This window comes from Gigantopelta aegis, chromosome 4, assembly GCF_016097555.1.
Source record: "Gigantopelta aegis isolate Gae_Host chromosome 4, Gae_host_genome, whole genome shotgun sequence".
NCBI lineage: Eukaryota > Metazoa > Mollusca > Gastropoda > Neomphalida > Peltospiridae > Gigantopelta > Gigantopelta aegis.
The window spans coordinates 68,180,420-68,241,367 of NC_054702.1; the positions used below are offsets into that span (position 1 = coordinate 68,180,420).

A 60,948-nucleotide genomic window follows, 5' to 3' on the forward strand; every position below is an offset into this window, starting at 1 on the left:
AATTCACCATGGGCTCCGATTCAGATCACAAATTACTGCTCTATGATGGCCATGCCAGCCATATAAATATTGCACTCAGAGTCATTCTGTTTGGCTTGCCTCCACACACCAGTAACCTGACCCAGCCATTGGATGTGGGTTGTTTCGGTCCATTCAAGCGGTATTTACATGCTGAGTGTGGTACCTTCATGAGGAGAAACATCACAGAGGCCATCACCAAGTATGACTTGGGTGAAATAGTCTGTAAGGTTTACCCAAAGGCTCTTTCACATCAGAACTTGGTGTCAAGTTTTTGCAAGACAGGCATCTACCCTTTCGATCTCAGTCATTGACAACAACCAGCTGTCTGTGTCATCAGTGTTCACTGGTAATTCTCCACACTGCAGACCAACAGACACAGACCTTTTTTTTATGCTAGAGACCCAATGAAAAACCTCCATAATAAAACAACAAAGAAGCAGAAAGATAAAGTTGTAAAAACTGGAGGAACATCAGTGTCTAATTTTCCAATAGTGACACCAGCAGTGACATCGAGTTTAATGATGAAGAAAAATGTTGTTTGTGGACTTTTCGAACCAGCACAGCTGAAAAATCTATGCTGTGTCAAACTGGTTAATTGGGCTCAGTGTGATGCTTACAGTCATTGGGTGCAACTGAACTTTTGTGTTTCACAAAATGTTGTAAGATGCCACACAAAGTTGTTCTGCCCATACTGTCATTCAGATGAAGAATAGTTTACTTCTAACAACAGTGTAGTACTTTGTAAATATGTTCCTTTGTTACATTATTCACATTTTCAAGCATCTTCATAAATCAAGGCTAATATTCGTTCCTCGTATTCAGCCTTGATACATGTAGTCAAGATTACTGATATCCACTACTAGCGCCCTCTATTGGAAGAAAATTTGTAACACCGATTATGTCCCTTACACGATGACATCGCTGACCAATCACAGCATCGGTAACATGTGACAATCTTGAAAGCAATATCAAAAATTAACCGCTGGATGCTGACTCTGCCATCTTTGTTTGCAATAACAAGGGAATCTATAAGGAGCGTTGCGATTCGTTGCAATCAGATCTCATCGCATCCAATGAAATTTAAGCATTTTGTGGCACGATTTCTTGACATGTATCAAGGCTGAATACGAGGAACGAATATTAGCCTTGATTTATGAAGATGATTTTCAAGTTGACAAACTGTTGTTTTTAAAGTACTTTTCCAATGATGACCGATATTATCTACAATACTTTTTGCGATGCCGTAAATAGACTGGTTTACACATTTAGCAGTAGTCTGCTTTTAGAGAGGACCTGGAAAATGTTAACATTCAACTATGGCATGCATTTCATCTATCTACAAGCTGTAATGGTAAGATTGTGAAAATTATATTGCTTGATTTCTATAGTAACTTAAATAATGTAAAATATTAATTCTTCAAATTGATTGTGTGATTACAATGCGTGTGTGTAGAAGTCATTTTCTGTTAATAGCCCGGTTCACGGTTACTCGAGGATATATCAATAGTGTCAATTTGTTTATTATTCACAGAAACAATATTCGATACACCCAACAAGAACTTGTAACCAAAAAGTATACATACTTATAATAAGGTCAATATTAATCTTTGAAAACAGAATATTGTTATCTTAATTATTGATTAAGAAAAAGAAAAAAATCATCAACAACAAAAATTGCATGTTTTTGCAGTAATATATACATATTTTTTTGTACTTCTGTTGGTATTTTGAAATTCTCAAGAGAAATGTCATTTGCCATTGGCAGTCCTGTGACAATAATCATAAATAATCATAATAAATTGAATATACCATTCAACTATGTAAGTGTGTACTGCTTTCACTGTGTATGAAAGGAATCTTAATTGAGAAACATCCAAGCACTTTGTTTTGTCAGTGGCCGTGAGGTATCCAACATAAAGTAATTGTTACACCTGGTCTAGAAAATCAAAGAAGAAACCTGCTGATAGCATACAGGCAAACATTTTCAATTACCAACAAGGAATCTTTTATATTCACTTTATCACAGACAGTACATGTTGACAGTATGACGGAAATCAGAATAACATTCGTTAAAATTAAGACCCAGTTACCATCTTCATATCTGCACACAATTCAAATGCTCCTCAAAACATATATTAATAAATACTAAGTTTTACCAACATCAAATGGTGCACAGCAAACCATGACTATTACAAAGAGCTTAGACACACACTTGCCAACTTCCACAAACACCAACAATAGTTTTAATTCTCAGTTCTAGGTGCTGATACCAGTGCCACAGCATCCTAACTCAATATATTATTTACTATCACTGATCCTTTCATCTTGTTTACAACAGTTGCTATAATCCGTGATAAATGTGATGGAATATTCTCACAAAGAAAAAAATGGCATCTTCTACAGCTTTGTCTTCATTAAGAACTTTCATCAAACAGACTCTTCATATCTGCAAATGCCTTGATGAGATTGTTCCCAAACTGGTTAGCATTCTGTTGAAGAAAAATTGATCACTGATAAAAGAGCACCAACAAGAACTATTAAGTGGACATGAGGCTATTATGTTATTGACTAGTCAGGTTCGACTGTTTGTGAGTGAATGTGTGTAGAATGTTGGGTGGACCTAACACTTATAGTATTTGAGAAACAACAATTAACATAGCCATAAATGCAAGTTCAGACCTGTAGATAAGTCTAAAAATATAGCGGGATGGTGGTGGTGGTGGGGGGGGGGGGGGGGGGGAGAAAAAATAATGAGGGAATTGTAAAATAGGGTCTTCTCTAGTTAAATATAAGGAGATTTTTGGAGATGGTTCTGCCCCTTACACAGCTCCCCACCCTCACTGCCAGATACAGCTCTGAAAATGCTGGAATTGTTTCTATTGGTTACAAAATGGAATTAAAAGGTCTTAATTTCAAAAATACAGAATTAATGTTTATAAATATAGAAGTAAAAAATTATGCCATAAGAATGGGTTAATTTGGAGGGTCTGCCATGTATGGGGGTCAGAGAGGGAGAAATGTTATTTCAAACACTCTGGTCTGAGCAAATAAATCTGTTATTAAAGAATCACCATCCATCAATATGTAATTGGGGAAACAACACTGACGAATAAATAACATAATTATTATATATTTGATTTGAATACTGTGAATGCTATCAACACAAATGGGTTGCAGATAATGATAAAAGAAATATATAAATATTATATATCCAGTAACAACAGGCTATTCATTGCTAACTACAAGTTTCAAATATATTTTTATTATTTAGCAATTTAGAAAACGTCATTCACATATACATGTACATTAGATGAATTTCATAATCCAGCTTATTTTTAAAACACAATTTTAATATTTGCCATTTCAACTTCTCCATTATTCAGTGATAAAATTAATTAAAACCATTGAGGTTATTAAAACTGCAATTATGTTTGTATTTTGCATTAGTAAACAGCATTATCAGATTCAAAGGGGGAAGAGATGGGGTGGGGATGGAGAAGGATGGTTACAGCTCTAAAATATTTTTCAGACAGTGTTTGATAAGAATCACTCACTGTGGTTGAGCATGATTTTTTGCAAGAGATATGAAAGAAGACTGTGTCTTCACCAGCCACAATGTAGGACACCCCATAACCATCGTCAGCAACCTGCAACACAAAATAATATAACATAAAATGATTAAAAACCAGATAAAACAAAACACTCAATTTATTATATCTGTTTCACCCTGAATTTTACTGTATCATAACCATAATTGATCAGTTCATTCAATATGTTAAACCAAACTAAACATTCACAAATCCTATCTTAATTACCCATTTATAAGCAGAGAACAGACTAACTTATTTTATTTTTAATTTTGGCTGAAGTAACTCAAAAGTTCCAGTAAATACTAGAGACAAATGACAGTAAAATAGGTAAACTTGGTTAAAATCTTAAATTTGGAATAAATGAATACAACATCCCATTAAAAATTTAAAAATCTTAATGGTAAACTCATACTACAATATAAGGCTATATTAACTTACTGGACCAAATCCACCACCGCCACATATTCGATTTGGGTATTTTTCAATGTCGAGTCTTTGTGCTTGCTGGTGAGGTGTCTGAAATTAAACAAGCAGGTTTATATACTACCAGACTGGGTACAACTCAAATAAAGTAAGTGAAAAACAGAAATGCATGAAAACAATCCAGCAAAATCAAATTAATGACAAAGTTTCCACAAGGAGAGAAATGATATCGTGCAGTGATGTAAAAGCAAATAAATTAATGACAAGTAACATGTATTGGAACTGTAACTAATTTGCAGCTTTGTTCATAAAAATGCAAACACAAATTTAATTCACATTTTGTCTGCCAAAAAGACTGAATAATATGATTTAGACTTTAAATTTCTCACAATGATAAGACAAAATTTATGTTAGATAAACCAAATAGTTTTTTGGGGGTTGGGTGGTGGTGGGGATGGTGGTGGGGCTTTGTTTGGTATTGGGGGAGGAGGTGCCTGCTCTTTTAATAATTATGGCCATTCATATTGACTTAAATTGATAACAAATATACAGTGGGTTTTTTGGTATCACAGAATTCGCCATGAGCAAAATTAAGGCAAGCCGAAGATCACTCTTCTGAAATGTTGCCACGTGAGCAATCACATGCAGTTTCAAAAATAATTTATTACAAATATTTGCAGCTCTCCTAAAATGTTCTAGGCGAGTGTGGAGGGGAGCAAGAGTAATCACTCGTCTTTCCTTGTGAAGACAAGTTAGCAATATTCAACAGTATTTATAAGCTGTAATAAGATAGATATAATGTGTAGGAAGGTATTTCACACAAAAAACTCTCGACTAAACTAACAGAAAAAACTGGAGCAAAGAAAAAAGACATCCGTACCAAGCCAGCAAAGGAGAAACAGGCCTCTGAAAATTGCAAGAATGGTTGTTTCATTTGCACAAATCCATTTATCTTTGTCATCTATCACCCTCTGCCTACCATTCTCATTATCTTAATATAAAAAACTTTCCAATTTACTCCTGCAAATTTTTTATAACCTATTTTTGTGTGTGTAAAATTTCTAGCACCATTTAAATGGATGTAACAGATTACGCAAAAAGAAAATAGGTTACATAGATTTATTTCTGCATAACCGACAAATGGGTTACACAGATTTTCAATTCTCAGGCCCGACAAAGAAGGAAGTGTCAGTCACGTGACCAGAACAGGAAGTAAAGGACTCATTGGCAAATTTTTAGCCATCCCATTGGCTGTTGGGATGTGGGATGTTCGGACCAGACTACTATCCCTACTATCCTGTTTGAGGTTAGGTTAAGTAGAAAAACAAAATAATAATAATAATAATAATAAAAAAAAAAAAAATATATATATATATATATATTTAAAAAAAAAAATTACTAAGTCAACTGTTTCTCTTCAGTGGTACTCTGAACTAAAAATCTTCTGACTGACTTACCTGACTTGTAGACAGTCTCCATGGTTCACTGAGCACCTCAGAGAGGAACGGCGAATCCAGACCCAGGTACTTCTCCACCACGTACAGACAGAAGAGGTGGCGGTCAATGCCAAGTCCAGTCATTGCCTCGCGGTATGCCCTCTGGTGGCAGTCTGCTGCTATCTGCATCAGCTTGATACTCTCGGCATTCTACAACAACAACAAAATGATACAAAACCCCACAATAGTAAAGTTTGTTTGCAAGCCTCTGGCGAGCATAATACATTATTTTTATTCCTAATATATGATATTGACGATACCAAAATACACGAGGGTAATAATCTCTTTATCATATAAGCTCAAGGTTAATACATGTTTTTGTAAACTGTACATGCAACTTTAATTCCAGTCCGCCATTACTAGATATTCAAATGACGTAAGAATATGTGGTGCGGTGTATTTTTGAATGGAAATGATGTCAAACTCGAATGACGTCATTTTGGATGTCCTTACATCAAAATAAAGTTATGCCTAACGTTTTTTGTTTTCTGAATGCTGGACAGCTTTCAGTGTCAAACTGCCATTGAAATGTTTTTATTTGACGACGTCATACGTCAATCATGGAGTGTCACCCAAGTACGTCTGCTTAAATGTCAATAAACCTAGTGCCGAGATCTCGAGTAATTTACATCTAATTTGCTAAGTTATCAAATTCTTAAACTATGTGATCTGAAAAATATTATACTTTGATTGCACTGAAAATGTAAGATATTATATGATAAATATATATATATTATATAGTTGTAAATATCTGAATAAGATTATAACAGAGATAACAAAAGTTTGTGATACCTAAGTGGGATTATACCATCCAAAAATAGACTGGAGCTTGTCTGGATAACCATTACTTTTCAGACGCACTTAAGGTGTACAAAATTAATAATAAAGTGTAAGTACTTCTAATTTAAATGATCAAAAAATGACATTAATAGTGAAACATATATGTCGTAGTGATTAAAAACTAGCGTCTGTCGCTTTAACTGTTTATTTACTATAAATCTGGAGCCTTGAGAAACTTCAACTTACAGTTTTTTTGGGGTCATCCATGGACCTGACAAAAGCACACGATTCAGCAGTGCAGGATCTCACAGTCTCCGTGCGGCCCTCTCGGAACAGTCGAGTCATTGAAGACTCGTAGGTGAGGCAGAATTTACCTTCAGACTGGAAAACACACACACACACACACAAACAAAAGTTACTTTCTTGTACTAATAGCAAAAAAAAAGAAAGAAGAAAAAGAAGAAAAAAAAAAGAGAAAAAAAGACACCACCCACCCAAAATTAAGCAGTTGCAGCTTTAATAAACATTGTCAAGAATTTTGTATCATAGAAACTTTAAATTGGCTATTGTCAAAACCATATAAAAATATGGTTACTTTTCCCTGATCAATTTTCCCCTGATGTTATGGCAATTGCTCCTTTATCAGGATTTTGTTTAACTTTCTACATTACTGTTATCTAATCGCGGCAGAGAGGCGAGTGTCAACATTTTTATTAACTTATCCTTATTTGGAAAATTTGTATAGCGTACACACGTATGCATTGGTACTTCCAATTATATTTTAATTTTTAGTTGTTCTCTGGACAGAGATGAGGAGGAATTATCCTCACGTGTGTGTGTGTGTGTGGGTGGTGTGTGGTGTGTCTGTGCGGTGTGTGTGTGTGTGCATATGCGGTGTGTGTTTGTAGGCCTGTGTACATACATGAGTGTGTACACGTGTGGGAAAGAAAGAATGTTTTATTCAATGACGCACTCAACTCATTTTATTTACGGTTATATGGCGTCAGACATATGGTTAAGGACCACACAGATATTGACAGAGGAAACCCGCTGTCGCCACTTCATGGGCTACTCTTTTCGATTAGCAGCAAGGGATCTTTTATATGCCCTATATCACAGACAGGATAGTACATACCACGACCTTTGATATACCAGTGGTGGTGCACTGGCTGGAACGAGAAATAGCCCAATGGGTCCACCGACGGGGATTGATCCCACACCGACCACACATCGAGTGAGCGCTTTACCACTGGGCTATGTCCCGCCCCCTATGTGTGTGGGAATGCACAAGATTCCATGTTCTAACTATAGTCTTGAATGCACTTACTCTGTAGTAAGTCAGTTGAAGGGCCATCTGTATGAATGCATCTGGACTGACTTTACATTTCTTCATGAATCTCTTTCCATAGTAAGTATACATCATCACATGGAGATCCACATCATTGATCAGCTGTCTAGCAACAGACAGGCTCTTTGTTATTACGTATAGGCACTGTTAAAGAGTGAACAATTAAACATCATGTCACAATGTATATTCAGTAACTATATAAATACAGATAAAAACAAACATGTACAGCTACTATATAACATACCAATAATCTGGCACCCTACATGACCCTTCCCATACGTGTAATCATCAAAGAAAGATTTCAAGAATCATAGCAGAATTTTGTAGCATTTTTTTTTTATGAGGAACTATATATTTCCTATACTGATCTATATTAAGCTGCTAAAGGAAGTAATCACACAACAAGTGGTGGTGTGGTGCCTTTATTTTTCTTCTTTGTTTTTAAACAATAAAACAAAAAAAACATTCTCAATATGCATGACTTCTGCCTGACTTTCAAGCAATGAAGTTGTGTTTAGAGAGCGTGGAGATTTCTCTCCCCCCCACCCTAGGGGCTGTGCTCCGGTCGCTTGGGCCATTGTCCAAGTACTGGATTGAGCACAATGGCGACTCGGCGACCGTCACGCTATTATACGGCAGTGACAGGAAGCAAGCTACAACCAGCAGAAGACGGAGGAGGCGACCCAAGTCTTCGCAGAGGGTACCTAACTTGGCGGCTCAACCGCCAAGGGCGGTCCCACCTGTCCCGAAGAGGAGAACGAGACCAGGAGCGGCGCAGGGTGAACCAAACCCGGTGGCTCAACCACCGGGGGCGGTTCATTCTGCTCAACCAAGTTTACCTGCTCGATCGAAGCACTCGCCAGGAAAGACCCAGGGGGGACCAAAGCTGTCAGCTCCACTGACAGTGGCGGCCCCTTCTGTCGATCTACCGAGTACCATGGACACGGGCCACGTGGTCATTGATGAGCCACCGGCAAGTCCACCACTACCTCCGGTAGTTGTTGAAACCACGGCGGTCCAGCGAGAATTCAAGAAGAGGAAGATGTCATCGACCACCATACCGATGACGTCTGATGAATCCGATTGGATTCTCGTTTGTGACAGACTGCCAACGAAATACACGGGGGCGGTTATCGGTGACTTCACCGATAACAAACATCTAAAGGGACCTTGGGACGACAAGCACTGGCGCCAACTTCCATCCGGACAAGGGAAGTACCAGCTACAAGGTGCCCTAAACTCCGACAAACTTTATGTGACAGCTCAGCAGGAAGGACTGTACAGGCAGGGGCTCCTGATGCCATCGATGTCAAACGGGACCATCCACCGCATCTTAAAGATGGTTCTACGAGACATCTACCCAGGAGCCATCGACCGCAACATCCAGGTCTTGACCGAAGGACTCCCCAACTTCAAGCCTGAACAGTCCATCAACTCGCCATGAATCCTGCTGCGCCAACCTTAACTAGGACAGGTAACCTCCTTTTTGGGCTTAGTTGGACTTTAAACACGTTTTGATCGACCTTCCAAATTCTTATGTTTATTTTTTTATAAACAGTCCAACGCATTTTACTTTGGCGCCCGTTCAATTGCTCAAATCACCTTAAAACCTTTTCGGCCGAGCAATCAAACTTATTTTTGGGTTTAAATTCTTAGTCCGGACATGATGTTAGGTGCAGTTAGTCTCCGTAGACTTAGGTTTTTCTAGTTAGATCCGAAGGAATCGAAATTCAGCCAGTCAGAACACGGCCCATTTTCGGTGTCTACTAGTCAGTCCGCGCAGTCGCTGGACGCTACTAAATACTTATTCAAAATTCTGCCCACTTCAAACTCATCCCCCCCCCCTTGTCCTGGACTTAGTCACTGGCAAAGGCCAGAGATTAAGCCCAGGACAGGCGTGCGTGAAACCTTCGTGGTATATATGCACGAAAAAGTTTTAAACAACAACAATCAATATGCATTTGGATGAACTTTGTTGATGCAGAATGCTTATGATTGTAAATCTAAAATGTCTATTAAAAACAACAGGTATTTTTCATCTGCCAACATACGACCCGTCCCGCTATTGCATTTTGCTGCCCTCCTTTCACGTTCTCCGCCCTCCTTTATTTTTCTGCACACCCTCTTTATTTTCACACACCCTACTATATTTTACAGATCCTATCTCCGCTATTTCCAAATGTACATTTTTTTCCACATCTAAAAAAAACCCAAAAAACTTATCAGTCTGCACACTGGATATCAAAGGAAACAAGCTGCGTTGTGTGTACGGAAAAGCAACTGATGAAAAATTCACGACAGTTACCGCAATGTAATTTAACAGTATTTTTAACAGCCTCTATTTTGTCCCATACCTGTATCCATTTGTATGTTTAATACAAACAATAAAAGTTATATTTTATTTGAGCAATGAAATCATTTTCTTTTTTATGGATTCGGCACAATCGATTGAAAACCCCCACTTATTTGGCGCCAAATTTGTCACGTAATCATTCTGTCTTTTGTTTCCACTATCGTCTGATATTTTGTCCTCAATTGCAGATATAATTGGTTGTAACTGATGATTTTTACTTTCTGTCATTTCTGTCATTCTGTTTATTCAGCAATTCTTTATAAAATATTATAAACTTTTCATTTTGGGGGATATCACTGCTTATAAAAACAACAGAAGTGATAGTGTTTATCATTAAAATAATTTATATTGGGTGCCAAATAATATATACACCGCCTTTACAAAAACGAAAATACTTTTTATCAACTGGCGATAATATTTTATCACAGTGATTGATTCATTCAATGAAGATGGAAATAACAAAAAATGTATCCGACATTAGGGGATCACTTTACAAACATCTTTATTGTTTTTCGTATATCTTGAAATCTTTATTAAAATAATAACGTTAAAACTTTAATCAGTTCAGCAAAACCAGAACTGCCCGTGAAGTCAGACCGACAACATCTTCGGTTCAACTGTATTTCGTATAAACTTTTTTGTAGGCAAAATAAGGAGTATGTCTTTCCACAAAGTCAGCCAACACACAACCAATATGGTAACCAAGCTCCCACAGACCCCTTTTTTCTTTTTCTTTTTGCTTTTCGGTTTTTTGGGGTTTTTTTTTTGAAGGGTGTGGTACCACACGGCCGCCCTCCTTTAATTTTTACCCAGCAAGAACACTGTCATTTGTAGATTTTGACAACTACTGCTGCCACCACTTTCACCTACTTTTCATACTTACAATAATGATACAACTCACTGAACTCGGTAGATATTGGCCACCTACTTTTCTCAAACAGCCTTCTCAGTGTTTACCATGAACAAAATCAAAACGAGCTTAGGATCTCTCTCCTAAAATGGTGCTAGGTTAGCAATCACATGAAGTTTTAATAAAATGGTGCTAGCTTAGCAATCACATGAACTTTTAATAAAATGTATTTAAAATTTTACTGCAAACCAATCACTTTTTTGCTCTCCTAAAAGTTTTTCAGGCTAGTGTTTGATGGGTGTGGGTGTGATCACTAGTTTTTTCTGGCGAAGACTGCTTCTACCTTCAAAGGTAATGAACCCCTCCCCGATTACAGCTGAACGTTTGGTTTAAACGGACTACATACTGGTGAAGGAAGGTCCCATTCCAGTCTTATTGGATTTGGTACTTGATCAGATAGTTTGCCACTGCAGTGCCCATCAGCTGTGTATCTGGTGTGGAAAAAAACAATTACATGTAGTGATAAAATGAAGACTTTTTCTTCCGTTATTACATTTTATAAAGTGCACTGCAAACAGTAGAACATAATAATTTATATACTGTTAACTTTGCTTCATTTGCTGAGAGGGAGTATCTAGTACATGTATGCTAATTATTAATTAAGTAAACAAAGTTAAAGTATCCCTTGCTGCTAAAGTGAATTTTTTTTAGACTTTATGTCAAAAACTACCCAATGTCCAATAGCTGATGATTAATATAATAAATCAATGTGCTCTAGTGGTGGGTAAACAAAACAAAATTTAAACTTTAACATGCAGTAAAAGTTATAATATACATGTATCATAACAACTTGGGGGAAAAAGATGATTCAGAACTATTGACTCAAAAAGCTAAAAACTTAAATAATATATATTATATTAAGCATGATGTTTGCCTTTATCAACAATCAAAGCTACATGATCAATATCAATACAAGTATATATATATATATATACTTAACTCCAAAAGAAACGCGAAAATTTTAAAATATTAAAAAACCCACATTTGAATAAACTATGTACAAATTGATTAAGTTGACCAATAGCCATCTTGTCAGCGTACCCAATTCCACATAACGCATGAAAAAAACGAGTACAGTGTGACGTCACGCACGTGCTGAAATTGACGACCAAAATCGATCTGGAATGCAAAACGGGTGGATCATGAAAGATGCGAATTGCACGTGAAACACTACCAGGCCTGGGTATAAAAGAAACGCCAGACAGCAATGTTCAACTCATTTTACGAGTAGCGATACAACGATGCCACGACTTAACGCTGATTCCAGACATAGAGCTTTGGGGAATTTGGAGGCCGGAATGGATGCCAGGCAGGTTGCACGTGCTTTCGGTGTCCATGTCTCGACAATCTACCGTCTCATAGACCGATTTCTACAAAACAACAACGTCGTCGACCGTCCACGTAGCGGCCGTCCCAGCGCCAGGACCGTTACATCATCCGAACTCACATGCGTGATCGGTTCGTACCAGCCACCACAACAGCCCGGCAGACAGTGGGAACCCACAACCGCCCCGTTTCCTACACCACGGTACGACGTCGTCTGATCGCCATCCATCTGAACTGTCGTCGACCGTACATTGGACAACGTCTCACACAGCGACACCGCCTTGCACGACACAACTGGGCTGTTCTGCATCGACAGTGGCGGAACCGACAGTGGCAGAACATCGTCTTCTCTGACGAAAGCCGCTACTGCTTAGATAGGGCCGACGGTCGTATGAGGGTGTGGAGGCGTCGAGGTGAGCGCTTCACAGATGTGTGTGTTATGGAGAGGGACCGTTGGGGAGGGCCTTCCGTCATGCTGTGGGGTGCCATATCCTGGGGACGTCGTGTACAACCTGTCATCTTCGACAACAACGGCCGAGGACGCGGCAGGGGCATCACAGCACAGCGCTACATCGACGAAGTGCTCACGCCTGTGGTGGTGCCTTTTTTCGCGGGTCACCGTCAGATGGTTTACCAGCACGACAACGCCAGGCCACACACGGCACGGGCCACCCAGGCATTCCTGGCACAGCACAACATCATCACAATGGACTGGCCAGCTTTAAGCCCGGATCTGAACCCCATCGAGCACTTGTGGGACGAGGTTCAGCGCATGATGAACCAACGCCCCTGCTCCCGTGGTGACACAGCAGCAGCTCCGCCAGGCCGTCGTGGACACCTACAACAACGTGCCCAGGGCCTTCATCAGGAACCTCTTCCTCTCCATGGGTAGGAGGTGTGCGGCGGTCATGGCCAGCAATGGCGGACACACCCGCTATTAGTGGACATGTTTGAGTGGCATGTGACGCCATTGAAGAAGCGCCATGGCCTTGACATTTCAAATGACAATGCGACCTCGATTTTTAACATGTCAATAACATGAAATCTCATCTTTACGAATTGTTTAAGTTTTTCATAGAAACGATTATTTTAAGAACTTTGGGACGTATTTCAATGAGTGCACTCAAAACCTCCAATCTACGTATTCGCGTTTCTTTTGGAGTTAAGTATATATATAATGTAGATTGGTCATGCCAAAAACCCCAACAAAAACCAACAATGACCCACCAACCACCACCCCATTATTGAATTTAAAAAAATAGGTTATGCAAAACGAGACCTGCACAAGCAAGAGGCAAACAAAGTTTATCATTACTGCATTTTTTAGAAGCTGTTACGTTAAAGCTTGACCAAAACAGGTAAAATTAATGCTTGCATAAAACTAATGATTTACTTCATCATTTAAGGCACACTAGGTGCAGTATATGTACTGTAAAAATTTAAAAATGCATTAATAATGTTAATTCACATTGCAAATGGTTAGAATAACAAATAACATAATTATATACAATCCAGTAAATGAATTTGCTGTGTGTAAAAGATGAAAATGTGCCAGTATTTTAATTTTAACAACCACTAATATAACCCATATTAATCATCACCCATGCTAATATAATTTAAGCACCTCACAATTCATCTAAACTTTGAATAAGTATAAAACTGTTTACATCATGGAACTATTAAAATATAATTTTTTAGATTCCATTAGGTGGACACACACACACACTCACAAATACTCTCACACACACACACACACACACACACACACACACACATTCACACACATACACACACTTTCACACAATCATGTAACATTGATGAAAACAGCAATAAGTCGAAAATCAGCCCTTGAAATCCAGTAAAACTTATCAGCATCAACATTTTTATCATTATCAGATATTTACTTTTATTATTATTTGTATTAAAATGATTAATACGTGCTACAAAATATCAAACCAGTACACCATCATGACACAGAATCAGGGCTCGAAATAACAGACTGCAAAAAACAGTCCATTTGTTTTAGACCTAGCAGGTGAAATAGAAATTCACCTGCTAAAACTACCGCAGACAGATGTATGTACGATTATGTCATCGGTTATTTAACCTGTGAATCTGTTGTATTTTAACTCCATAATCCTATAAAATATACCTTAGAGGACCTCCATGAAAAGATCTTAGATGAGAAGTATGTAGTTTATTAATTAAGATCAGAAAGCTAAGCCTACTGAATAAGTCTGGTAATAATGAACCAGTTACAAAACCATCCATTAACTTTCAAAAGAACTCAAATGATAAAAGAACAGTAAATAAGCACTGATAGCATAGATAGCAGATATAAAGAAACATACTGCTGTAACAGATGATTTGCCGACAGGAGTAACAGATCTGGGACACACACACGCACTAACTACACACAGCCCTCGAAGTAAGTCATCAACAACTGTTCACTTTCTGCATCCATTATGACCACATGTTATACTTTTAGTTCAACTTTGATTGCAGTGAACTGCCCCTGTTTCTGGCATGCTATACTACAGCTGATTTTGATCCCGATTCTGAATCTGATATTGTATGATACGTAAACAAGCTTCAAAGTTTGTAATCCTATTCATGTCTGATTTTCAAACTCTATGATGCCTATTTAATGCAATATCTCAAGTCGTTACCATAATGAGACCATTCAAGTTTGCTGCCATTGTTAAGACCTTTCTGATTAACATTATAGCTTTTTTTAAACCACTAAAATTACATAATGTTAAAGAACATTTTCTTGTTTAAAATAAGTATCTGTATTTTCAGCAGGTTTCTGATTAATCTAATGTTTATAGTAGCTCAAATTTCATTCTGTTTCCACCAAAGATTTTTTCATATTTATGAAATTAATGGGAGGTCCAAGTAAAATTCAGTTTGGGCTGTTATGAACATTACACAGATTATATATGTAATCTTCTTCTTTTGCACAGAAGAATCTTGTTTGGGTTGTCATATCAGTATTACGAATGTGGCAGTAAGGTATGCTGTCTTTCCAGAATTTAACAGTTTTGTGTTGAGTCTCTTTTAGGTAAGAAAAGATCTTTAGAATGTGATCCAATGTTTGCTCGTCAAAACCTCATTCACACTGGACAAACACTGCAAGTCCTATCCTTGTTAGGTGCTTCTTTAGACCACAATGTCCAGTATGAAGATGCACAGGGATACCGAAATGAAAAATATTTCACTAGCCCGTTCGACCTGAACAAACTAAAATTTACTAGCACGCCAGATTTTCTACTATTCAACGAGCCTATAGAACAATATATTGATGTTTAATAATATACACTGTATTCACATCAAATGATATATATATTTTGAAATATTCAAATAAAGACAGTTTTTCACAGTTCTTTCATATAGATTTACAAAATTCTAAATTTATAAAATAAAAACAAAATACCACGAGTCAGAAAAGGACAGATCGCCTGTCGGACTAATAGTTGGATTTTCAGCTCGTACATGAGAATATTTACTTGCATTTGGAGAGCAGGCAAGTACTTTCTGCACCCTTGATGGATGAATGAAATTTGTTTTTAACAAATGTAGCAGGGTCATTTTAGTACATGTATTTTACGATTGTTTTATTTTCAGCAGTTAACATGACAAGCTTGGCACAACTCACCTAAGCAAAAGTTTTACACCATCAACTAACACTCTTTCCTTTGTTAGGTATTTTCTGTAGCTTGGGTGTTATATAACGTACCTGGGTAAAAGCTTTAGAGTTATTAGGATCTGGGCAGTTCATCTCAGATATTTAGAGAGTTAACAACTTTTATACAGTTAAGAATTTTCCAAGAGAAACAAAGAAACGGATACTTGTATGATTATAAGGTTAGTAAATAGATAATTAGTTGTAATGTTGGCACTAACGGTCAGCATGATATTAAATAGTGTTTAAAATTAAATATAATAATAGTTTAAATATAATGGTTTTAATGTGTAAATTTAGATATACATTATGATACTTAACTTGAATCTGTTTAATAATATAATAATAATATTTCCATATACAGTAAATAATACATTAAAAATAATGTATGAATGAGTTATGAGTTATGAGTGAGCGTTGATATATCCTTTGTATTCAGTGGGTTGTGTGTTTATTTTATATCATATTTTATTAGTATAGTATTCATTGAGCTTTATTTTATATCGTGTAAATAGTGTTAATCATGTGCTTACGTTAGATTAATTATTTTTATAGGCACATGGACCTGTTTTAGCAGCAGTATCAGGTGTAAAGGGCCCTTGTCCCATATACTTAGTAAGAGATATAAATTATAATTATGAATACCTGCATTATATATTATTGAGTGCATATGAATGTTATAAATGTAAGATACAAATACAACTTATACGAATATGAATGTTTATGTTATATGTGTATTTGTATATGTAATAGTTATCTAACACATTTGATGTTGATTATTATATTTATCAGGACTATTGCATGATTCAAACCCAATTTATGATGATGATGAATAATAGTGGATTTATTCCGATATGCATTTAGTTTAAACAATATTTATTTGCAGATCAAATTTGGGATTGGCCAACAATATTAAGGCCTCTCCCTACATGTAACCAATATACATGCTATACATCAAGGTGGCTAGAACAATATTACAATAAAGATAACACAGATAGTTGGGGGTGGGGGGAGAATAGAAGAGAGGAAGGTGTTGAAGAAACAAAGAATAAATAGCAAATTATATTATGCATGATGTGCATTTGAATGTATATACCTGTACTAAGTATATTGTCTCTTTTACATAGATTGTGTTATTGTTATATTTTATATTTTAAGGCTTATAGATTCTTTCTTTCACTATTGTTTACTTGTACTGGGTTATGGAATAAACCAAGCATCATTTGAACCAGCAGTTGTGTCTACTTAATCTACACACAAAAAACACCTGCTACACAAACATACAGTCCCTGAATTTAGTTCACTGCAAGTTTATTTGGTGGTTTTGTTTTTTTCCTACTGGAGTTTTATTTATTTAAATGCGACACGATATATTCACAACAGGATATTTATGTGCATTACCTGTTTTATTACACATTACACATTTTTTGCATTAATATCCTGGTTCGCATTAGCATACAGACGCTGACATATTCAACAAAAAAAAAAAAAGGTTTTAAAAAAAGGTACCATATTTAATATGTAATTTTAGTGGTTAAAAAGGCTCCATCAGTCGGAACATGGTACGATGCAGCAAACAGTCTCTTAACAGGTTACGACTCAGTACTTTGATGTAATGCAATGATCAGTTGTTCTGTTTTGACATTTATTCCGAGGGCCGCTAGCTCACAAACTACAAACGCATTACCTAGTGGGTATCCCATCTTCCTCCATCATGTACTCCCAAAAGTGAGCCATGATTGGCCCATCAGCCCTGTTATTACAAACAACATACAAGATGAAACACATGGAATGAGCTGCACGTGGGATGAACCAAAACAATGCAAACAAATGATACATGCTTAACATAACAAAATCAAAATGGGTGCACAAAAATTAAATAAAATGAAAATTTGTCACTACAAAAACAATTTTACTTTGTTTTCTGTTGCTTATAGCCAAATAATTTATAAATTGTATGTTTACGTTCATTAATAAATGTTTTTGTAAGTATTATTAAGTGAACTTTTGCAATATATAAACTTTCTATTTGTTTTGTCTTTTAAGAGCTTCCCATAACCAACATTTTGTTTTTTTTAAATTTGAAGTTCACAGATTTCCCCCCCCCCACCCCAAAACTTAGGAACATGTAAATATTAGACTCTTTTTATTTTTAATATGCTAAATGTTGATTACTTTAAAACAACATATTTAAAACAAATATTTTTGTAGTGACACAGTTTGAGAAATTCTGAACATAGTTACTGGAATCCATGCATGTTAGAATAGTTAGTCAAATCAAGAAATAGCCATGCAAAAGCTGAAGAACATGTCTGAAATCTATGCTGTATATCAACTGGTCTTCATACATACTCCAGTTTTTAACAGTTGACAGTGAATGGTGGCAAACTAGTACAGTTTAGGGCTATCTCTGGCACTCACCAAATTTGCAAACTGCAAATTTTAAAAACTGGTGAATTTTATTTTAATTATACGATCACATTTTCTGTTAATAATTATTAGAAAATAATTAGGTTTTTGAACTTTGAGCTAGCTGAAACTGGCTTAATGGTAACCTACCTGTACAGAACAGCCACCTGACCATAACGGCAGAACTTGTCTTGGAAATGTTTATAGGTTAGGTGAGTTGTAGTTTACATCTTTAATAGCCACTGGAACTTAACATTGTAGAAGTTAGGGAAATAGCTTTGTACAGATTTGACTTAACAGGAATTATAATTCCTTTAAAGTTGAAAACCCTAAATGTAGTTTTTTAAACACTACGGCATATTTTTCAATATTAGAGCCGTTATTTATAACGCAATCAGACATTACTTGGATTTTATTGTTTAGATTATAGATTTTCGTACATCCAAAGTGTTTCTGGTCATCCTGGTGTTTCTAATACACAAAATACATTTTTCATTTTTAAAAAACATGTGTGTACCTCTAAGAAGTAAGAGTTATGGAGATGAACTCTAGTTTATTTTAAAGAGTATTTCTCCATTTCAATGTCATAGACTCTTGTTTTAGCCTATTGTAACTTAGTGTGTGTGTTTGTGTGGGTGGGAGATATGTGTACCTCAGTGGTAAAGCATTTGCCTCATGTGCAGTCGGTTTGGGCCCATTGGGCTATTTCTCATTCCAGCCACTGCACCATGACTAGTACATGTATATCAAAGGCTGTGGTATGTGCTATCCTGTCTGTAGGATGGTGCTGTGACAACAGTAATCACTCCATTATTTAACATACATAGCAGTTTAATAGTAGCTATAAAACATTTATTACTATCTGTATTTTCTTTTCCAATACGCTAAAAGGCTGTGTGTCAAAAAACAATCACTTTTGTAAGGCCCTGTGGTTAGCCGTTTTATACAGGATTGATTGTACTTATAAAAAAAGATAAACTGTCAGACTTTTAGCCATTACTGTCATATAGCTATAATGTTAATATATGGCAAACATGTACATGTATATTACTTAATTTTAACTTTCACGGTGAATATATATAGTATGTAGTTGTTGTGATCAAATTGTGTCAACATATAGTGATATACAGCATAAATTCCAGCTACTGTTTAATATTATGACCATGTTAGCAGTCATGAACCAAAAGCAGTTCTAGCAGAGAAAACGTTTGATCCACCATACAACAAAAACCTATAAGTTACCCTAGCTCTTGAAACTCCCGACTTAACGCACACTCCCACATATGGGCCATTATGGGTGCATCTGCCCTGTTTGCAGTAACAAAGGAAAAACATCAACATTTAGAAATACTAATTAGTTTGGAACCCACCTCATGAGCTCCACATAGAACATACCACCACTGAAGTCATTTTAGATAATGTGTCTTACATTATTACAGCAGACCACAGAATATTATTTTTATTTTTATTTAACACTAACTTAAAGATATAATTAGCAAAATCTAGTTAATGCCTTAAATACATACAGTCAAACCTATCCAACCAGGCACCTGTAATCAGTGGTCAGCTGCCCTAAGTAGTCACTTTTGCACTCATAATAAGTGGTCACCTGTTTAACATGGCCAGCGGCCACCTAAATTAGATCCCAATCACTAAAATACCTGTATTATGCAGCCACATGTCATGTCATGTCATAGGGTTTTACGTGCACATTCAGAACAAGCTGTTGTGGCGCACACCTGTCGTGGGCACAAGAGGAAATGTGGGGGGAGGGGAGAGGAGGGACCACCTGCACTGGCAGGTGCAAGGGAGCACCAGCAGCCTGATCAAATCTGTAGCAGGCGGGTGGGGGTGATGGTGGTGCTATGGAATTTTGAATGGAGCAGTTAATGCCAAAGAGAAAAGGGTGCGCAATTTTGATTGAGGAAATTTGGCGCAATTTTGAACGGTCAGTCGAAAGGTAAATGACTGAGCTAATATAGGTTTTGGTATTAGTGAATCAGCCACAGTAAATGTTTACTATTAAATAAAGGGGCTATTTTTATCAACAGTGACAGTGACATAGCCAATCTTCACACCTTCTGGAATACTTGTAGCCATTCAGTCTTGACATCTCTACTGTGTATCAATTAAGAAAGGGTGACTCTGGAATGCATCTAATTGCCTCTGGGCAGGTTAAGCTTGACATTTGTAGATTACTTACTATGTCAATCCACCTCATGAAGAAGGAATTAAATAATTAAATGGAAAACGAAAACAAACTTGTTGAGAACGGTTAAATTAATACATTCCAGTTACAACTTCAGTTGTATGTCGAAAGTGGATTTATAGTCAGCTGTGGAGCACACATCCGTTAATTAGCAGTACAGACAGTGAAAAAAGAAACAACAACAAATGTTTTAAAGACTGTATATGTGGCAACCAGTATTCAGCGGCCACCTGTCTTAAACAATTGCTTTTCTCTGCTCCCTTGTGTGACCACTTAAGACAGGTTTGACTGTATATGCATATTCTGTGCGCATGTTTGAAAGAAGGAAAAAATAACTTTGTCATTAGGTATCAACATTATGGTAATTGTGAAAATTGTCCTCCTTTTAGAGAAGAAACCATCTGCCACCTGGAACCACACTGTCTAGCTTACCAAACAGCAGCAAGGGATTGCAAAGTTTGAAGAAATTATCTGCCAAACTAGAATCTATAGGGGCTGGGGTAGATTATTTATCACATGATTATTATCTTTTGTATAATCCGTGTTTTACAATACTTCCAATAAACTGCAGTTACAATTAATAATAATACTTTTTTAAAATTCAAACAAAACCAAAAAACTAACACATACCTGGTCCAATATTTTACAATCTTTAGTTATATGGAATAAAAGTCTGTTTAAAATACCTACTTGTGTATATATATACATGTATATATATACATATATACACAAGTAGGCATTTTAAACAGACTTTTATTCCATATAACTAAAGATTGTAAAATATATATATATATATATATATATATATATATACTTGCTGGTATTTGGTAAGAGTAACCTATTTAGTGACAGTGGATTTGCTCTTATAATATCAAGTGTCACAACAAACACTGTTAGACACCAAACTGCAATAGTTCAAAATGTCTTCAGGTACAAGACACTTTACAAATATCAAATTTATTCTCCAAATGAAAACAAAAAATTGCATAAAATAATGTCTGTGAAAATCAGATTTTAAAGAAAATAATTATTGTATATCAGTGGTTTAATTAATGGTGAAAACAGAAATAGTCATCATTTGCAAAAGGTTTGTGATAACTGCTCAGTAGCTCAGTCTATGTTATTAATGAAATCAGAAAAATTAATTGTAATACTGTAAAACAGGTATTATTTCCATATTTGTAATTTTTTGCGTTTTTAATTTACGCAAATAATTACTACTGGTAAGTTTCATTAAGAAAAAGCAAAGAAAAAAGCAAGAAGACGACAAACGTAACATGGTACATTTACTCACAATATTTGTACTACTAATAAATATGGTAAAACAATAAATAAAAAACAACAAACTGCTACAAAACAAATAACAAAGTTTGTTTTGTTATTATTCCAAAACAGAATATGGACAACAACATGCTTCTTGCTCAGTACTGCATTCAATTTTTAACTAGCCAATCAGAATAAAGGACATTGACTGTTTTGTAAACTTCCGACATTTTTAACAAATATCACACTGTCAAGTGTTTGTCTTTATTTCTTCACATTTGCTGCTTAGTTGATTAAACCACACCTGGGATAACATTCATTAACTGTATTCGCCATGCGGTCATCCGTGGAAAAATGACGTATGATTGCAGCACGCATCATCCAAGTTGCCCAGAATGAGATACTATCAAGTGCATCTCTATCAGACTACTAATAATCTAGTACATACCTGTACCAAAACGAGTTTAGTACATGTGGTAAACAAAATTTAATTTGCCAACCACAAAAATTAAAAACTGCAAGATAGCTGTATTTTTAATATAACGAAAATTTACTCCCTCGAATAATACCTGTTTTACAATAATATATTTTAAAATACATATAATTAAATACATAAAACCATGAAAGCCATTAATAAATAAGAAAGGGAGCAGATATGCAATAGCTTATAGCAGTCAAACAAATGCACATGTATTAGAAATACAGCCAAATTGTCATTACATTGCACTTTCTATCTTACAATACACTAGATAACTTAATACTCAAGATTTGTAAAATTATTAAAACATTTTTGTGCTAACCTGTCAAAATCTAAAACTTTTTAACATATCTTCTAATAATAAGACAAGAAACTGCTAAAAACATTAATTTTTTATTATTATTTGTGATTATGAAAAAAGTGAAAGCCTAATATAAAGTTCCATAACGTAGTTGCCCATTCTCTATTATCTCTACCATTTTGATTAGAATCTATACGGGTATTGGCAGATTTGGTAAGTAAAATTAAAAATCTTGTAAACACAAATTTTGGTTATACCACAGTATTTTATGCCTTGAATTGTATGATTCTATAGTTATTATGCTATTTAAAACATGTTAAAGTCCAAGGAAATAAGGTTTGACAATATATTCTATATCATAGACATACGAGAGACAAAAAAAGAAAGTATTTTATGACAGATGTAGTCTACACCATTAGACAAACCGAAAACCAAGAATATATTTTAGGCTAAATCAGGATTGGGGGCGAGATGTAGCCCAGTGGTAAAGCATTCGCTTGATGTGCTGTCAGTTTAGGATCGATCCCCATCGGTGGGCCCATTGGGCAATTTCACATTCTAACCAGTGCACCACGACTGGTATATTAAGTCGTGGTATGTGCTATCCTGTCTGTGGGATGGTGCATATAAAAGATCCCTTGTTACTAATGGAAAAATGTAGCAGGACGGTTTCTTCTCTATGACAGTATGTTAAAATTACCAAATATTTGATATCCAATAGCCGATGATTATTAAATCAACGTGCTCCAGTGGTGTCGTTAAACAAAACAAACTTCTTCTTTTTTTTTAATCAAAACTGATTCAACCTTTGAAAGACAATTAAATTTTTACAGTAATAGAAATAAAAGTTAGGAACCTTCTATGTAAAATATTTATTAGATTGAACATTAAAAGAAGTTAAAAAGAATTAATATAGTATGTATACCATAAATAATTGCATCATGAAATTTATATATTTTAGAATTGGATACAAAATATATATTGTAGTGAATGCAACGAGGCCAAATGCCATCATACAACAGTATTCCAATAATAATACATAATGCATATAACCAAACATTGCAAATGACTGTCCTTTATACTCCGAGTACTGATTTTTAACATGTACATACTATATATAATGATTGCAGCACATGAGTATTAACATATTAGAACGACAGCTATGACAAGAGTACTGAAGATAGTATTCTACATTATATCAATAACCTGCTATTAACAATGTTTGACTCACCAAGAATGTTCTGCATTGAAACCAATCTGAAAAACACAAATAATGAATATTTATTCACAGAAAACACTTTTACAGTCAAATGAAAACGGGTCAAATGTATGAATGATAAATAATGGAGAGAATACTAAATGATGAATGAATGAACAAATATATGAATGCTTAAAAGCACCACTAAATTAACCATGACACCACCGAGGCCGGTCCTTATTTATTATGTCAACACCTTTTAATTTTATTTCAACTTATTTTCATGCTTATATTAAATTAAGGTTCAAGCACGCTGTCCTGGACACACATATCAGCTACATGTCCATGATAGTGGGTTAGTGGTTAGTGAGAGAGAAGAGGGTGTAGTGGCCGTAACCTACCTGAGCCCTTAAGAACTTGCTCTGGGTTGGAGCCGCCTGTAGTCCGATGGCTTAACCACTGCGCCACCGAGGCCAAGGACTGTAGAACTAGAAGGGGCATAACTCTGTGTTGTACTTGATTAACTGATCTAATAGTTCTGGTGAGTGATGCTCGACAAACTTGATAGAATAGAACATCAATAACCTCAAGAGCTTCATGGATCTAAATGATAGGCACCTACCTTTGTTAACAGATACTTGTCAGAGTACACATACTTAACATATTAAAGGAAAAATACTTACTCTGCCATTTGCGAACACAACCAGTGTAAAAGACTTGTCAAACCATCTATCGTAGCCTTTTCCGTGCAACAAACTGGCACCATACTTATCAAATGCAGTTGGATCATCCTGCAAAACCATAAAATGATTACAAAATTATCTATGTATGAATACCGAAAGAACAAATGAATAACAAAATTTTCTATTAAATATACATTTCAATAATTTAAAAGAAAATAATTTTAACAAGAGTAAATAATAATTTTAAACGACACACTATATAATGCATAAATGAACCTTTTTCCATTTGGTAGAGATAAAAAGAGATACTTTTGTTATTTCATGAGTTAAAAAATTGCACATTATTTTGTACCTACATAGCAAAGCACTACATATATAACAAAAGTAATTACAAACTAGGATTATTATCCAATATTATGGTTTAATTCATGCAGAGAACATTTTGTTTTCAAAATCTTGATTGGCAATATTTCTATTTAATTGAAAATTGATTAGCAACTACTGTTTAATGTTTTAAAATGGTTTAGCAATCTTTGATAAATTGCGTAGTAATTCGCAATGCGATACATAACAAAATGTTCCCTGTCATGTAACCATTCTGTGAAAATAAACTGGTATAAGATTCTAATATTAATTAACGTGAGAGCACGTTTCTATCCTGATCTGAACAGACTGACACAATTATGTACTCACAGGATCATAATTATGAGATTCTTCATCCAAGGTCACACAGAAAGCAGCCTTCACGAGGGAAAGAAAACAAAAAGTTAATACAAAAATTCACAGGGTTTTTATTTTGTTTTAATTACTACAAGAATCCTGTGGATTAAATGTCTTGCCTACCATCAACGTTTTCAGTGCAACTGTAAACCAAGTTTCACTGACCTAGGACTTATAGTTTGTGAGACACTACTTTAATACAAAATCTTCAACACTGAAGCCTTCACTTTTGGAAAAGGTATACCTACATGTGTATATCTCACCTTTTAACTTCGTAAAATGAGACAATTATATACAGTACAAGTTGAGTATGATCTTTTATAGACTACTCAATATAGTACTTTTGGTTTTCCTCATGGTTTGTATGAATATCAGTTGCAGAACTGATTGAATAATAATAATAATAATCAAAAGCAAGTTTAAGACCACAGTATCAGTGAACTAACATGCTTGATATTAAATAGTCACTAGGATTATTATGCTGGACTTGAACTTCCAGATTCCTTTCGATATATATAATAATATATTGTGGGGGAGAAGAGGGGACTTTTAGTTTATAAAAAAAAAAATGATGACCAACCATCCCAAACTACAACCAGTGTAACACAAGGGCTAAAAAAACCCGAATATTTGTGGTCCAGGTTTCATCCACATGGGGTAAAATTGGTAGGGGGTAATCAGCCGAGGTGGGGGGTTTGCTGGTGGGGGATAATTTTTTTTTTTTTGGGGGGGGGGGTTGTTTGTAATTTAATATATATATTTTTTTTTTTGCTTCAAAAAATTTCAGGGTCACTACATAGGTGGGAAAACCGAAAACACACATTTTTTTTTTTATGCCCAATGATGTTTTGATACAGAGATGAAGAAAAACCAGTGGCATTACATACACATACCTTTTCAATAGCATGTAGAGAGGCCTTGTTCTTGCCAGCAGAGAAGTATTCTGTGCGTGCCTTGGCCCATGGCACACGTTCTCCGGCAGTCAGGGCAGCCAGATGCTCCTCACCCTTGGCAGGCTCCGATGGGTCATCAACAATCTTCTGGAGCATGCTACACAATTGTGTACAGAATAACAGTTCAAAGAATTCACACAATGTCATATATACAAAACGAAGCCACTTTGTGCCTCATGTTCATTCTTGCACATTTAAATTAAGATTTTTCTTTCTTTATATTTTTCTAATTACAGGACAATGTATATCTTTAGACTCTTCTTGCAATATTGATTCTATTACCGTAACAATTCTTAATGCTGTCCCTAAGAAGCCAAGCCATTCATGCATGCCGGCTTAGACAGTTCTCTACTTACAGAACCATCAAGATTGATCAGTCCAAAATATACCGAAGGAAAGAAATAAGGGAACACATAGTAGTTGGGAGCTGGGCGGCATACCATATATACCGTTCGGTATCGGTATCATGTCAATACCAGTTTACTGTACTGATTGAAAAATGTTTCCCGCCATTTAGTAAAGCATTAACAATATATCTGATGGACGTAAAATGTGTTGAGTATAAATCAGACGAGAGCCTTGAGTATGGAATTTAATTCCATTTAGATGAAATTAGCAGGTGAGCCATAACTCAGGTATGCATTTAAAGCAGAGTATACCGAAAATACCGCTCGATGTCGTATCAGTATTTGTATTGTGTCAATACCGAAAAACCGTACCTATACCAAGGTAAATCACCCCCAAAATACTGATATAGATACTAAACCTCAAATTTCAATGCCGCCCAGCTCTAATAGTAGTTGAGGCCAAATTCACTACTAAGAGCAGGTGTGCCTGTATAAAACACAGAGATGTATTGTGGGACTATCAGTACTGTGGGACTGAATGTCAGTAATGTGAAACTGAATGTCAGTAATGTGGCACTGAATGTTAGTAACACAGTTAATTTTTCGAAACTATGGATGGATGTCTTAGTTGCAGTCAATATTTGTATATGTAAGTATACAGTGAAACTTCTCTAAACCGGACCCTCAGTAAACTGGAATTCCCTCAAAACTGAACTTATTTCACAGTCCCATGTCTTACACAACTTTAATAATTGAAATTAACCCCTGAAAACCAGAAACCCCTTTACTGTGAATACTAAGTCAATTAACCGGTCGCGTTGTGTTTATTTAATACATATTTTTACCTCTGAAAACCGAATGATCGAAACTTTCAAGGAGTATTTGGACATCTGTCAAATAATGCTCTAATTAGTCTAGAGTAATGCTTAATTGTTATTTGCCAACCGTACCCAGTCATATGTAATGGTGATTACACATCTAATGAATGATTCTTGCTAGTGTACAAATCGTCCCATGTCAATCTGAGCATGTGTATACTGCACTAGCTATGTTCGCAGTCAGGTAATGTGGCCAAAGACAGCGGAGTGACAATAAACGAAACAATTAAAGATGCCATAATGATTGACAATGGTCTGGTCGTCTGGTTTAAGAGGTACAAATTGCAACCACATGCACTTCGGCAGACAACAATGGAACAGTTTAGGCTTGTTATGCTTGACTGTTAATCAAAAACCCAAACATTTCTTATCGTTACAAAGTGTTACATGTACAAACATGTCATATGTTCCAAATGTGTTTGTGTTATGTGTTCATAAAAGCTCAACAATCTATACAAAGAGTTTACACTTTAATTTGATTATTGTTGGTTTTTAAATAAAATTTAACACAAGTTTTTACATTAGTTATATCAATAACAAAACAAAAAATTATTGCAAAGGCTATTTCTTAAAACCTAAGTAAACCGAACACCCCTCTAAACCAAACATTTTATTTGATCTTAAGGGTGTTCAGTTTAGAGGAGTTTCACTGTATCTGAAAACTTCAATAGTGCAGTATTTTTAAAGATTTCTTTTATAAGTTTCAATAAACTATAAATTATTTTTTAAAGTGATGCTTGATTCTGCAGAACGAGGATATCTCATTATTTAAATTTCTAGTTTCTTTAGACAGAACACCTTTTGATATACCAGTCGTGGGGCATTGGTTGGGACGAAAACAACCCGAATGGGTCCACTGAAGAGGATCGATCCTATGATCCAAGCACTAAAGGCAATCGCTCTAGCGACCGAGCTAAACCCTACCTCGGCCTAAGAGTAAGCCCTATAGATAACAAGGTTTGTAAGTAATAGAATTACATATATTCAATACCTCTCAATTTCAGCTGGCATCAAGTAACTACCCTTGTGTTTGATGTACACTTTGAAGTAACGACCCTTGTGATAAACAGCAACATGGTTACTGTCCTTCAAATGAACTATTGTGTCTGAAAAAAAGGAGAAAAAGTCAGTACACTGAATGTTATCATTAATTTAAAAATAATTCTGTCAATAATTTGTGTAACAAGAAACCTGTTGGCTGACAACACTAAAAGGTAATTATATTGGAGGTATAAAAATAAATCAAGTGTTAACGGTCTTCAACTATTCAAAATCAAGATAATCAAGTAACTAAAATGTTTCATCTATAACAAATTCTATAACTGTTTCATCAAACTGAATATAAAATTATATGACTGTTTCATCAATATCAAATACAATTAAAACTCTTTCATCAATATCAAACATTAATACTAGTCTTGCCAATATCAAATCCAGCCAAATCTGCTTATCTGGATATACCAAGTGCAACAAAGATACATTTAAATAAGCTATATATACAATAAACTGAAGTTATGATTTCAACATAAGCAAAACCCCAATTAAGACCTATTCATGATTTATTCAAACTCAAATTACGATTCTCTCCCCAAAAACCTCCAGACATGTGCTATTTTCATCATAAACTGGTAATTATTTTGTGCTAACAAAATACTGATTCCAAGTTCCATGTTGTGACTTCTGTTGTCATTATCAAGTTAGTTTATAAACAAAACAAATACCAGAGGCAACAATTAATATCATTTGTAGCACCTACATGTTGAACTGACTTTATATCCACTGACCCAATAACTGTATCATATATAATAATAATAATAATCTGTATTTTTTTTCACCAATATCAAATTCTGTAATTCTCTCACCAGAACAGAATTGGTTATTATACTTACCAATATCAATGCCTGGAATGCGAGTTGTGTTGAACTGTCTCTCATACTGAGCAGAGCAGAGAGGAACAATTTTGTTCAAAAGAAGCTGGAAAATGAAACAATAATGAGTTACTTTGTTAAAAAAATTCTGTTTTCTTTAATGACACCACTAGAGCACACTGATTTATTAATCATATCGGCTACTGGATGTTAAACATTTCGTAATTTTGTCACTTTGTTCGAAGTTTAAATACAAGATCTACATTCTAGTAAACGGTACTGTAAAGGTGGAAAGTATCATTTGTATACATCTGGCATAAATGTGATATAATAAACTCACAAAAAAATAGTTTAAGTTCCTCCAGTTTGACAGAAAAAGGGACATCTAACAGGGAACATTAAAGTCACAGACCCCAGTTCTTAAACACTACGGCAAAGTTTTCACTATTACTGCCATTTTTGATAACTGAAATCAGACATTACTTCCCTTTTACTGATTAGATTATTCATTTTTGAACATCCTGAGTGTTTCTAGTCTTTCTTCAAGAGGGGTGGAAGCCTCCTAAGTATGTGACGTAATTAATCTAAAGTCAAGATGAAAGTGTTAACCTTAGTACATGATGTTGTTAGATTACATCATATCGACCCACTTCTCTTGAAGAATATTCCATAAACAAGCAAAATTGTAGACGGCAGAAAACTGCATGTATTTTGCCCTATATAATCTCAGCTAAGTTGATATTGGTAACATCATTACAGTCTCGTATATGGAATCTGTGTCAGTGTAATCATGTTTGGGGTTTTCACGATTTGTGTCTGGACAAAATTTTGGGGAAATATAACAGTAATTAAAGGTAGGAGAGTAATTTATCATGGTTGTTAACAATTTGGTTCGGACTTTAGGGTCTGCAACTTTAAACAGTGTATTGATAGCATAGACAGTAATTCAAATGAACACAAATATCAATTAAACTTTATACCCAGCAAAGACAACATCTATTAAGACTCTTTTAAGCACATTTGTACCAATAAACCTCCAGTTAGTACTAAACAGTAGAACCACATTAAGTGACGACACAAACAAGTAAATATTTCGTTATGTTCAAAAATACATTAAACAAACAGAAAGATTCAATAAATAAAATATGGTTTAATAAATGATTAGATAAATAAATTATGGCTCGATAAAAGTATATGTTTTGTGTATTTACTTTGTTTCAAATATTTGTAGTAATAGTAGTCGCCTATATTATAATATTTGTAATTAGGAGAGGGCCTCGTAAGTTGGATAACTTGTGCCCAATCCTTTTGTATATTATATGCAATAAAATATGTTTCAAACAAACAAACATCAGTTTATACTATCACTGGAACTATGACTCTTACAGGCTCAAGCTCTTCCCTGTCAAGATCTCGGCGGTACTGAATTGCAGAATATATCACACTGGCGGCCCGAGCAACCTGGCAACCATATGGCTTTTCCAGGACACAGTCCTACAAAAACAGTGTAATCAAATCAGTTAACAAAAGATGCAGGTAATAAGTGTGTTGTAAAATAACACAGGTGTTTATTACTTTGAGGAATTAAAAAACACTCAGTTTTCAAACAGAATTTAATAACAATACTGATAAATAAAATTTCAGTTATGCTTATAATTTACCAAAAGCAAGAACCCTGATGATGTCTTTAAGCAAAAACACATCTATATATGTATATATTATTACATACCTATTCAATCTTACTATAGTGATAAAAAACTTTTTCAAACTGTGTGAAAAAGTTATCTGGACCGAAACTTAAAAACGAGGAATTCCCTTTTAATTACATATTTAACGCAATAATCATTTTAAAACCCAGAACTTGGAAGATTTTTCATTGATAAAATATCAGCAGTTTTATTAATGAAATATCACTATCATAAAGTTTACTGAACAAGGAAATATTTCACCCTAATGTGCCCAGGTGGATAAGTATTCACAAGAACAATTTGAACACTTTTGTATCAACCTCTAAACAATAGAGTTATACAGTGTAAATTTTGTTATTATAGTTCAAGCATGCATGAAAAAAATGAATAAATTGCATTCAATTCTTAATTAAAATAAAATATAATTTACAACCTATATTTCATGAATGATCCAGACAATATCTACAAGATACACAGAATTGGCATTAATAAGAATGATGAAACTTACAATTCCATAGAAGTTACTGTTGATCATGATGGAGGACCTTCCTTTGAGATACACATAGCTTTCCCACCAGTCAGAGACCTATAATCAAAGCCATGGACATTGTATAATGTGTGGACTCATCAGTAAAACAGTCCTTAAAAGGTTAACTTATAGTCCGTCCCACAGAGAACACCTTTTTTCATACTATGGAATTTACTACAAATTATTTATTTCTGAGCCGACTGTTTTGTAACTTGCACACAAAAATAGTATTTTTTAAATTTTGTTTCCAAAACATTTTACTTTTCTAGAAGGATAGGGCGGACTATAGTTTATAACAATTTAATTAAAAGAAAAGTTAAAACCAGACAAAAAAACCTTTGTTGTCAAGTTGTAGTAAAATATCAGGAGGTGACATTATGTGTGTTTTCAATTCCAATAAAGGCTGTTTCAATTTTTTTTAAATGATTCAAAATCTTGCATGGTCTAATTATTGAAAATACAAAGAATTAAAATAGATTTAAACTGTATAGTTAACCATTTTCGTGTAAAGTTAATCTTTAAACACAGAAAAACATTTTCAAAATTGGTTTATTAAAGGGACACACCCTAGTTACGTTTATTTGTTAACCATTACGGCATTGTTTTTCGCTATTAAACCCCATTTTTCACAAATAAAATTGCACTTTACTTACATTTTATTATTTAGAATACACATTTCCATTCACCTGAAGTGCTTTTTGGTAATCCTGATGTTTGTAAAATCACGAAATGCATTTTTTGCATTTTTTCACAAGACGTTTGTCGAGAAAAAACCGTTAAGCAAGCGAGGTCCAATCTATTTTTAGAGGGGATATTTCCATTTCAATGTCACAGACGTTGGTATATTATGCGACCGTTATCATTTTGGTTCAGTTTGTTTTCTCGTGCACAGTTCGCGCAATCAACATCCGATTTGTTGTTGTTCATTTGTGAGATTTTTCTTCACAGTTCGTGAACATTTTCAGTAACAATAAAGTTCAGACAAGTAAGTGTCTCAATACAAAACGTTACAAACCCTTAAAACCAATAATTTTGCTAAGTCTTCCGATATCTGGAGAGGGGATACAACCAGGACAGAACAGTTGGAACATGTCCAGGTGAGGTGAAACGAACGCACCCCAAGTCTGTGAAATTTGTCGTGATGTAGGCATTGTTGTGCTTCGAGCGACATCTACCGGTGACATCAGAATACTAACTTTCAAAATTATTTCAAGTAATTGGGACATGGGGATTCCCATGGTATTTATCGATATAAAACCTGCTTTTTCACTCCATTTGATAAAAACGTGATCTAAGTGTGTTACAGGTTTGTAGATTAACCAAATTATAATTTATTTTCGCTGGATGGAACTAGGGTGTGCGGCTTTAATCATCGGCTATTGGATGTCAAACATTTGGTAATTTTGATATAAGAAAGAAAACCTGCTACATTTTTCCATTAGTAGCAAGGGATCTTTTAGGTGTTCCATCCCACAGACAGGATAGTATATTCCACCACCTTTGATATATCAGTCGTGGTGCACTGGCTGGAATGAGAAATAAAATCGATCCCAAACCAGCCGCACATCAAGCGAGCGCTTTACCATTGGGCTATGTCTCCACCCCGAACATCTCCCCAAATAAAGAAAAAGATTTGCTCTCAATAAAATTACTTCACATGATCAATTTAAATTACATAAATTACAAAATAGTATTAAAATAAAATTGAATCAACAATCCAAGATATGTAACAAACTAGTAATATTAAACTGAGTTTTAAAATCACAACAATGGAAATGGACTACTTTGCAAGCAAATGTGTATATGCTTGCCAGGCATTATTCCAGACATAAAAAGATAATAGATATTTTCTTTAAAAATTTAAATATAAACACTGAAAGTATAATTTATAGATTAAATTTAGTAGCTTTCTTTATTGGTGTGAAAATGCCAAATAAAAATGGCAGCTAGAACTGAATCAGAATGTGAAAGGAAAAATACAACTCACGTAGTTGGAGGCCCACCAAGACTTGAGAACAAGATACCGCTGAAGCTTCTTCCCAATTCCATTTTTAAATTCATATGCAAGTTTTTCCATCCTCTTGTATTTCTCTTCATCCATAATGGGATGAATGGATTCAAGAAACTGAGACAGACAGATAATATCAGGAAACAACAAAACACAGAAAATACATGTACAATTTTACCACTAATTGGTCTCGTAAGCACAATAACTAATTACATTATTTGAATCTGGAATTCAAGAACAATCCAGAGGATTCTCATTTCTGTTTAAGGCTGAAAAAGATTACCAGGGTTCCTGCAGACTTCCAAGAATGAAATTTCAAAACTTTTCCATGACTTTTCGAAAAATTTAATGACCTTTTCGCACACAAATCTGTAAAAATGTAGAGATGTATCACACTGCCATGAGATAAAATTGAAATCTGGTAAAACGGAATGTTCAACCTGATAAAAAGACAGGGTTTATACTCTTTAGAGAGGAAAAAAATTTAAAGACTTTCAATGGTGAAAAAGATGGTTTTCAGGGACATAATGTATCACAAGAAGTAATTAAAACAGAAAGTACATATGTATATACAGTCACTGTTTATGGCAGGAGCAGACAAACAGGAGAAAGTACATATGTATATACAGTCACTGTTTATGGCAGGAGCAGACAAACAGGAGAAAGTACATATGTATATACAGTCACTGTTTATGGCAGGAGCAGACAAACAGGAGAAAGTACATATGTATATACAGTCACTGTTTATGGCAGGAGCAGACAAACAGGATCAACAACAAATACTGGTAATCCAATTACTGTTGGCAAGCTGATCACAGGGTAAGCCACTTGGAATATCCAGGATTGGCAGTTGTCTAGAGACACCATGCTACATTTACACAGTCCTAAGCATGAAACACTGTGTGTACAAAACTCCTGGGCTGGTAGCAAACCACTTAGTAAATATACTTAAACACAGTCGTCAACTTGTTAAAATATTCTGGGCAGCATAAATACAGTCCTTCACTTGTAGCAAATTAAGTATTTACAATCACTGTTTATGACAGGAGCAGACAAATAGGTAAAACACAAATTCATATCACTTGGCTATACTAGCCCATATGGAATCTATGTAGAAAAGAAGCTCTTTCAGCTGACTTTCTTTAGCCTTTGCACCGTATCTGGCACTGTTGGTAACACTCAGAAGGTTTAAGTAATTTTTCTGCTCTGCCATGTCTGCATGTTCGTCAGTAGTTTTTAGCAGTTGATGGATGTCTGCCTCTAGCCTTGCCTTCTTTCTTATCAAGGTGGGCAGTTCTTCATCTTCATCTTTTCTCTTTTTTGATCCGTCAGCTTCTTCAGTCCTTTTCCTTTGCTCTTCCAGGTAAAGTCTGTACCTATTCCTGGCATTTGATGCTGATGACATAAAGGTCTTTGGACAGCTTTACATTCTGGATGCCTCCAACATGACGAATTGCCCTCCTTGCCATAAGGGATAGGGCTCTTGATTATCTGCTACGGCCTCCTTGTTCACAGAAAAAACCCTTTCCACATCAGCTTGTCCATGTGATGGCAACAAAAAAAAGACTGACTACTGGCCAAAACTGGCAGAATTCTTTCTTGTTGCCAATAAGAAAAGCATACAGGGAGTCAAGGCGATCAATTTCACGTGAGAAGGATTCCAGACTACTTGTTGCATCGGATTTCAGTGTCTCATCTAAGAACAGTTTGTATTTCTTGAGGATCTTGTCGCAAGCACGGAAGTCTAGTCTGCCTGCAATCTCAGACAGTTATGAAAGGCTGATACACAGCCAGCAGGATCCTTCAAAATGGCTTCAGGAGAGAGACAGGTTAGTTTCTCACCAAAACTGTCGTCATTGGTGATTTCATCAGAAGCTTGTTCAGTATGTCCAACAGAAACCGTCTACAGTCCAATCTGATGGGACAACACATCCCTGTCTGAAATCCTTTTCAGCTTCTTCATATCATGTAGTGCATAACTTGTTGCAAAGCCAACGTGATATTTTGACTTTCCTGGTTCAAAATCAACTAGCTGCTTCACATTCTGAATATCATCTAGATATTTCTTCTCTACAAAGCGATCAAGCAGACCCTTGATCAACTGAAACAAGTCAGTTGCTAGAAAAGGAAGCAGAGGCTTTTCTGACTGGAATGCAACTAGAAATGGCTTTATCTCATTGGCCACTGACAGGATAGGCTGGCATATGCGGTGGCTATGTAAAGATCTCACTGTTACCAAGCGTTCTCATTGGGTTTAAAATGAAGCGTAAAAACTAGACTAGCTAGCAATATTGTTTTGAACGCAGCTCTTACATCGAAATGATGTTGTGCCCATTCAAGAAAAGTAACTCTGCATGCTATGCGACAGGAAGTGATCGCTCGCACTCTGATAAGCATGACTGAAAATATTGCAGCTGATGCAGAAATTTCAAAACTTTTCCATGACTTTTCAGTTTTAACAAAAATTTCAAAAGGCCTTGAAAAGTATTTTGCAAAAATTTCAAAACTTTTCCAGGTTTATAATGACCACGGGAACCTTGGATTACTGTTTAATGGGAATAAAACCACCAGATTAACTTCTTTATCACTAACCTGGACCAACAGGCCAGATAGACGAGTTGCGTACTAAGGAAGCATGCTTCAATTTTTATTCAATAGAACCCAAAATTAAGAAACAAAATATAAAAATAAATAACCTTGGGATTAATCTAAAATAATCTGATGAAGCCAATGAGACTGATGACAAGGGTTCTGGGGCCTAATTCACAAAGATCTCTTAGATTCTACTAGACAACAAAGCATCCTCTTTGTAAGTCTTTTAGCATTGCACTGCAAGATCGCATAGTTGTGAGAGTTTAGTAAATTAGGCCCCTGACCACACAAGCCCACTGTCCAAAGGTATTCTTATCTGTAAGTAATCCTTGTAGAACAGTCCTATTAAAAAGAAAGAAAAAAGAAAGAAAGCTGTATCAAGTAAAAAAGCCCAAACAATCCCTGATACCTTTGTAATAGTGTGATCAATTGAAGGGACCGGCAGCTTCGGCAAAGCCGCCTGGTAGCTGTTGAGTAGAGGTTTCCTTCCACCAAACAAACGAACCAGACCCTAGAAAAAAACAATTTTAAAAGTTGAAATATTAAAGGCACACAGTTACGGATTTAGTGGGCCTTATTTCTCTAAATATGGATTATAAATGGAAATTACATTCATTTAGAATAACAAACCTCGTTATTGTATCATCCAAAACATTTCAACTGAACAACGATCGAGGGAATTCCATGACACGCTTCATTTTTAAAATTTTAAAATTTGAAGTCATAAAAGTATGGCAAAATACTCATAGTGATGAAGCTATATGTACGACAGCTGTATAATGTAGTCTTGAATTGTGTATAGAGACTTGACAAATGAGGGCTGGCTATATACATGGCAAATAATTTTTAAAATATATTACTTCATGACAATAACGGCGAATATGCTGAAATAAAATAGTAAACAGTTAGAACATGAACTCACACATTCATTATTATTATTATATAAAAAAAAATTGGGGGGTCTTTTGGGTGGGGTCTTTTTTTAACAGAGCTACCATACACAGTACCTCTTCAGACACGTGTGCATGGAATTTAGCAGGGGCAGGAGTCTAGACGTTATAACTCTATAGTGCTCGGTTCCAAAAGTGGTAACATGTTTCCCAGCGTCGCCAATGTGGCCTATGACTAGCCAGTTGTTTTTCACTAAACGTTTGCAAATTATTTTGACTGATTTGCAAAGTAGTCATTCGGTTTAAAGTATGGCATAAAAAAAACCCAGTGTACTGTCGCATGTTTTTCCGTCCAAAGGTTGGTGTAATTATAACGTAACCCAGTTGAATCCAGTTCTACATGCAGGAGCAAGTTCAGCAAAAAAAAAAAAAAAAAAAAAAAAAAAGGCTCCAAGCAACTAGAAAGGGCAGTGCAAGTGAAACTGTAAATAAGGAAGTTTGTATTTTTATAAAATACCAAAAGGGTCGGCTAGATTCATATTCATCCCCCTGTTCAGACCACATACTGTTCGTACAATACTTAGTATTCCTCCTGTTCCAGATGGTTCGGTAATATGGATCAATCAAATACTTATTCACCGCCTCTATAAATTTTTTCTGTGTATATAGTCAGTCCTCGTTAGCTGAGGCTAAAAACACGGCCGTCATATATATATCCACATCATATATAAACACCGTCTAGTTCACAGTATTCTTTAAAAATGTAACAATTCCTATCCTAAGTCAGCTGTTATGGCATATTTTGCATAATAATTAATTTGACACGGTGGAAAATGAAGGTGTTTTTAATCCAGATGTTTAGATTTTTTCGCGTACAACTAACGATAAATTTATCTGAAGATGCAAAGGCCTAACTAGTCGGGATTGTCGACGTTTAACATGCTTCTGTTACTAAAATAAATTAATGTATAAGCTTACATGTTTTTATTAATTTTTAATAACTTATTTTTATTGTGTTTATTTTTTTTCTATTTACCCTAAGTGTTCTCGTTACATGAGCTTGGTAAATCCATTTTGGCACTGTGGTTATTCGGGGGATGCCCGTCATGCGACTCAAAAATAATACGTCACACCTCTGCTCTCCAAATAGACGTTATTTTTCTCTGAATTATGGACAGTCGACATAATTCAATTAGTTTTATAAAATATCAATTATAAGTGGGATATAGTGGTTATGTAAATGGTTCAATAAAGTACTTTTAGGTACAAATCAAATGTATATCTTTTCAGATAATACTTTGTTGGGTCATTAATTAGGTCAACCATCCATGACTGAGCACCTTTAAATACAATTATTCACTTGCATACCAGTACATAGAGATTACATTAAGGGTTAAAACCAGGATTGCAATTTATGAAATTATTTTCATTACTTCCACAAAAATGAGGACAATATTACAAGTTTCAAATAAGTTTCGTAACAGTAAAACAGCACCTCTGGCAGCTCTGCAAATGTGAAGTGTAATAACAAATTTTAAAATCCGAGTTTGTGTAAACATTCATAAAATAATATTTTTCAACAAATAAACCTTGTAAACACATCTAGCTACGTATACCTAATGGCATGTTACAGTTCCAGATGTGACCAACATAGCGCATAACAAATAAACCTTGTAAACACATCTAGCTCCGTATATCTAATGGCATGTTACAGTTCTAGATGTGACCAACATAGCGCATGACAAATAAACCTTGTAAACACATCTAGCTCCGTATATCTAATGGCATGTTACAGTTCCAGATGTTACCAACATAGCGCATGACAAATAAACCTTGTAAACACATCTAGCTCCGTATATCTAATGGCATGTTACAGTTCCAGATGTTACCAACATAGCGCATGACAAATAAACCTTGTAAACACATCTAGCTCCGTATATCTAATGGCATGTTACAGTTCTAGATGTGACCAACATAGCGCATAACAAATAAACCTTGTAAACACATCTAGCTCCGTATATCTAATGGCATGTTACAGTTCCAGATGTGACCAACATAGCGCATAACAAATAAACCTTGTAAACACATCTAGCTCCTTATATCTAATGGCATGTTACAGTTCTAGATGTGACCAACATAGCGCATAACAAATAACACGCTTACATTTTAAATGTAGTCAATAATACATAATATATACTGAATGGATAAAACATAATGCTGTTTTTTGAACAGCAATTCTTGGCTAACTGTCAGCTTATTTGCAGATCCAACACAATGTTATTTTGTTTTTTATTCCAGCCCGAGCTACAACAGCTTCATGTATCAAAGACTTCTTGATGCTCACTGATAAATAATACCAGTCTGGACAGTAAGAGTAGCGATGTAGAGGCAACATATTTTTCTCTCATTCTCTAGTGTCACAGCTAGTAAATATTATTAGGTACTGTGTTTGTAGGTTGCATTTAAAAAGCGATTTTATCAAATAATAGAATGTATTTGTTCTCTGACAATGTTATTTTTAAATTTTTGCAGAAAAGAACAAAATCATGTTGCTAGGGCTAGTTGAATGGGATGACTTTAAAGTAATAATTGTAATTAGAAATTTAATTATTAGCAAATAGACAGAACCACATACCAATTGTTTTTCAATGTTACTTATGGCACAAGTTTATAGTGATTAAGAATATAAACGAGTGCAATAAATAACATGGCAAAACAACTGTATGTGGTTCTGTATTTGTGTGCTAGTGTTCTGGCTAGGAACCCAACGTCATTCCTCGCTAAGGACATGACGTCATTCGGGTGAACATGTACTATGCATGCGAGATTTTGTATCACACGTATGTTCAATAAAATATTTTTTATTGCAGTCAGAATTGTGTTTACTACTATAGGGGTGGGAGTTAGCTCAGTCAGTTGAGTGCTTGCTTAAGGTGTTTGCATCGCAGGATCGAACCACCTAGGTGGATCCATTCAACTGATTGTGGGGGTTTTTCTCATTCCAACCAGTGCACCACAACGGACAAAGGCTGTGGTATGTGCTTTCCTGTCTGTGGGAAAGTGCTTATAAAAGATCCATTGCTGCATTAGGAAAAATGTAGCAGGTTTCCTCTGATGACTATGTTAGAATTACCAAATGTTTGACATCCAATAGAAAACTATTAATTAATCAATGTACTCCAGTGATGTGGTTAAAAAAAAAAAAATTTTTTATTACTATAGTTAGATTAAATGGGTATGTAATAAATTACATTTCAGCCCTCTACAATGCGACTCATTTGGTCGCATATGCAACCATTTATTTTCATTTGGGGACTAAAACATTTCATACTATCTATATAAAAATACAAGTAGGCGCCATCTGGCTCCTAGATGGAAACGTTAACATAGAGTGCTGCATTTAATTTAGAGGATGAGTAGGCAAGACTGCAGCTTGACAAATGAATAAAGAAAGAGAAGAAGTGAACTGACCAGCCACAACTTGGTCTTGATTGAGATGGGTCCCCTCACTTCGTATATCCAGCCATGGTAGGTGAGCAGAGCCTTCAGGCTGTACTTGATGAGGAGAATCGCAATCAGCCACATGATGATGGCAAACAGTGCACAGCTGATGTCATAACTGATGATGGGGTTCGAAACATCCAAGCTAGAAGAAAACAGTTTACATAACAAATGGAAAGCAGTACATAATACTGCTATGAATGTATGCTTACCACTAGATAACTATAGTCCATCCCACAGGGAATGCATTTTGGCATGCTATGGAAATAACTACAAGTTATTTATTTCTGAGCTGATTTTTTTTCTAAATTGGACACAAAAATAGTATTTTTTAGTTATTTCCAAAACACTTCAATTTACTTTTCTTCTTATGTCAAACAAAACTGAAAATATAAAATATTTCTTGTAGGAGGATGGGACGGGCTATAGATACATGAAATGTATGTATCTAAATCATAAACATAATTTCTCATTCTGTTTTCATTTTAAGATAAATTATATTTATGCATTAAGTTTCTTTTCACCTGTAATGCATTGTGAATAAATTCCACAAACTCCAGTTTAATCTGCAAAGTAGTAATTCTAATATTCTGTAAGCAAATCCAAATAATATGCAAACAAGCAGACAAACATACAAATAACTGAAAGAGAAACTTACCCAAGCATGTGGGTTTGAAAGAAGAATATCAAACCAAACGAAGGGTCGAAGCCTCCATAATGCAATGCCATTACGATGGACAATGTAAACACAAAACTCATTGGTGAGGCAGGGAAAAGCCCATTCCTGAAATTATTCTGAATGAAAAATAGAAATTTTTAAAAACCTGCATTACACAACAGATGTGAAAATATACATACTCATCCTACGTCATTCATTGCCACTGAAACATTTCAGCTTTCTTAAACCAACAAATAAAACTGGATTGCCCCAAGGACATCACTTACATGCATTCCTTTTAGTACTACATGTATTTAATTCACATGTAGTATACATGTACCCGTGTGCAGAAAATCAATATAACTTTATTTTAGATAGATATTATACAATATGTTATTATAAATTAACTATTATTGTTAAATTTAAAATATTGTATTGTAAATGCATTGAATCAAATTCATAGACAAAATACAATGTACTATTGACAAGATTATGACCAAATACTTACATATTGTCACTGCATAGATTAATGTCATTAAATGTAATCATTTGCTGTTGACAAAAACACTAATATTATGCTGTGTGACATGCATGAAAAACGTTTAATAGATATCAAGAACTTGGAAATCAATATAAAAGAACAAAATAAACAGTAGTTATTAGATATGTTTGTGACATTTTTGGTTGGATAATATACTACTCAAAAGAATTTAAGGGTCAAAAATTTATAACCAAATAAATTTCAGAGTGTATTAGATTGATGATGTAAACTACACCAAAAATTTAATTTATTGTTCCATATTTACAAAAACCCACAAATAAACGTCACTGTATACAAGAAAGTCACATGACATGCTGTCAAAGTTGAAGGTTGTCAAACATGGATTTTACACATTAGAACATTTGTTTAATAGTGTGTGAATCCACCCCTGACGCGAATACACTCGAGACATCATTGCCTCATGCTGTTGATCAGACGTCTGAAGAACTCTTGGGGAATGGCCTGCCACTCTGCTATAAGAAGTTGACCCAGATCATGAAGGTTGGCCGGAGGGGCATGGTTATCCCGAACTCTCCTGCCTAATTCGTCCCAGGCGTTCTCTATTGGGGCCAAGTCAGGCGAATATGCTGGCCAATCCATCCTGGCGATACCTTGTTGTCTGAGAAAGTCTGTTACCATTGTCATCCTGCAGAACTGCCCCGCCGCCAATCTGCTGAAGGCCTGGGAGAACCAACGGCCGGATAATCTCATTCAGATAGCGGATTCCATTCAGATTGCCATCCACCACATAGAGGGGGGTCCTGTGGTGGATAGAGATGCCGCCCCACACCATGACGCTGCCACCACTGAACCGGTGACGTTGTCTAACGTTAACATCAGCGAAGCGCTCCCTAGGACGTCTGTAGACACAAACCCGACCGTCGTTGAACTGGAGACTAAACCTGGACTCATCAGTGAACATCACTCGACCCCAATGAACACGTTGCCACCGCAGATGAAGTGTGCACCAGTGACGTCTGGCCGTTCTGTGACGTGGTAGGAGTGGTGGTCGAACAGCCTGGCGAAGGCAGCGTAGATTATTGGCTCTCAGACGATTGCGTATGGTTTGATCAGACACTCGAGTTCCAGTCGCAGTCCGCAGATTGTCACGTAATCGGCGTGCAGTGGTTGTGTGTTGACGTAGAGCCATATGCCCATCCTGAAGCCAAGCAATAGCCCTTCCTCGATCTTCGATAGTCAGTTGACGTCGTACCATTGTCGAATTTGGAGCGTGCACCGTACACGAACACAAGCTCCAATTATACGGAAATTCAGCATTGGGAACATGGAATACACATGCAAAGCGTGCAAATGAAGCGCTTTGTGAAAAAGCAAGTTATGGGCACTTAGCAGACCTTTCGCTTTCGCCCTAATTTACGTGCAAATGTAAGTATGTTTTCGCCATTAGAACTAGTCGACAGTGTCAATGACAGTGGATTTTAATTCATTTATGGGTTGCTTAGACCCACTTTCGTCAAAATGGAACAATACCATGCGTGACATTATGGTCTAGCTAATATAATTGACATTCAGAAAATAATGTCGAAAATATCGTCTGACCCTTAAATTCTTTTGAGTAGTATACAAATGCCATTACAAAGAGGTGTGATTGTACACTGGACTTTGAACTTAATTGAAGCTGGTTTAAACAACCTACCACATATAATTTATATGAGCACTTATAAAAAATATATTACCTTCATGCGACCAATGCGTTTCTTCCATGACAACAACCCACTCTGCCAGATTGCCTTGAAGACTTCATGGTTCAGATCAAGGTTTACACCTTCTGGGGTTACAGTGAATGAAAATGCTACAGCAGCATGAGCTTCTGCCATCACTCCGTCTGTAAAATAAAAACACCAAGCACTAATTATACACACTTCATCACAACAGGGGTGGAATGTAGCCCAGTGGTAAAATGCTCACTTTGCAATTGATACCCGTTGGTGGCCCATTGAGCTATTTCTCATTCCAGCCAGTGCACCACGACTGGTATATCAAAGGTCAAGGAATGATCTATCCTTTCTGTGGGATGGTGCATATAAAAGATCCCTTGCTACTAATGAAAAAATGCAGCGGGTTTCATCTCTAAGACAGTGTTGGGATTGACAAATGTTTGACAACCAATAGCCGATGTGTTCAAGTGGTGTCATTAAACAAAAAACCCTTTCATCACAACTTAACATAATTCTGACCCCTTCTTTATCTGTACATGCATGCAGTCTTCACCATAAGCAAAATCAAGGCGACCTGAAGATCACTCGCCTGAAGTGGTGCTAGGCGAGCAATCAGATAAAGTTTCAAATAAAATGTATTAGTTTTTTTTATTGCAAGGTGATTCAATTTGCCAATCTCCTAAAAACTTTCCCAGCGAGTGTGGAGGGGAGTGAGACTGATTGATCACCTGGTGACAACCGCATGTATGATATACATTTACACTGAATACTGTACTATAGCTATCCTTTTAAATATGATTTTCAATGGTATGTGCTCTCATAAATGTGAAAACCTGTGGATAAATGATCACTTGTTAATTAGCAGCCTATTTTGAAACAGTGGGTTTCTTCTTGCACACTCTAGACCATGGAACTATCACCACTGTCATTGTTTGACACCAAACAAATATAGACAATAATGAAACATTATATATATATATACTGGGATGATGTTAAATATTTCTTCTTTGTTTCCAACACAATGCAGAAACTGGTGCATTAAATTTAGGATATTATTCACAAACGAAATAAGTTACCTGAATTTTTCGGAGTGTAATCCATAATTTAAATACCTGCAATTTTGTTCTTCTTAGAGGCCTACATGTATGTTGTCAGGGTTTACGTGGAAGCACCTGTTTCATTAGTCATTGTCAAACTTGTTTCTTTTATATAGTTATTAAATTATATAACATATGTATAACCAATCATATTAGTCAATTTCACATGGCTGATGGCTGTGGAAGCATGATGCATCACTGTATGATAATAACAGCAAATGTAATCTTGTTTTCCTCTGTAGAATGTGATGTTAACATGTTTAAAGTAGGCCATTACAGATAATAAACCTACGCAATACAGCAGTGAAGTATCCCCATACAGTACAATGTACACTTGAACATTTATTTATTGCAAACATGTTGTTGATGTGTTAATGTTATGTTAAGTACAAGTGGAGTATCATAGATTACTTGTACATACATGCAAGTGATTTTAAATGACAAATATCAATAACTGTAACTTAGGGACATTTGCAAATTAAATTCAAAGCATGCATGAGTGAACAGTGGGAAATGTGTACCTGAACATTTTATACTTAAAACCTTTACAATTACAATTTACAAGGGTCAATATGTAATCAATGAACAGTTTCTTGATCCTTGATAAAGTGACTTTAAGAATGTTTAACTATTTACCAAATAACCAATTGACAATTTGTGTCAATTTAAAGTTGCGTACCCAAAAGGTGAACAGAACGTGTGAAGTACTGTGCCCTGTAAAAGTATGTATGGTCCGTTTGTGTCAAAAGGGAACCAATCAATCGACACGAATAACATTAAAATTCAAATCAAAATTGTGCCGACTCGCAAAACATCACAGGCCTTTAGACTGCCCTAAAGTTGAGGTGATAAACACTGTGCCCAAAATACATATTGCCACATAATTACATGTATGCCCAAATTAAATAGAAATATGCTGATCTCAAAACACTTCACCTCAAAACTACGGAGATATTAAACATTAATTAGATTAAAATAACTTAAAAATGCATTTCTAAATAATCCACAACTGTTCAGCATTACTGCATTAAAAAGACTTTGCTGTGCTCAGAAGAGACCAAAAAACCCAAAACAAACAAAAACACAATGTTGTGCAAAAATTAGTGACAATAAAAAAATTAAAAATCAGTTTAAATAAATAAGTTTCTTTACAAATTTCCATCCAATTGAATAGGCTAAGTATTCTTTTTTGATACAGGGATGAAAACAACTGATAGAACAGCCAAGGTGAAGAAGCCACAATTCGGCCGTTAGTCTTAAGTGTTGCATTATATATTACTTCAGGTGAAGCTGCATACCTTGACTGTTCCAGCATTTGGTCTTCACCTGGGACTCTATTAGAAATTACTTTAAATCTAATAGTATACAATTTGATAATTTGTCGAGATACTTTTAATTTCCATAATTTTGTCTTCTTCAAAAAATGTAATGAGAACCTGTATGCATGGAGTTAAATGTTATAATATGTTTTTATATGACCTTTAGCATTATACAGTATATACATATGCCAATTCATTGGTTCCCCTTGCCATATACTATAGACCCAGTATTATAAAAGCATGTACCTGTACATGGTCTGTATTTCAACTAAAATGGTCAATTATAGGCCAAGGTACATGTACATGAATCAGTATGTTAGTTAAAACTGTCAATATCAGGCCAAGGCATGTCAACTCAAATAGTAAATACGGCCAAGGTACATACTGGTATACTTTAAACCCTTCTTCTGTATTAATACATGTATAACCAAGCTATAACAAATCTACATACAATTTTACAACACATGTTCATGTAACAAATGTAAACATTACACATACTGTCAGTTTCAGCTGTGAAAAGGAATATTGTTATACATTAACTAGCCTACCATTAAGCCATTAACTGCAATTATGATATATACATGTACCATTTCTTTCAATATCAACAACTGTAATTTCATAAGAACTTACATGTATCAAATGTTTTTCTTCAAAACAACCAAAATCATAAATAAATTGATCAAAGAAAATCCAAAAGTCATTCATCACTATTCTCTGTGCTATCCTGTCTGTGGATTGGCAGGGCACAATATTTCACAAGAACAGTTGTTCTGTTCCCATGATGGTTACGCAACTTTAAAATCATGTGAACCGCCAATTGGTTACGTGGTCAACAATTACTTTCTAAAATTAAAAGTACCCCATTAGAAGTCAAATTGAAAATCAGTTTTATGTTTATAATACATTTGAACCACCAATGTGACAGAGAACCCTATAGTTCAAGTGTTTTACAATTAGGTAGGTCTAACTCATCAGTTACTAGAACTATATTCTCTTAATCAAACAACTGGTTACCTTAGAAGTAAAACTCACGTGAACCGACTTCCGGTTACCTAAGATTTTGAAATATTGTCCCCTGGTTTGGTGCATATAAAAAATCCCTTGATACTAATGAAAAATGAAGCAGGATATGACGAATAACGCCATCATATTCTGTCAATAGAAACGGTGGTTCTATTGACGGTGGTTGCAAGATAAATGTGTATCCTTCTTTATGCACTCATGTATGTCAGTCAAAAATGGGTATGCATGTGTGACAGGTGTTCCATATGGCATATAGACCAAAGTATCCACTTGTTCACCCATCCATAACTACCATTACACAGATAAAGCTACATGTATGTCTGTATTCATTCACAATCTATAGGTGTTCTAGAACAAGCAGAGACTTGTTTACTGGTTAAGACGTCATGCCCAACTGAACTTAATCCTCCTGTAATTAAAAACAACTATTACTGAGACCCCGAGCTGTAAGAATGATACAAAATTAGTTTAACATAAGATTATTTGAAGCTTATAACAATTTGGTTGCTACAATGGATAACTTAAATTAATACGATACTACTTAGAATTATATGCACACATAAATGTGGTATGTTAATCTACCTGGTTTGAGGCCATGTACAATTACGCTATATTATGAGGATCAGTTACATGTAAACACATATTAAACACATGAAGGATAAACCAAGTTTATGACATAACCACTCAGTGTATCTACATATATAACATCAGGGCTCAAACTGGAAAGAATTTAGTTTGAGCCAATTTTCACAAATATACAAAATAAATAATTCCTTGAATTTTCAATGAAAATTATTAAAAAGTGGTTAATTTAAAGAAACAATTATTAGCCAAACAAAGAATGTTGTAGCCACTTTGTATAATAATTAGCAATTGACTAATTTGGTAATGTGTAGGGTGAGCCATATAACATAAGTTCTTGTTTAGTGATACAATTATGTTAATTTCCAATGATCAATTATAATAAAAACATTTATCAGTTATTTTAAAAATCCATAATTGATAAAATGTTAACTATAACTGTTCCTCCAGTTTAGATGATGAAATTGATGTAAATATGTTGGGGTTGGTATTTATTTTCATTTGTACACAAAGAATAAAGATATTAAAGGGACATTCCTGTGTTTGCTGCCATTGTTTAGATGTTATCGACTAACAGAGACTTTTTAAAGACTGTAATTACATATCAAATATATTTTTATGCATAAAGTATTAATGGCTGTATATTAAACATGTTTCTGATCGTTCTAGTATTTGTACTAGGTTAAATTTCATTTTATTTCCTAAAATATTCTTTTTTTGTACGTACAAAATTATTTGAAGACAAAATCAAGTTTGGGCTTCTTACAAATATTAAGACAACCAGAAACACACTGAATATACAGACACTGACATTCTAAACAAGAAAATATATTTAATGTGTATTTTTAGATGTCAAAAGATTTTATTAGACAGAAACATCTTACAATGCAGGAAACTCAGGACAGTCCCTTTAAACAGTTATTACTGTAACAGTAAAATCAGCAATCTGTGGGATCAGTCCCAGTGAACAGGACAAAAAAAACTTGTGTAGGTGCATATATTTCCTATAATTCAGATCCTTCTTATGTTCAATTCTAACCAATATTGCAACTTAAAGTTGATCAGTTGGTGCAAACTGATTACAACTGACGATTTATGATGAAACTCCCACTGATTCCCAACACAAGCCGTTACATAAATCAACTGGTAGCCAGTACCACCAATGATGGCTCATTTACAAAGGATGGGGCATGTGTGTGCAGTCTGGTTCATGTGGCTGCTCCATTCAGACAGAGCTTAAATTTATACCAGCTGCATTTTTGCTGCAATTAATAATTTAATTATTCACTGCAATGAATTTTCAATATAAGTCTTACAAAAAAGAATGATTAAATATGAGAATAATCGTGGACGTACATTTCAGCCGATATGGAAATAATGTTACATGGTGTGGAGGCTACAATTTGTTCAAAATACACTGGCCTCACGTTGTTGGTTGGTTAATAAAATTTGCAACTGGCCAAAGTTTTGGGTAAACCGATTTCTATCTTTAGTTGTGATAATGTGAATGAACGATTACACAATCTACCTAACAATGGCATCCAATGGCTATGCTTGCTTATTTTAATCAACACAATTACATGTATTAATTAACGGCATGTGCTCAACATATATGGAAACAAAAATCTTAAGTTTGCTTTTCAAAATGTGTTTGACCAAAGTCAAGATACAGTCGCACAGTATAAACGCTTTCATCACTCACAGGGACGGGATGTAGCCCAGTGGTAAAGTGTTTGCTTGATGCGTGGTCGGTCTAGGATCGATCCCCATTGGTGGACCCACTGGGCTATTTCTCATTCCAGCCAGTGTTCCACCACTGGTGTAACAAAGGCTGTGGTATGTACTATCCTGTCTGTGGGATGGTGCATATCAAAGATCCCTTGCAGCTAATCAAAAAGAGTAGCTCATGAAGTGGCGACAGCGGTTTTTCTCTCTCAATATCTGTGTGGTCCATAACCATATGTCTGTCACCATAGAACCATAAATAAAATGTGTTGAGTGCATCTTTAAATAAAACATTTCCTTCCTTCATCACTCACACGTTAATTTGTCAGATACAACAGTTGTTTGCATCAATGGATACTAAACTGCAGTTTTGTATTGGCTACTTATTTCAGTCTTCACGCATGTGGTCGAAAACATGCACACGCATAGCAATCATGGGAACAATACGAGTATGTCGCCAAATTACAGTGAAATGCATACACTGAATAAAATTAGTTTACAATAATTGTGAGATGAAATATTTTATTAATAATAGTGAGAGATAAAAGAAACAAATGTTTTATTTAACGACGCACTTGATACATTTTATTTAGTTATATGGCGTCAAACATATGGTGAAGGACCACACAGATAATGAGAGAGGAAACCTGCTGTCGCCACTTCATTAGCTACTCTTTTCGATTAGCAGCAAGGGATCTTTTATATGCACTATCCCACAGCCTTTGATATACCAATTGTGTAATAATAGTGAGATGACATCACAAAACTGTCAAAGTTAGCTGTATTTTTAAATACACTGTGAACTTCAATTTCATTACATTTTATTCACTATAGCCTATTAATATAAAAAAACCAAGTGTTACAAAATTAAATTAAATTAAATTTAAAATAAATAAAAAACACCCTCTACAAACATCTACCCGCCCCCATATTTTTACCCATAGGTCATAAAGATCTGTAGTTATAATTGTACATCTCATAATCTTACACTTCTGACCCAAAATCTGGGATTCGCAATTCTAAGCATGGCTTCCTGCTAAATACTGCCTGGCTATCATGCATGATATAGTTACATATTTCTTGGCACAAGAATTCAACAGAATTCTGTGAACCTTTTATAGTGTATTACTGGTCAGTAGATACATGTACAGTGTTCGAGATTAACGGTATCCCGATATACCGGGGATACCATAATTTAATTTTGGATACCAGACTTCAAGAACCCAGTATCCCAACGGGATGCCATATAATACTAAATTCTCAGGTGGGATACCAGATTTTTAAATGTTAGTATCCAAGTGGGATACTGGCCAAAAAATTTAATCTCGAACACTGATGTATGTAACAAATTAATGCATTTTTTTTTTTTACGATTCTACCAGAATCATAAAATGATGTAATGCAGATATTTTGAGATTCCAGCTCAATATAATTATGCTTCTGACCCAAAATCTGGAAGTCATGGAAGCATAGAATCGTGCTAAATTTGCAGCACTAAAAGGCAAATTTAAGTCCCTTTAAGGGAACTGTCCAGTCTGCTGCAACTGTCAAGATGTTGGTGACCAATACCTGCAGACTTTTTTAATGACTGGAATTATGCATGTATATTAATTATAAGTTTTGTATAATATAATAATTAGTGACTGTATATTAAATGTATTTATATTATTGTCCTATTTTTGTTCAAACTTCATTGTTTTCCCCATGTACATATGTGTGTACATATGTTTTTTGTACGTACAATATTATTGGGAGACCAGAAACACATTGAATATACTGACACTGATATTCTAAACAAGAAAACATATTTAATACGTAATTTTAGTCGTTTAAAGATTTCATTAGTCAAAACATCTCACAATGCAGCAAACTCATGATAATCCTCTTTAAGTTTAACAAACAAGCTTAAATTTCAAAAACCATTATACAGTTTAACTGTTGTGCTACAGAGAGGCATGGTTAAAGGAATGCTTAAGCAAGGCTTTTGGACTGGTATGCATATCCAACAATATATAATGCACATTATTGCTTAATATTTATCAACAAGTATAATCTTATATTTAATTAATAAAACAGTTAAATGTGACGGCTATTATATATAACGGACACAGCCATCTTGTACCATCCCAGTGAATACGCCCTCTGGAGACCCGTTAGTTATGTAATACTTAACGTGCCACAACAGGAATTAAGTCTTAGAACTGAAGAAACAAGTGTATGTGATATTCGCAATGTTCTGTAATAATATCCATCCCAGTAAACCAATAATCAGTATATATTATTTTTCAATACAAATTAAACCACCATTGTCAAAGTGGCTACACAATAAGTCGAAATAATTGTACCATGTTTTGTCCATGCATTAATTAACCTACGTACTGAAATGATACACAGAGTGTTTTCTTAGTTAATTGCTCTATTTTGTGATTCCTAATTGGCAGGTGTGTGTTTGATAGGTAACCAGACAAGCCAATTAATTACCACTGTCTAGACACAAAAATACATACCAGTATTGTGTAATAACCTGTTGCTCCTAAAATGGTAATGGACATGGTTTATTACTGTAAATACTTCCGTTAAACTATTGATTTAGTAGACTTTCCCCATCTAAAATCACAGTCCCCCCCCAAAAAAAAATTATCACTTGGGTATCGTGGGTTGTCGTTTTTGCTCCAATGTAGATTACCAATAGGCCCAATAGTATACATTTTTCCTTTGGATTATTTAACAAAGAAAAATACTATAACCCTATTTCATTCTGTTAAGGCAACTTTAAATATATTTAGTTCAATAGTTTATTATATTAAGTCAGGTTGATCAAAGAGAAACACCTTGTCATAAATTACTGCTTTTGTTTACACTGTGCAAACAGGAGTTGGTCAGAGCTGACATCACTTCGCCCCAAGCTGAACTGAATGCCTCGAAAACGGCTATCCCCAGTTAGCAGGAATAATCACATTTTTCATTAACTCTAAAATTATGAGTTTTTCATTTGTTAAATTGTCAGTATGTATTGGTGATCCAGGTATGCATCTTTTCAACACATAAGGCTCATGTTTGAGTTTACTCTCCCATTAATGAACTAAGGTGTTATTATTATTTTTATTTTATTTTACTTCTAGGTAACTTAAAACCAAGCACTTGCCCAGATGTGGTTCAGGCTGACCTATTTTCAATTACATGACAGTAACAGGGGACATTTATTTGTTTTAATTCTCTCATATGATAGTATACCGAGAGATAATATATTATATTATTAACACATTATTTGACATATACCCATGTCAATGATTTTAAGCTAACATTGGCATTTTGATACAATGTATCCTTGTTCAAACAAAAAGTACATGTACGCAATCAGTGTTTCTGCCAGAATTTTTTTTTTAGTATGGCGCTAGGGAATTGAATGCAACCACAGTCAAGAGGGCGGGGGGGGGGGGGGGGGGGGGGGGGGGGGGGGGGGGGGGGGGGGGGGGGGGGGGGGGGGGGGGGGTGGTGGTGCTCCATCAGAAAGAATGTAGGTTATGTTTAGGATTAGGGTTAAGAAATCATACATTAATAATAAGAGTAATTAATTTTGTCAAAATGTTAACTTTTTTTAAATATGCAAAAAAGTATGGGTATGGCACCACGGATACCTGCTTTACCCTCCTGCAGAAACCCTGACAATGTAGTAGAAAATGATGACCTGCTACTTGTTTACACCAACATGTTACAATGTTAGTAATGTTTACTGTGTCTACGTTATAAATAAAACATATAAAACAGCCCTCTACATTAACGTTGACATCTATGAGACAGATGGCACCTAATTCTATTTTATATATATATATACGACTGTATGAAACATTTTAGTCACCAGATAAAAAAAAATTTAAATCGCAATGTAAAATTGCAGACAGCGATTATAAATATATGTTTAACTCTTGAACAACAGAGTGCTCGAGAGCAAGGTAAACAATAATGTTAAATCCAGTTCTTCCTATCTGGTGTGTGCAATCGCACTCTCAACTGCATCTTAAATTTATCTCAGAAGTGTTTTTTTGTCATTTACCTAAAAATAATGCCTAAACATTTCAAATGTGAAGGACTAAATACATGTATACATGTATCTGCTGGTTGGAATGAGCATGCACAGTACTGTTAGCATTTTTATGTTAAAAGGACGGAATGCGATAAGGTAATAAAAAAAACAGTTTTGATAACTAAACATAAACAACTTTCTGATCATACCACACAACTGACAAGTTATTATCGTACCATCAAACAATTTCAATCAACATATGTTTTCGATACTGTGTAACTGCATGTATTGCGAGATTATGCAAGATATTACGTTACTATCAGCCTGAACAGAAACAACAAAGTGTTGTTTTTTTCTCTCAACATTAAAAATGCTTCAAGTCAAGCTACAAACTTTATGTTTTAATTATAATATGATAAATATTATCATTATTATAATGCATGTTATGTTTTTGCATTAATGCAATATTTTGGTACAAATAAAATGCCAAACATAGTGAACTCCAGTTATCAGAAATACCTGCAAATTTAAGTTATTGTCTGCTATGCTGACATTAGACCTGTCAAAGTTAGATGATATTCCACATGATCCTTACACTGATCGAACAATAAAAACCATGGATGACTATTTGGGTTAACCATTATGTCATTCACAGCAAAGTTAGTTTTTTTTCAGTAATTTTTGGTGGGGTCCTGTTTACATGTACATTTAGATTTAGTACAAATCAAGGTGGTTTGGTTAGATTTTATGAAACTATATACTTCTCTACCTCTGTCAAAGTACTTAAGGTTCCCTTCATACATAGAACAAGAGGAATAGACATTAAGCTATGAAATGAACATCATGCAAATTTATGTTTTCAGAAAAAAGAAAGAAATGTTTTATTTAATGAAGCACTCAATACATTTTATTTACGGTTATATGGCATCAAGCATATGGTTAAGGACCAACCACACAGATTTGGAGAGGAAACCCGCTGTCGCCAATACATGGGCTACTCTTTCTGATTAGCAGCAAGGGATCTTTTATTTGCACTTCCCACAGGCAGGATAGTACAAACCATGGCCTTTGTTGAACCAGTTATGGATCACTGGTTGGTGCAAGTGGTTTACACCTACCCATTGAGCCATGCCTCGACTGGGATCCGAACCCAGTGCCTACCAGCCTGTAGACTGATGGCCTAACCACGACGCCACTGAGGCCGGTTATTATGTTTTCAGTTAAAACTATTTATTATTCTGAAAATTATTCAATATTTTTTTTACTCATTTCAAACATTTTATGATTTTATTTTTAAAAGAAGAATTTGATGTAAATTATTGCATGGGGTGCAGACACTACATTACCATTAGCCTACAAGGACAAAAATAGACAGCCAATGAAACTATCGAAAATATATGACGTTTGTCAAAATATAGCGGAAACATCTATAGCTTAGCGGCATGTTTCTTTGGAGGAAAACTTGGCTTTCGTGAGAGATTATCACAAAATTTCATAATAAACCTAATGTGGCAATTTATTTTCTCATATATATGGCAAATTGCAATGGCAATCTTACCCAAATAGTAAAAAATATTTTGATCATAGCTCAAGCTATTCCATTTTATTATTGTCCATATGTTAAAGGCTTTAACTTTTAGAGTTTAAGAGTCAACAGGTCAGAGGACATGATTCGCTGATTCAGAGAATCAGACAGTATCAAAATATTTAATGTTCAGCAACATAATGTGCAGTGCAACCAGTAAACATATGTCAGTCTCAAATATCTTACACTTTACAGGCCTATAAAACCCTAAATATACACACAATTAGGGTGTTTTAACTTTTATCAAATGTGATTCGTATATTTTGTTTTTCAATTTCAGATTTCAATCATCAATGTTCGGCAAATCGACTCGATCAATGAACTTGAAGTGACAGTCACAATGCGACGAATGCCTGTTTGCGTATCCATTATTCACAGTATATAATAAACAATAATACAAGCAACTAAAAAGTTAATTGTTGCTAGAATATGCTACCTTCTGTGTTTGATTAGACGATCTTAAATATTATCCAGTTGTAGGAAATGTGAATGTTTTCCTTGAACAAACGAAACCACACCAAAACAGCACGTTAGACTGCTGTTGTGATAAATAATTATCTTTGGACAGTAACCAGTCTACGCATGAATAAATTATAGTGAGGCTAACCTAAAAATAATGCCTGAGGTTTCGTCCCCAAACCTGTTCGCCCCGGCCAGTTAGCTCCATGCCAGTTCGCCTTTCAAAACGTATGCCAGTTTTCCCCCGCAAAAAACCTGTTTGCCCCACTTAGGGTTTGGTGTGTCCATTCTTGAATATCAATAAGAAAAAAAAATTACACAGACTATGTTTGATCACTGACAGCCATATTGTTTTGTTCTGAGATATTTTATTGATCAAACAAGAATTAAAAGGATTGCACAACAGGCAGAGCCTATATAAGTGCTTTCCTAAACAAGATGGACATCAGACAATATTCATAATCATATATATCTAATGCATAATAACAATGTCTAATGGCATAAAATATTTAACATAATTAATATTTTTTAATATACGAGTAATAAAAGGTAGAGAGTAGATAGAATAGAAATGGGATAGTCGAGAAAAAATATGATTGTAATGATCCTATTGTTGGAGCTAACCTTATATGGGGCAGTAATATCAGAATAATAAGTTAGTTCAACTCGAATCTCTTACTTTCAGCTATATATTTATGTACTGCGTTAAAAATTAAATTGTTTTCTTCATTTGGTAGGTTTATTGACCCGGATAGTAGTAGGTCAATGTCTAAGATATCAAGGTAATTCCGTAACGATGCAAATAAATCATATCTTTGTCTGATGAACAGAGGGCAGACATAAAAATAATGAAAATTATTTTCACAGTTATCTCCACGTGCACAGCTTGTGCTATCAGAAAGATGACTTAAAAATAAATGATAGTTTAAGTTGCTAGCATAGTTACGAAGCTGACAATGGATAATGTTACATTTACGATTTCCATAAAGATAGAGAGTAGATGAAGGATTGGGATTTCCCTTTTTTATCAACGATTAGTGGGATTAATATATGGCAAGATTTCATCCAGTAGATATTGAGGTGTTTCGCCTTTAAGTATTTTATGCATTAGAATTAATTTACTATTTTTGCGACGTTTATATAAAGGTTCCCAACCAAATTCATAATATAGTTTGTCTGGAGATGTTCCTTTCCTAAGTCCTGTAATGATGCGGGCAGCTTCAAGTTTCACTGACTCAATTGTATTGGATTCTTCAGCTGTACAATTATCCCAAATTATATTACCATATTCTAAGATTGGTCTTATAAATGCAACATACAATTTAGTTAGAGAGTATCTATTTAATTTATATTTTAACATACGTAAAATGTTAAGTCGTTTACAAGCTTTAGCATATATGTCATTAATATGATCTGTCCATCTACCATTGGAGTTTAAAGTAAGCACTAGATGTTTGTGGGAAGTTACATTATCAAGAGGAATTCCATTAAGATATAGCATAGGATTATCAATATGTAGTTTTCTTGTGAATAACATATTGACAACCATATTGATTAATGTCATATTTAATATTGGAAGGCAATTCAAATTCAGGTATGGTTCTTAATTTAAATAAACTTTGAAATCTATTATATATTCATATATTAGTGTATGTGTAATGTAGTTTTTATCAGCTGAAACGAGAGCTTACCCACTATGAATGTGACATGATAGGTGCTATGTAAATCGAAAGCCCTTTGATCTAGGCTGACTAAATTCCCGTGGATATATATTAAGAGTTAACGGTAATCATTGCATATGGTGATTATATCTTCTTGATACCTAGTTACCGATCATCCGGGTCTTTGGGGGTGAAGCAAAGTCGTAGTGATTACTGTTTTACATAGAATAAAGTTATCATATTAACTTTCTGCATGCCTTGCATATTGTCATTTATTTTCTGTAGCTAACACATAGTTGCAGCATGTCTTATGAGTATTATAGCAGCTTGGGTTGTCATATAACAGAAACGAACAACGGGAATATGAATTAGTACAGTCTATATTTATTACCGACATGTTTCCGTATAGCTTATATTGTCGAGGGGACCTGACTAGAGGCAGGTTGGGTAGAACAATTTTTGTTGATGCAATTTTCAGGTAATATTAATTATATATTTTAACAACTTTGAAATAATAAGATAATTATTAATATTATAATAATTATGATGTGGGCTACAAAATATATAATTTGTATGTATAATAATAAAATGTATATGCATGATTCAAGATAATTATCTTTGATTTAACATAATTATTTTATTTCCAAATAGAATGTAATAATTAAACAATTGCAAAGTTGTTACTTTACAACTTTAAATTACAGTATTATTATTGTCATTCTTATTATATAGATGTATTGGCAACTGAAAATGTTCCACTGAATACATTCTTTTATTCTTTAAAAAACAAAAAACAAACCCAGTTTCTTGAAATAATGAAATGATTTAGTTTTTACAGATTGTGAAATTATCTCATGATGTTGGCCTTCTTTACCGGTTGAATGCAGGCGAAAAGAAAATAGCAATAATAAAATGTAGCCAACCTCAGATCTTGTCATCTAAGGGGAGTTATATCTCTCTAGCTACCCATCACTCCCCTGAGATTAGTTCAAGGAGAATAATATATAACTCCCTTGGCATGTGAATATTAATATTTTAAATTGCCCTCCATAATCTAAGTTAGGGTAGCAATTAATAACTCCCATATTACTTTCATGTCACGGTCTACAACCTACTAAAACAGTGTTACCTCATCGAATAAACCTATAACTGTTTTAATAATAGGGTTTAACATCAATCTAATTAAAATTAGCTCCACTATTACATGTGGATCTAACAGCAGCCAGTTGGAGCTCATGTCCACCAATCAAAACCTTACTTGCAGAATCATGCCAGTGATTTGAAAATAATTTGAAAACATTCCGAATTATCCTGAGGGTATACGACATGTTTCGTGTGAATTACGAATGCCTTATTTAGACCAGTAGAACTAATTTTAATCAGATTGCTAACAACACTGCATAGTCTCCAATGTCCAGGTAACATTTCGTCTGTAAATTATAATTTAAATATTGACCAATCACACTTCGCCTTTCATAACGTTATTTGGGAGCCAGTACAGCGAACCATACCAATACGTACGGGATGGGTTATCAGTCTTCAGTTTTACATTACAAATTATTTATTTTATAAAATAAAACGTTTTAAGGCATTCGCAATTCACACGAAACATGTCGTATACCCTCAGGATAATTCGGAATGTTTTCAAATTATTTTCAAATCACTGGCATGATTCTGCAAGTAAGGTTTTGATTGGTGGACATGAGCTCCAACTGGCTGCTGTTAGATCCACATGTAATAGTGGAGCTCATTTTAATTAGATTGGGTTTAACATGGTATATATATTAATAAAACACAAAAACTTACCTGAGTAAATAATGGTTAACACACGTATATAATATATGTGTTGTTTTACACGTAGTCAGTGGATATTGCAGATTTTGTCTTGGGCTGTATTGGAATTGATATTGCAATTAAAATTTAAGTAATGTGTACAAAACTAATGTTTCATAAGATACAGGTGGAGAAAGGAGATGGGGCAATTATCATGACTGTTAGTAAACCGATCTGTATCAATATGCCTTCTGCTAGACTACACATATTTAACCTAAGTTGCTTTTAACCAGGGTTAAATTACCTCTTGTATAGATGCACTTATGTAGCATATTCAAGGAAAATGTATGAATGGGATGGTTAAATGTCATATTATTCTCCATGTGAAACAGTGTTTTTAGAAAGGAAAACAAATATGGCGATGACCATTCATTTTATTGCAGATAATTGCTGAAGCAGGTTGTGTGCACACATGCACACACACACACACACACACACACACACACACACACACACACACACACACACACACACACATAATCCGAAGAACTGCAGAATACCATAAAACGACATGTAGATGCAAAAAGGTGTCCTTTAACTTGAACAGAAGCAAAATCTACAAATGTGCCACAACCACCAAATTACATTGATTCATAACGGAGTAAATAAAAAAAAACCCAGAAATATATATACACGTGTGTGTGTGTGTGTGTGTGTGTGTGTATATATATATATATAATATATATATATATATGTATGCGTATGTATCCGAGATACAAGTATACCTTTATTGTTTAATACATTATACATTTGTTGTTTATTGTTTAATACATTATACATTATACACGTCCGCAGGTACAATATCTGGAGTGGGGTAGGGGGCAAAATCGATTCACTAATATCAAAACCTACATTAGCTTGGCCATTTACCTTTCGACCGACCGTTCAAAATTGCGCCAAATTCCCTCAATCAAAATTGCGCACCCTTTTCTCTGGCATTTAACAGCTCCATTCAAATTCCATAGTAACCCCCCCCCCCCCCCCCCCCCCCCACCTGCCTGCTACCGATTTAATCGGGCTGCTGGTGCGCCAATGCAGGCAGTCCCTCCTCTCCCCTCCCCCCCACCTTTCCTGTCATGGACGGAGGAGCCGGCCAAGGCCGGCTCTTGTGCCCACGACAGGCGTGCGCTACAACAGCTTGTTCTGAATGTGCACGTAAAACCCTATGACATGACATGGGCAAAATCTCGAGTAGTAGGGACAATCTTGGTAGGGGGAGAAAACCTATAGTTTCGTACTGCAGGCCTGCTACAGACGCATTTGCACACACGCACAAAAAAAAAAAAAAAAAAAAAAATAGTTTAAAAAAAACGTTTATAATATATTATTATGCGTGTGTGTGCGTGTGTGTAATTTAACTGCATATACTTTTATTTTAAAAATAAAAATAAATAAATAAATAGATGTAGTAGCCGAAGTGGGCAAAATAAATACAAGTATAGAGAATGTCTTGATTGAACTCTAAAATTAGATTAAATGAAAAATGAAGACCACACAAATTTGATGAAAAGATAGTACAAATACCGGTGTCACATATAATGTACCGGCCTCGGTGGTGTCGTGGTAGTCCGAAGGGACGTACAACAGTATTGACTTAATGTGCGTTGCACTACTCTCTAGTGTCGTGGTTAAGCTGGTAGGTACAGGGTTCGCAGCCCGGTACCGGTGTAACGGTATACTGCTGCCCCCAGTATAGTTCTCCCCCCCCCCCCCCCCCGGTAATATTATACCAGTATAAAACTGCTGTTAGGGCAAACGCATACCGTTATAATACTCCCCCCTCTCCCACCCCCGTATACGACTGCCCCCTATAAATCCCATGGTAAATATATACATATAGGGGCCTATATATTTGCAGGGGTAGAAATAAGTGTAAATTTCTAGGTAGCCAGGAGGACACTCTAAACTAGAGTGGCCGCTTAAAATTTCAAGGCCCCTGAATTTTTGATGTGCGTGTTATGTACAGTTTTTGGAAATATTTAGTTTAGTTTGCTTTGATTGTTATTGCCCTTGGTACAATATGCATAAAACATTTATATTATTTAGATCGAAATAAACTGCACGAAATTAGCAGACTATTAATACTGACACCGTACATTTGGAAAGGAAAAACAAGTTAAACTACTAAATAAAAATCTTATGAAATGCTTGGGTTGTACACGTTCTATGCAGCATTTCATAAAATAAAAAACTTTATTTTTTTTAACAATTTATAGAATATTTATATACTATAGTCCTGTTTAATTGTTTAGACCCTAAGTTTTGTGCAAATGTTATATTTAATTTCTATTCAATCCTTGTTTTCTTTATATTTG

General features: G+C 35.1%; 1 protein-coding gene across 2 annotated transcripts; it reads right to left on the reverse strand.

Annotated features, from left to right (window-relative positions):
* Nucleotides 1-1,102: 1,102 nt before the first annotated feature.
* LOC121370983 (carnitine O-palmitoyltransferase 1, liver isoform-like) lies at nucleotides 1,103-55,230 on the reverse strand. 2 transcript variants are annotated; one of them, XM_041496561.1, is made up of 22 exons: nucleotides 55,117-55,230; nucleotides 43,344-43,492; nucleotides 41,106-41,242; nucleotides 40,418-40,592; nucleotides 36,466-36,567; nucleotides 33,444-33,581; nucleotides 31,436-31,513; nucleotides 30,626-30,733; nucleotides 29,261-29,345; nucleotides 28,363-28,477; nucleotides 26,087-26,243; nucleotides 25,167-25,214; nucleotides 24,474-24,581; nucleotides 23,824-23,849; nucleotides 17,620-17,685; nucleotides 11,268-11,352; nucleotides 7,638-7,802; nucleotides 6,557-6,691; nucleotides 5,492-5,680; nucleotides 4,050-4,127; nucleotides 3,576-3,668; nucleotides 1,103-2,510 (listed from the first exon to the last, which is right to left on the reverse strand). In XM_041496561.1, the coding sequence occupies exons 2-22, from the start codon at nucleotides 43,482-43,484 to the stop codon at nucleotides 2,436-2,438; spliced, it is 2,304 nt and encodes a 767-aa protein (XP_041352495.1). In that variant the 5' UTR covers nucleotides 43,485-43,492; nucleotides 55,117-55,230; the 3' UTR covers nucleotides 1,103-2,435. The 2 variants fall into 2 exon arrangements, with proteins under 2 accessions (XP_041352495.1, XP_041352494.1); XM_041496560.1 differs by lacking the exon at nucleotides 17,620-17,685 and adding an exon at nucleotides 19,584-19,649.
* Between the last annotated feature and the right edge of the window lie 5,718 nt (nucleotides 55,231-60,948).

What these genes read in the sequence shown, in the direction of transcription:
- LOC121370983 (XM_041496561.1), bottom strand. Translation starts at nt 43,484, where the DNA reads ATGGCAGAAGCTCATGCTGCTGTAGCATTTTCATTCACTGTAACCCCA. An exon ending in TTTCAAACCCACATGCTTGG is followed by an intron (nt 40,593 to 41,105) that starts GTAAGTTTCTCT and finishes GTTTTCTTCTAG; the next exon opens with CTTGGATGTTTCGAACCCCA. An exon ending in ACAGTAACTTCTATGGAATT is followed by an intron (nt 30,734 to 31,435) that starts GTAAGTTTCATC and finishes CTGTTTTTGTAG; the next exon opens with GACTGTGTCCTGGAAAAGCC.